Below are 63973 nucleotides of genomic sequence, written 5' to 3'. Positions count from 1 at the left end.
CATAACTTTCTGTACAAATATCCAAATAATGAATGGTTTACATTTCTAGAAACTATACTCAAAGGGCTACAACTTTTATTTTTGGATCATCTTCAAATTCCTTACAGATTACGTATAAGCTTCCAAAATTAACCCTCTGCAGCAAAAATATCTGCGATGCACACTGCTGTAGCCAAAAATCAGCAGTTAAAAATGGCCTAGAAATGGTCCGAAACCACTTCAAAACTCACTCGAGCCCCTTGGGACCCTGTCTGAACATACCAACAAGTCTCAAAACATATTACGAAATTAGTCGAGGCCTCAAATCACATCAAACAACGCTAAAACTACGAAATAAAAATAAAAATTGTTGAATTAGTCCTTCATATAATACCCAAATTCTCAAAAGTCAGTTTGGTAATTACTCAAAAGGTTTAAAAAGGAACTCAAAAGTATTAAATTTAAAAGTAAAGACCTTTTTTTTTTTTTATTGATTTAAGCCCTAATTCATGATTTTTTCAATTTTTTATCTTGACCGCTAGTCTGCTTATATCTCCCAAAAGCAACGAATATTTTATTTTTTTTACAAATACAAAGAGAACTACATTCGTCTTCATAGCAGCAAATTCAAAGTTCAAATTGTAGGTTAATCATCCTTTTTGTTCCTCCATATAGAAAACTTTATTCTTTGACTCAAATTACTTGTGCTTGTAAGTAACGTATAATAGATTGTTTTGATTAGTTTTTTGTGGGGATGAAGCATACATATATATAGTTTTCTTCAATATTTATGCAATTTTACCTGTTTATAAATATTTACTGTCATTATATTATTTTATAAAATATTAAAAACTAAATACATATGGGGCTTACGCCCCGGTGAGGCATATGTAAAATGCCTCGCCTTACGCCCACGCCTTTTAAAACACTGATCATACCCCAATTCAAGCCTAATGAAACTAACAAATTACAACTTCTACATTCGATGCCGAAACCTATCAAATCGAGTCCGATTGACCTCAAATTTTACACACTAGTCATAAATAACATAACAGACCTATAAAAAATTTTAGAACTGGATTCCGACCCAGATATCGAAAAGTCAACTCCCCGGTTAAACTTTCTAAAAGTTTTCTATTTTTTAACTTTCGCCAAAATGCGTCGAATTGTCCTACGGACTTTCAAATCCAAATTCGTACATAAGCCTAAGTCCTAAATCACCATACGAAACTATTGACATCATCAAATTTCTATTCCGGAGTCGTTTTGCTCAAAAGTCAAACTCCGATCAACTCTTTTCATTTAAGTTTCAAAAACAAGAATTGTTCTTTCAATTAAATTCCGAATCTTCCAAAAACCAAACTCGATCACACACGCAACTCATAATGTATATTACAAAGCTACTTGGGACCTTAAGCCACTGAACGGAACGTAAATTCTCAAAATGACAAGTCGAGTCGTTACATGGATTAAGAACTCTATTCGACTATAGTAATTCTGGCGATGAAATGTACGAATTGAAATGTGTTTTCTGGTTAGGAGTGTCAAATGGACAGATTCGGTTAAGTTTGGGCATGTGAAAATGATTTGAACTAATAAATCAGTTGGATCATAGTCTAAACAAAATTAGCTTGGATCAAGATTGGCGGATCAATTTGAATTAAACGATAGGTCATAACCTAACCCAATCAACTCAATGTCAATTTCTACTTGTTTGATTGCTCTTTCATAATTTGTTTAATTATCAAATCAAACTAACCAAAACAAATCCATTATCATGACTAATTAACTAAACCCAACTCTTTTTAACGTATCAATAAATTTGTTATCACACCTTCTTGGGGTGCGTCCTTCCTCGTGCGAGAAGTTTTGGCTGTCATTTTATTATCAGTTAATTTAAGCTATATAGGTTGCTCAAATTGATCCGAGTTTTTCACATGAGCTAAGGGATATGTCATGAATTGGTCCACACACGTGTTGGGTGGGGTGGGGTGGGGGTGAGGGGGAGACCTGAAACTTGAGCTAATTGGCGAATTGGCCTATTTAGTAAGGGTTGATGTTTACAAAACTTTAGAGCTGATGGTCAGGTAACTAAAGGGTGATATGGCACACAAATCATTTCATATTCACGTTAAATTCTAAGAAATTAAAAATGTTTTGTGCATCAACATAATACAAATATTATTGGCTACTTTCACCGCTCAAACACGTAATCAATAGGTTACACAGAAAAAATTTTACCGTTACTTCAAAGCTCCGGTTGGATGATAGGAATTGTGCGAGTGGAAAGATTCATGGGCAAGATAAAGATTTGACATTCATAATTAATGCTGGTGGTATCGTTGAATCTTCCAACTAGAGGACCATATTAAGAGTGGGCATATTTTCTTGCGTGCTTCATTTTCCTGCACAAATTCTCAAGACTAGGCTTGATGTACTGCGGTTGGTGAGACGAATTAATTTCCAGGAAATTCATTCGAAGTTTACCATATTTAGATGGCTAAGGAACATATGCTGTATTATTTCTATTACTTGTCAAAGTCTTGTTCTGGTAACAGAAGCATAAATTATAAGTATACCATAAACATTATAAAAAGAAAAGAATAGTACCATAAACCATTAAAAAGAGAGATCATAATGTAATTTAATCCCTTTTGTTTTCTTTCTAAGAATATACCACAAGCAGAAATTCGATAATCTGAAAATTAAGTGGAACTTTAGCCATATATATAGAGTAAATTAATGACTAATCCTTGTACTATAGATGCATTTAGTTAACTATTTTTTAAATGCTCCTACTTCAAGTCTTCTAGTCATCTTTATAATCACGTGATGTGGAAAATCTTTAGTTTTTTTTTTCTTTCATTAACTGCTCAACGATGGTCAGGAGAGGCAATTTTGAGCTCCTGACATTTTCAAAAATTTCGGCTCTGAATTGTATACTTTCTAGTTTCCTACTTACCTATCCCGAGTGATCGAATCTTTAATTGGATATCATTAAATTTGATTCTATACAGCACGCAATTCAATCCCAATAAGATTAAAAATACCGAAATCATAAATTTTATTTTTTCAATAATCGAAAAATTTACTATTTAAAACCTCCAAACTCAATAAATAATGAACTCCATCATCTACCCTTCTCCACTTATATACCAAACTTTATTTCCACCCTATGTTTCATTAGTATGCCTAAACCACATCTCACGTTGTATTGCGTTAAATATTTACCCGCACTTATTGTTTACAAAAAACTTAACAACTAAACCTTAGTATGTAGTTAAAGTGAGAATATATATCATTTAACCATATTGGTTAAATGGTAAAAAGCGTTATAAAAGACATATTTCTTGCACTCATTCGTTTAAGGTAAACACCAAGTGCGAATAAACTTTTATTGTTGTACTATACCTTTGTCGTTGAAAAAAGCTTTGGGGCAGCAGTCTAACCGTATATTAACAAGTGTGATTAGATAAAAACTCATAAACTTTGAGCATTGAACTCAAACATAAGTAAAGAATAAATAAATTCAAAGACATAATATATAAACAGGCCTTCAAACTTGGCCCTGACAAATATGCCTCCAACTTTAGGTGTGCAAGGGTAGACACCTAAACTTGTATAATGTTGAACACATAAATATAAGTGCTGACGTGGCACCGATGTAGCACATAAATTTTGAAGGTATCTAGATGATTATTTTGTAAATTGGAGTGTTCAAGTGACAAACTTGAGACAAATTGAGGTGCCTATTAGTGCTCACCCAAAATTAGAGGGTATACTTGCCGGCTGAGGCCAAGTTGTTTATCTATTATGCCTAAATTCAATTGGTGTATAATAAGTAATTGAATTTAGACTTGGAATGGACAAGGCCAATGTTTCAAGTCCTCATCTTCAACTTTAGAATTGCTGTTGAATTTTGAACTCACTTCAACTACTCCCCCATTCCCTTCCACAAAAGCATTGTACCTTAAGACAAATGCCAAAAGCAAAACAACCCATTCCAAGCAAAATATCAAAATGCATAATCCACCAGCAAATTTCAAGATCGTTGCACCATCTTCTACTCTAACATAAGAATTAAAATTTTCTAATAAATCCAAAGTCCTTGTAAATATAAGGACCGAAGCAGAGCCTTGAAATATAGCCGTTAAAACTGTAGCAACCATGTGGACACCGTACCACTTGTTAGAATCTGCAGAGGCAACAATCGATGTGCAGCTAAATGCTGCACTGGCGATTGTTAGCACGTGGAGGAGGATAAAAAGACCACCGTAGAGGGACGGGATTAACCGAAGGGAGAGAGTGAGGAAGACGCAACTAGATGCTGCTCCTAAGAGAATATAATTTGTAAAGAGGAATATTTTGTGAGTTCTATGATGATCAGAGTGAAATTCAGTTTCTTTAAAATCTGAAGTGGTGATTGATAGACCCATTGGTTTGGATTTGTGATCTGTATATGAAGAATCTAAAAATTTGTATGAAGAATGTAATGCAGAAATTTGAAGTTTTGAGGATTATATACTAGTATTTGACAATCAGACCGTTAAGTAAAGGATTAACGGCTAGTTTTAAAAAATGGGGGGGGGGGGGGGACAGCAAATGGATCTAGAACCAGCAAATAGATCTGGATATTGCAACTTGGCCAGTACAAAGAAATGCAAAAGGGTTCCTTTACCAAATTAAGGTGCACAATTTGTTTTTCAAGACTAGACATATAAAAGATTGGCTACAAATTTACAGCTTGTTTGGATGGTTGTATCGTATTGTATTGTACTGTATTCATTTGATGTATATCAGTTTGGATAGATTGTATTGTTTTCCGTTATTTCATAATGTTACATACAAACAAGACAAAGAATAAACATGCAATATTGCCAAGGAAAATTAACGTACGAGGTAAAATTATTATATAAAAAGGTAGAATAAAGTATAAAATAAAATTATTTAATAACAAGGAATGACAAGATGAGAGAAAAAAATAAGGTAACGATGCGACCACACCAAATCGGTCATTACATAAAGTAGCACTTTTATCATTACGTAACGATAGATTTAACGATACGAAAAAATTTAAGTAACAATCAAAACAAACATTATATTTAAAGTAACAATACGATACAATACAATAGGTAACAACCATCCAAACAAGCTATTAAATTTAAATTGTTCAATCATTTGGCACTTTAACATGGTTTTAGAATATTCGGCCCCGCCCGGTACATTGACACCTTTAGGCTGCACATGTATTTGAGTATTTATATTGTGAATCTGAATCCACAATATAAGAGAGTGTTAGATATTCACTTGGATTTTTGTGTGTACACAATGTACCAATGTCCCAAAACGAATAAATGTACATCGTATTGTAAAGTATGTCTATAAAATCTATTACGCACGGTCCCAGATTCAAGTTGATTCTATTTAGATTCCTCGTTAGAGAAAAACAATCAGAAAACAGTTGTTTACACTCATTCCTTCAATCTCTTCTGATTATTTCTGTTATTTCTCAAAACATCAATATGTTCGATCACACGCCGCGCTTCCTCCTCTGTACCAGGAACAACATTCCTAATTTTTAAACCATTTCTTAGTGAATCAGAGCTGACAGTGAAGGTGAAGTAGAAATTATTCGAAACCTGTTAAAAAAGCAGAGCAGTAACAAACTAATTAGCTGAATCTTGCCACATAAAATAAAACGGAAGGAGTATTAAAGAGTAAATTCTGCATATCAGTAATATCCACAGTACAAATGCAGGATATGCTGATATGGCTGCATACAATAGACTTTTGTAGTCCGACCCTTCCCTGAACGTATGGCGGGAGCTTAGTGCACCGGGCTGCCCTTTTTAGTAATATCTATAGTACATGATATATGCTCACCTCACTGGAAATATGTTTGGGATGTGTAACATGAGCTACAACTTCCACATTAATCAGAGGCCGCGACATGTTTTCTAGTTCTGTATACAGAACACATGATTTGAGCTGGAGGAAATCTCCAACATCTACCTGCATCAGCAAATTTCAGACTTAACTTAAGCATTTTATTTATATATTCGTATCCTACAAATCCAGTATAATCTCATATCGTGGGGTCTGGGTGGGTCGTAAACAAATACTTAAAGTAATAATTTATGCACTTACAGGTTTCAAGAAATCAACATAGTCAACTTCCACAAAGCAAGGTATACTGCCAGCAAATGAATAAGCTGTTGCATAAGCCAATTCAAAAGCTTTCCTCATTAGGAAACCTCCAAATATTTGACCATGCATGTTTCTTTGCTCAGGTTGGCAAACCAAAGAATTTTGAAGACAAGTTTCCTCTATTAGAATGCTGTCTCTATCTAACAAAGCTTCAGCCAACAATCTATTTATCAGCCTATTTACATTGTCTCCATTTGTGTCCTTTTTCTGTTCTCTTTTTTCCTTTCTCATTTTGTTTCTTTCCTCTGCTTCTTTCCAAAGAAGCTTTTCTTTTTCAGTTTCAGGTAAAATCGCGTTGATTCGAGTTGATTTTCCGGACATAGAATCTCTGGCCACAAATGTGAAGTTTGCTGTAAGAGCTACTGACTCTGTGGTATTGTATGCTTCTGCAAAATGATCATACAATTCAACATGGTACCAGAATAGACAGAGATACTGAATTCGAGTCACACCGTTACAAATTATATAATAAATAAATTTATCACATCCTTAGTACATGAAAAAGAATCAGGCTCACACGTTGAGAAAACGTATCGCAAGCTAGTAATTACCTGGAGTAGATTGCTTCACTTCAAGTTGAATTTCTAAAGATGAACATCCAACCCATATAACAGCCCCTTCTATAGTGAGATCAGTGTCAATACGAATAGTTTTTTTCAGAATCATCTTCTCCATAGATGCAGTCACCAATTTTATGGACCTAGATGTTCCATCATTAGAGGAACAATGCTGTTTTGCGAAAAAGAGACAGAATATCATGAGTATGATACTTCAGAAACAGGGATTTTAATTTCTTAATGCATTAAAGAAAATTAACAGGAATATGGTCAAGGATGAGGTAAGTATACTCCAACTACCTAAAATTACCATTTAATATGATAAATTAATACTCTAACCCTTTCTATTTATGTGAACCTTCGAGGGTCAAATTGATTAATTTTTTTGTATGAATTTAGGCATAGAATTTTCATATTATTAAAATAAAATTTACATATTTAGAAATTAGATAAAAAGTGTTATAAGTCACTACAACTAATAATTCAAAATATTAATGAGTATTTGCTTAAAATGTGATCAAATAAAACCTTGTTTGTTTGACTCCCAAAGAATAATAGGTTCACGGAAACTGAAATAGATAAAATATGTTTTTACTGACATTGAAATATCATGAAATATTTAGTATCACAAGTTCAAAATACGCGTTAAACTATGCATTTAGTAATTAAACAAACGCCCATATAAAAATGATTATAAGAAGCATATAAACTATACCTTATAGGATATGGTTGCGGCCAAAGCATCCAAGTCTTCTACCAACTTTCCAATTCTAATCTCATTCCTGGGATTTCTATATCGTTCCCGAAGTTCATAATCAGAAGAAAATTTGAATAAAACACTAGTCCTATTCCTCAACGGTGTTTTAGCAATCAAATCATTTTGAGGAGAGTGAGCAACTGCAAATATTGATGGCCTTCCAAAAATACTCGATCTCGCTTCCCACATTGCATTTTTCACAGGCGAATGATGCATAAACAACAATAAACTATTTGGTTTAGCAATCAAATCACATTGCATTGAAATATTGTTGATGGTATTCGCATTATGACCCGTTGGCTTTTCTGGTGATACGAACGTATTTAAGTAATTGTCGTTAGATGAACCAAGAAAGTTAGTAAACTGAGATTTTTTCTTTCGGAGTAAGTTTGGATATGAAGAAATATCACCATTCAACTCCTTAACGAAATTCTTTGTTTCGGAGTTGTATGATTGTGAAGTAGAAAAATAAGAAATGAGTGTATAGAGTGAAGCATTTTCTTCATACTTGAGAAAGTTGAAATGAAAATTAAGAGATGACGGTTTGAAAAAATGGTGACAAATTGGTTTTGTTGGAGCTTTCATCTAGTAAAAGAAAATAAAACCCAATTAGGAAGATGACAGAAGCTTATACAAGTTGGAGGAAATTAATCTTAGTTTAGGGAATTGTGGATTTCGATATTACTTAGCTTAAATAAGAAGAAAAGAAAATATGGAGATACAATTGGATGGAGAAATTAAAGATGTATGTACCACTAGCAGGGGCGGAGCCAGACTCGGGAGCGGATTTGGCTGAACCCAATAGCTTTGTTTCGAATCCTGTATTTGTCTTAAAAAGTTTATTAAATATATATAAATTATTAATTTCAAACTCAGTAGCTTAAAACAATTCGAATTCCGAACTTATAAATTTGAAATTCTGACTCCGACGTACGCATAAATGATAATATGACAAGATCATAATGTAGATGTGACAGCTAATAATAGCTGTTGTAACTGTAATTCAGAGAGGAACAGCTGGGTATATTTAATCACATGTGAGTTGTGAGATTGAATAATGTTTAATGTTTCTTTTCTTATTTTAATAATCCTCTTAAATTCGGTAGTTCGGATTTCAATTTTGTTCGGATTATACCAACCTCACTAGCGAGTTGTGTTGAATAGGCTTAAGCAAGGGTAACTCAAACATAGACCTAAATTTTTAAAAGAAAGTTATGGCGTACTCCTCCTGTTCGAATCGGGGTTTGAAACCAAACTCCTCCTCAGGAGGATAGATGGGGCGATTCGGATATATATATTTTATTTGAAATCTATTTTGTTATCTTTTCAAGATGCAAAGTTGTTAATTCCTCTAATAATTCCTTTTCAGTTTGATAATATAGCCAACTCATTTAATTTATCTTGAGACATTACTAATCTCAGGTAAGATTTTATCAATTATAATCTTGAAAACTTTTTTTTCTTTGAGGCAACTGTTATAGCAAAATTCTATTTTTATACAAAAAGTGCTAAATTATTCTTTTTAAATACCTATAAACATATTATTAGGGGTGTCATCAATATTTAAAAACCAACTAAATCGACCGAACCGTACCGTCGAACCGATTTTTAGGTTTATTTTAATAAACCCGTCGGTTTTTATATAAACGTATAACCGTACCAATAATTATGGTAGGTTTTTTATTTTAAGAAAATAAACCGAAAAAATACTGAATCACACCGAACAAGTTACATAGAAAAAATATATTTATATATTAATTAAATTTAAATATAATAAAGCATTAAACTTTTCCTTAGACCTTGGAATTATGAAAACGGTTACAAGACAACAAGCAATTAAATTCAAAATCCTAATTCTCAAACCTTTTATACTATTCCAATTGGTACTAAATTATTTTCAGCATATTCACTAGTAAGACTCAAGGTGTTCTAGCAACTTTGAGTAGCAAACTACAATGTATCAAATATGTTTCCTTTCGTATGATCTAAATTTATATTTTCGAATATTTAATCTTCTATAAACTTTATTCTTGAGTCTCAGTTTGCTTAATATCTTTCCACTCGTGTGATTTATATTTTATTTATCTTTGTTTAGTTTCTTTTACGCTGCAGTAGAATAGTTGATGGATCTATACTCTGGTCATCTTTCATGTTTTCTTAATTTATCACTCTTTAAATATTAAAAATGTCTAGAGAGTTTTGTTAAATCCTATAAAAGTACGTATGTTATTTCATTCTGCTTCTACTAGTGACTTTTAAATGACATTTTAAAAGTACCAAAAATTAACCAAACCATACCGATACCGAAGAGAAACCGACATGATTGGTACGGTTTCTAAAAGTCTAATTTTGGTTATACATAGTAGAATAACCGAAAAATTGGTATAGTATAAATTTTATAAAATAACCAGCCAAACCGAATCATTGACACCCCTACCTATTATTTCTAAAAAATGGGGACCCCAAAATTTGGGAGCCTAAGGCCAACGCCTTACTTGAAACAACGTTAGAGCCGGCCCTAGGCTTAAGCCTTCGGGACCAAGCTTATTTTGACTAGCTAGACATGACTCATTTTTTTTTTAATAATTGTGGTGTTTGATCAGTTGTGCGTACCTTAACTAACCGCATGAGATATCTGTTATCTTTTATTAGCACAAATATTGTATAATTTTGTCTATCAAGACACGGACAGATAGAAAAATATCACATAATATTTTTGCCTCTATTGGAAATTAAACCTAAGACATTCCGGGTGTTACTGTCTTGTCTAAGATGTTTCCATGATTTTGTAATGATTTAGTTGAGGTTTGAATTTTTTTGGGACGGTTCAGGAATAATCAACAACATGTGATTTGTGAAATACTGCTACTAATTTTTTTGTGATTAACTCGTACAAATGATCATACTCTAAAACCTTCAACACATTTAAGTTTGATCACTTTAAAAAGGTCAAAACTTAAGTTTGCAACGTATTTTCCAACTTTGTAAACTCTTAGATTCTTTTCGCTCTTTATGCAAAGGAAAATGTTTACTTTTTCAAACCTAATCTTTGGATTTCCGGGGATCTCTCGGCCTAGTCATAGCCCTGGGATCGTGGCGTTTTCTCCTCTGCGATTCTGATTATAAAGCTATCAACCATAGAACTTTTAATTTATTAATTAACAACTTAAAAATGGGAGATCATATCCTTTCTGAATCTTCTAATCACCTTGTTCTCTAACTGGATGCCACGTTGGTCAGATAAAATAAGATCGCCATGTGTAATTTTTCATTACATTAGGAGGGAAGATATTGAATATCATGTCATGGATCGCTCACTAACTTGACTATTTAGAATGGATAAAAATAAAAGAAAATTACGCGACACATCAAATATTTATAATGTATTTATTATTCGTACCTATATTTGAATTTTATAGCAAATCCATAAAATACGAGATTAATTGTTTTGAACCGAAACAAGAGAGCAACAAGCTCTCATATCTAAGTTAGTTAGAGCACATGCTTAGCTAGCGAAGGTCTTGAGTTCAAATCTCAACAAAAATATTTTATTTTCTGTATTTCGTTTTAGTTGTATTCGTTGCGCGAACAAATAGGTATATGAAAATTCCAGGGTTAAGTATAAAGCCACTTAGTTCTAATTTGACTTGGAGGGAAAGATAGGAAAGATCACCAAGTGAGTTATCCCTCAACCTATGCCATGTGTAATTAGAATATTTATTTATTTTTAGATCATTTGTTATTCTTGCATAGTAATAGCGAAATCTACTGTTATGGTCCATTGTAAGGTATGAGACTTGAGTCTCACATCGGTATTGCAATGTGTTGATGTAGGGTTTATATTGCCTTGGGCTCTCCCACTTTAATAGCTAGCTTTTGGGGTGTGGTTCTCCCTTGGTTGTATCAATAGTATCAGAGTCACACACCACCTTCCGTGCCCACCGTGCCATGGATGGTGACGCCGGTATTACAGTGTTCACTCGGGGCTAGAAAAGTCTAGGGTACAGCCGTCGGGACGAAGGATGCGGAGCGTGGTGGTTTGTTATGGTCCATTGCAAGGTATGAGACTTGAGTCCCACATTGGTATTGCAATGTGCTGATGTGGGGTTTATATACCTTTGGGCTCTCCCACCTTAATAGCTAGCTTTTGGGGTATGGTTCTCCGTGGGTGTGGTTCTGAACTCGCTCAAGGCCGTGTTAATGACATAAAAAATCTGGTTTCTCAAAGTAATTTAGTTGAAAAGAGTGTAATTTGTCATGTATGGGACCCAGGACTAAGTCTGCAGCCCTTGAAGTTAAACAATTCGAGTTCCAGCATTCTGTCCTTAATTGTAGTTCCAGCTGGTGCAAAACATGTCTCTTCCATTGAGGCATCTAAGATGCTTGAATCTGCCAGAAATCATATTTCTTGTGCTTATTTTAGTCTACCATGTAATTGCGTGGACATTTGGTTCGATACTGGATATGATTATCAGGCTGATTCTAATGCGCTTTTTATCTAGTGAATCTAAAGAACTAAAACAGTATGATGTATTTGTATCACTTGTCACCCACGCAGAGTTAGACTGTGAATGTGTCGAGGTTGTAACATCTTTTTCTTACATATTCGAACAACCATCTGTAACCTTGGTACCTAATGATGTTGAGTATGAAAACACGATTGTTGAATTTGGAGGTAGTGACTTTCCTTTTGATCCTGGTACTATTTTTCTTGCTACATGCCTTTGGACTATACGAAATTGTGATTTCTGTGAGGCGTTGGGTTTGACTTCAACTACGTGGGATGCTTGCATTGAACCCTTATATCTTCAGTTGACACATATTGAGGCTAGTAAGATTGATACATCAAATTATTGAGAAAGTGAGTTTCAAGTCCTATGGTCACCAACTTGATTATAATGATAATGTGACTAAGCATTCGACTCGATTTATGACTGTGGTTCTAAGTGGAGCTCTCCTAAATTTAATTGTTACATCTGTTGTTTGGATTAACCAAGCTATTCACGCGGCAGTTTCTGAATTCCCTACGAGAATGGCAAAGAGAGGGAGGAGACAGTTCCTTTTGGCTAAAGCTTGTGTTGCGGCTGAAGAGATGCTTTTTGGTTTAGTTAAACATAAGGTTGATCGGGTCGTAACCTTGCTTGAATATGTGAGTTGGTGTGGTTGCTGGCATGATGTACTCATTTTCCTTGAAACTCTGACTGTTTCTGCGCAACTGTAATGACCCGGCTAGTCGTTTTGAGAATTAGAGTCCCGATCCCCTAATATCTGCTTTCCCCATATTTGTTTCTGCTTTTGGGACTTGACGGAGTGATTGGTTATGGAATTCAGAGAGTTTTGGGACACTTAATCCCTAGTTGTGAGTTTAAGCCTAAGAGTTTGGACCGTAGTCGGAACTATGTAAAGACGGATCCGGAATGGAATTCTGTCAACTCTATTAGCTCCGTTGAGTGATTTTGGGGTTAGGAGCGCGTCCAGAATATGTTTAGGAGGTCTGTAGTAGATTTAGGCTTGAATTGGCAAAAGTTAATTTTTCGGCCGATAGTGAAAATTTTGATATCGAGCTCGGAATGGAATTCCGAAAGTGGTTGTAGGCTCGTAGTGTCATATGTGACCTGGGTATAAAATTTGAGGTCATTTAGACTAGATTTGATGTGGTTCGGCGTCGTTTGTAGAATTTAGAAAATTTTAAATTCTTAGGCTTGAATCCGTACTTAATTCATGATTTTGGTGTTATTTGATGTGGTTTGAAGGCTTGACTAAGTTCCTTTGGTGTTTTAGAATTGGTTGGTAAGTTTGGTTGAGGTCCCTGGGGCCTCGGGTGTGTTTCGGATGCTTAACGTGTGAAAGCTTGGACTTAGAGGAATTTTTGAGTTGTTGGTTCTAGTGTTTTCGCACCTGCGGTGGGGAGTCCGCAGGTGCGGCCTTGCAGAAGCGAGGTTGGGATCGCAGGTGCGCTTTGAGGCCAGGGAGTCAGTGGTCGCAGATGCGACAAGTGAGCCGCAGGAGCAGAGCCGCATCTGTGGAAGGGCAGTCGCAGATGCGGAGGTGAGAAGGACCCAAGGTTCCTCAGAAGTGGACGATTGAGCGCAGAAGCGCATCCGCAGGTGAGGACTCAAGCGTGCAGGTGCGTACCCAGTCCGGATAAGTGACCTTCGCACCTGCGTTATTTTTTTCACAGGTGCGTGATCGCAGATGCGGCCCCATGCGCGGAGGTGCGGAAATCGCTAGGCAGAAAAAAGGATTTCAAGGGTTTGAAATTTCATAACACAAAATTCGATTTAGAGCTCGGTGGGAGACGATTTCTCGAGGGACTTTGAAGGAGAACTATTGGGTAACTAATTATAACTCTATTTTAATCATAATACATTAATTTATTGTTATTTTCCTCGTCTAATTAAGGAAATTGAGGGTAGAAGTTTGAAAATGGGGGAAAAGGTTCCCCAATTGAAAATCTAAGATTTGAATGGGAATTTGACGTCAGATTTAGATGATTTTTGTTCGGGTAAACTCGTGAGTGAATAGGTGATCATAATTTATAATTTTTGCCCGATTCCGAGACGTGGGCCCATGGAAACCTTTTGGGCGATTTTTCTAATTTCACGTTTTAGCTTTGAATTAATTAGCTAAATTAATTACTTGTAGTTATATTTACATTATGAAATTAATTTGAATATATTCTGGCCATTTGGAGTCGGATACTCGTGGAAAGAACGTGATATCGAGTTGATTTGAGCGGTTCGAGGTAAGTAGCTTGCCTAACCTTGTGTTGGGGACTTTTTTCTTAAGATGTTTGATATTAATTAATGTGTGGGCACCGTGTATGTGAGGTGACAAGTACATACATGGGCTATTATTGCAAAAATCCCGTTTTTCCTTTCTAAATCATAAACTGTTTTCCTTTATTAAATTGCACTAATACGTTTAATTGTTTAGCTTAGATTAGAGGAGCATGCTTACGTGTTTTAACTGCTTATTTGACATTCTGTGCGCCATACTTAGTTAAGTCCTTATTTTCCTTATATGTGTTCAGTATAAACCGTATAACTCAATGCCATACCTGCCATTACATCTTGCGTTGCATATTTAAATTGGGACTACAGACGTATTCCGGGAGATCTCCCTGTCTTGCAAATTTATTTTGGGACTACAGACGTATTTCGAGAGATTCTCCAGCACTGCATATTTACTTTGGAATTACAGAAGTATTTCGGGAGATCTCCTAGCACTGCATATTTACTTTGGGACTACGGACGTATTTCGGGAGATCCCCCTGTACTGCATATTTATTTGGAACTATGGGACGGTATCCCGAGAGATTTCCCACTGTGTTTACCTTGTTCTGAGCCGAGGGCTCCCTTAACTGTTAAATTTTCGAGAATGTCTTTAACTGTTTTAGCGTAAATTTTACTTATATCTTTTACTGTTTAATTTATTATATTTACTCTGGTAGAGCCCTGACCTGACCTCGTCACTGCTCGACCGAGGTTAAGCTTGGCACTTATTGGGTACCATTATGGTGTAATCATGCCCTTCCCTGCACATGTTTTCGTGTGCAGATCCAGGTGCGAGCTATCAGCCTCGGGGTTAGTACGTGCTGCTGATTTTAGGAGACTTCAAGGTACTTCTTCTTGCGTCCGCATATCTTCGGAGTCCCCTTCTACTCCCTCGCCTAGAGACTTTCTTTATTATCTTCAGACTTTTGTATAGAGTTACATAGATTATAGCAGCTTTTGACTTAGTGATATTCCGGGTCTTGTGAAATAATTTTGTATATGTCGAGTGGTACTACTCTTGGCTATTCACAATATGCTGTTGATCTTTTAAAAATGTTATGTTTTCTTTATATTTTATTTTGTAATATTAGGCTTACATATTCAGAAAGACTAGGTGCCATCACGATACCTTACAGAGGGTTAATTTGGATTGTGAAAAATTGATATCAGAGCACTAGGTTCATAGGAGTCGCGAGTCACAAGCTGGTTTATTAGAGTCTCGCGGATCGGTGCGGAGACGTCCGTACTTATCTTCGGGAGGCTATGTAGCCGTTAAGAACAATCATATTTCCTTGATTTCCTTGTCGTGTGAGTTATTGACACAAATAAATTCTAAGATTCTATTCTATTCTTTCTCACAAGATGGTGAGGACCTGTACAGGGAGGACCGACGATCAGGCACCCGAGCCCCCTGCTAGAGCCGCCAGAGGCCGGGGTCGGGGTAGAGGACGACCACGCGGTGCAGCCCGAGCACCAACGAGAGCTGCGTCAGAGGAGCCCCCAACAGCTCCAGCTGGAGGGCCAGCACCAGAGATCCCTATTGCTACTCCAGCCCTCCACGCGACTTTAGCTCGGTTCATGAGCATGTTTAGCACTCTGGCTCAGGCTGGACTATTTACGATAGCTCCCGCTACATCTCAGGTCGGGGGAGGGGCACAGACTCCTGTAGCCCACACTCCTGAGCAGAGGGTCCAGATTTATCAGGCCCGAGAGTATATTCTTATGCCTCTAGTGGCTCCGGTTCAGCGTGAGATCAGGGTAGCTGCTTCTGAGGCAGAACAACTCAGACTTGAGAGGTACAAGAAGTACCACCCGCCTACTTTCAGCGGACTAGCTTCAGATGATGCTCTGGGTTTTCTTGAGGAGTGTCATCGTATTCTCCGCACTCTAGGCATTGTGGAGATGAGTGGTGTTTCGTTCACCGCTTTCCAGCTGAGGGGAGCAACATATCAGTTATGGCGTGCCTATGAGCTGAGTAGTCCGGATGAGGCAGCCTCACTCACTTGGACTCAGTTTTCAGAGATGTTCTTACGTGAGTATGTTCCTCAGAGCCTCAGGGATGCTTGGTGCGCAGAGTTTGAGCAGTTGCGTCAGGGTGTTATGACTGTGTCGGAGTATGCAGTCCGTTTCAGTGAGTTAGCTCGCCATGCACCGGCTCTGGTTGCTACAGTCAGAGAGAGGGTTCGTCGCTTCATTGAGGGACTCCACCCTAGTATTCGGACCAGTATGGCCAGGGAGTTGGAGATGGACATCACTTATCAGCAGGCAGTGAGCATTGCCATGAGAGTGGAGGGCATGTTTGTCCGGGACAGAGAGAAAAGAGAGGCTAAGAGGTCTCGAGAGACTGGTCATTATTCAAGAGCTCGTGCACCAGCATCACGCTATGGTAGGGGTTTTGTGAATCGCCCTGTTCATTCAGCTCTTCCAGTAGCCATTGGTGTTCCAGCTCCTCCTAGACTTCAGGAGCCCTATTATGCACCGCCAATATCCAGTATGCCTCCTACTCGAGGTGCTAATACCGGCTAGTCCAGCAGGCCAGGTCTGAATCAGTCTCAGCCGTCGCGTCCTCCAAGAGGTTATTTTGAGTATGGTGACACTCATCACATGGTTAGAGATTGCCCTAGAGCTAGGAGGGGTACACATTCACAGACTTATCAGCCTCCACGTGCTCCACCGGGTCCTCCGACCATTCTTCCAACACCAGCTGCTACCCCACCTCCTCAGCCAGCTCGAGGTAGAGGTCGGGGAGGTCGAGGTCGTCCTAGAGGGGGAGGCCAGGACAGGTACTATGCCCTTCCAGCCCGTTCAGAGGTCGTTGCTTCATATTCAGTCATCACAAGTATCATCCATGTCTGTCATAGGGATGCATCAGTATTATTTGACCCATGCTCTACGTATTTATATGTGTCTTCTTATTGTGCTCCGCATTTGGGAATATGTCATGATTCTTTGAGTTTTCCTGTTTACGTATCTACTTCTGTGGGATATTCTCTCATTGTGGACCACGTATATTGGTCGTGTTTGATTGCTCTTAGTGGTATTGAGACAAGAGCCGATTTGTTATTACTTATATGGTAGATTTTGATGTTATCTTGGGCATGGACTGGTTGTCGCCCCATTATGCTATTCTTGATTGTCATGCTAAGACCGTGATGCTGGCTATGCCAGGCTTGCCGAGATTAGAGTGGAGAGGTACCTTAGAGTATACTCCCCGCAGGGTCATTTCATTTCTTAAGGCTCAACGAATGGTTGAGAAGGGGTGTGATGCGTATTTGGCCTATGTGAGAGATGTCAGTATTGATACCCCTACAGTTGAGTCAGTTCCAGTAGTAAGGGACTTTCAAGATATGTTTCCGGCTGATCTTCCGGGCATGCCGCCCGACAGAGATATTGATTTTGGCATTGATTTGTTGCCGGGCACTCAGCCCATCTCTATTCCTCCATATCGTATGGCTCCTCCTGAATTAAAGGATTTGAAGGAGCAGTTACAGGAGTTGCTTGATAAGGGCTTCATTTGGCCCAGTGTGTCACCTTGGGGTGCTCCTACCTTATTTATGAAGAAGAATGATGGTTCTATGCGGATGTGTATTGATTACCGCAATTGAACAAAATCATAGTGAAGAACATGTATCCATTGCCTCGTATTGATGACTTATTTGATCAGTTAAAGGGTGCCAGAGTGTTTTCCAATATTGACTTACATTCAGGTTATCATCAGTTGAAGATTCTGGAGTCGGATATCCCGAAGACTGCTTTCAGGACCAGATATGGTCACTATGAGTTTCTTGTCATGTCATTTGGGCTAACCAATGCCCCATTAGCCTTTATGCATTTGATGTATAGTGTGTTCCAGCCTTATCTTGATTCCTTCGTCATTGTGTTTATTGACGACATCCTGGTATATTTCCGATCTCGGGAAGATCATGAGCAGCACCTGAGGACCATGCTTCAGATGTTAAGGGAGAAGAAATTGTATGGAAAATTTTCTAAATGTGGATTCTGGCTTGATTCAGTGGCATTCTTGGGCCACATAGTGTCTTATGATGGGATCAAGGTAGATCCGAAGAAGGTGAAGGCAGTGCAGAGTTGGCCCAGACCATCATCAGCTACGGAGATCTGCAGTTTCCTTAGTTTGGCGGGGTATTACCGTCGCTTTGTGGGGGGATTTTCATCCATTGCAGCACCTATGACCAGGCTGACCCAGAAGGGTGCTCCATTCAGGTGGACCGAGGAGTGTGAGGAGAACTTTCAGAAGCTCAATACAGCTTTGACTACAGCCCCAGTATTAGTATTGCCTACAGGTTCGGGGTCCTACACTGTCTATTGTGACGCCTCGATGATTGACCTTGGAGCGGTATTGATGCAGGATGGTAGGGTAATTGCCTACGCGTCTAGACATTTGAAGGTGCATGAGAAGAATTATCCGGTTCATGATCTCTAGTTAGCGACTATTGTTCACGCCCTGAAGACCTGGCGTCATTATTTGTGCGGTGTTCCCTCTGAGATTTACACTGATCACCGGAGTTTGCAACACTTGTTCAGGCAAAAGGACCTTAATTTGCTCCAACGGAGGTGGTTAGAGCTACTTAAAGACTATGATATCACTATATTTTACCACCCGGGGAAGGCCAATGTAGTGGCCGACCCCTTGGGTCGCCGGGCAGAGAGTTTGGGGAGTTTGGCATATCTTCCGGTAGCTGAGAGACCCTTAGCCTTGGATGTTCAGGCCTTAGCTAATTAGTTTGTGAGATTGGATATTTCTGAGCCTAGCCGGGTATTAGCTTGTGTGGTTGCTTGGTCTTCTCTTTATGACCATATCAGGGAGCACCAGTATGATGATCCTCATCTTCTAGTTCTTCAGTACAGGGTTCAGTGAGGTGATGCCAGAGATGTGACTATTGGTGATGATGGTGTGATGAGGATGCAGGGCTGGATCTATGTGCCCAATGTAGATGGGCTTCGGGAGTTGATTCTCGAGGAGGTCCACAGCTCGCGGTACTCCATTCATCCCGGTGCCGCGAAGATGTACCAGGATTTGAGACAACACTACTGGTGGAGGAGGATGAAGAAGGATATAGTTGGGTTTGTGTCCCAGTGTCTCAACTATTAGCAGGTCAAATATGAGCACCAGAGGCCGGGTGGATTACTTCAGAGGTTAGAGATCCCAGAGTGGAAGTGGGAGCGGATCACCATGGACTTTGTAGTTGGACTTCCACGGACTTTGAGAAGGTTCGATGCTATTTGGGCGATCGTGGATCAGCTGACCAAGTCAGCTCATTTTATTCCAGTGTTGATAACTTATTCTTTTGAGAGGTTGGCTGAGATTTATATCAGAGAGATTGTCCGCCTTCATGGTAATCCAGTATCCATCATTTTAGACAGAGGTACACAGTTCACATCACGGTTTTGGAGAGCCGTACACTAGGAATTGGGTACTAGGGTGGAGTTGATCATAACCTTTCACCCTCAGACGGACGGGCAGTCAGAATGCACGATTCAGAAATTTGAGGATATGCTCCGTGCCTGTGTGATGGAGTTCGGAGGGTCGTGGGACCAATACTTGCCACTTGCAGAGTTCACTTACAACAACAGTTACCAGTCCAACATTCAGATAGCTGCCGGTCCCTAGTGGGATGGTTTGATCCGGGCGAGGCCCGATTGTTGGGTACAGATTTGGTCCAGGATGCCCTGGATAAGGTGAAGGTGATTCAGGAGAGACTTTGCACAGCCCAGTCTAGGCAAAAGAGTTATACGAACCGTAAGGTTCGTGACTTGGCATTTATGGTTGGTGAGCGGGTCTTGCTTTGGGTATCGCCTATGAAGGGCGTCATGAGGTTTGGGAAGAAGGGAAAGCTGAGCCCGAGGTTCATTGGTCCTTTTGAGATATTGCGGCGAGTTGGAGAGGTTGCTTATGAGCTTGCCTTGCCTCCCAGCCTAGCAGGAGTTCACCCGGTATTCCACGTGTCTATGCTCCGGAAGTATCACGGCGATCCGACTCATGTATTGGATTTCAGCTCATTCCAGTTGGACAAAGATCTATCTTATCTTGAGGAGCCAGTAGCCATTTTGGACAAGCAGGTCAAAAAGCTCAGGTCAAAGAATATTGCTTCAGTAAAGGTCCAGTGGAGGGGTCATCCGGTCGAGGAGGCGACTTGGGAGACCAAGCAGGATATGCACATCCAATACCCTCATCTTTTCACAGTTTCAGGTATGTCTTTATACTCGTTCGAGGACGAACGATTGTTCTAAGAGGAGGAGGATGTAACGACCCGGCCAGTCGTTTTGAGAATTAGAGCCCCGATCCCCTAATATCTGCTTTTCCCATATTTGTTTCTGCTTTTGGGACTTGCCGGAGTGATTGGTTATGGAATCTAGAGAGTTTTGGGATACTTAGTCCCTAGTTGTGAGTTTAAGCCTTAGAGTTTGGACCATAGTCGGAACTGTGTGAAGACGGATCCAGAATGAAATTCTATCGACTCCGTTAGCTTTGTTAAGTGATTTTGTGGTTAGGAGCGCATCCGGAATGTGTTTTGGAGGTCTGTAGTAGATTTATGCTTGAATTGACAAAAGTTAGTTTTTTGGCAATTTCGGCCGATAGTGGAAATTTTGATTTCGAGCTCGGAATGGAATTCCGAAAGTAGCTGTAGGCTCGTAGTTTCATTTGTGACCTGTGTGTAAATTTTGAGGTCATTCAGACTAGATTTGATGTGGTTCGGCGTCGTTTGTAGAATTTGGAAAACTTTAAATTCTTAGGCTTGAATCCGTGCTTAATTAATAATTTTGGTGTTGTTCGATATGGTTTAAAGGCTCGACTAAGATCGTATAGTGTTTTAGGATTGGTTAGTATGTTTGGTTGAGGTGTTTCGGATGCTTAACGGGTGAAAGCTTGGACTTAGAGAAATTTTTGAGTTGCTGGTTTAGTGGTCGCAGATGCAACGAGTGAGCCACAGGAGTGGAGCCACATATGCGGAAGGGCAGTCGCAGATTCGGAGGTGAGAAGGACCCAAGGTTCCGCAGAAGCGGACGATTGAGCGCAGAAGTGCATCCGCAGGTGCGGACTCAAGCACACATGTGTGTACCCAGCCCGGATAAGTGACCTTCACACCTGCATTAATTTTTCCGCAGGCGAGTGATCGCAGATGCGGCCCCATGCGCGCAGGTGCGGAAATCACTGGGCAGAAAAAAAGGATTTCAAGGGTTTGAAATTTCATAAAATAAAATTCGATTTAGAGCTCGGTGGGAGACGATTTCTCGAGGGATTTTGAAGGAGAACTATTGGGTAACTAATTCTAACTCTATTTTGATCATAATACATTAATATATTATTGTTTTCCTCGTCTAGTTAACTAAATTGAGGGTAGAAGTTTGGAAATGGGGGAAAAGGTTCCCCAATTGAAAATCTGAGATTTGAATGGGAATTTGACGTCGGATTTAGATGATTTTTGTTCGGGTGAATTCGTGAGTGAATGGGTGTTCATAATTTATAATTTTTGCCCGATTTTGAGACGTGGGGCCGGAAAGACTTTTTGGGCATTTTTCCTAATTTTACGCTTTAACTTCGAATTAATTAGCTAAATTAGTTATTCGTAGTTATATTTACATTATGCAATTAATTTGAATAGATTTTACTCATTTAGAGTTGGATACTCGTAGCAAGAACGTGATATCGAGTTGATTTGAGCGGTTCGAGATAAGTGGCTTGCCTAACCTTGTGTTGGGGACTTTTTCCTTAAGATGTTTGATATTAATTGATGTGTGGGTGTCGTGTACGTATGGTGACGAGTACGTACATGGGCTATTATTGCAAAAATTCCGTTTTTCCTTTCTAAATCATTAACTGTTTTCCTTTATTAAATTGCACTAATACGTTTAATTGTTTAGCTTAGATTAGAGGAGCATGCTTACGTGTTTTAACTGCCTATTTGGCATTCTGTGCGCCATGCTTAGTTAAATCCTTATTTTCCTTATATGTATTCAGTATAAACCGTATAACTCGATGCCATACCTGCCATTACATCTTGCGTTGCATATTTAAATTGGGACTACAAACGTATTCCGGGAGATCCCCCTGTCTTGCAAATTTATTTTGGGACTACGAACGTATTCCGAGAGATCCCCCAGCACTGCATATTTACTTTGGGATTACGGACGTATTTCGGGAGATCTCCCAGCACTGTATATTTACTTTGGGATTACGGACGTATTCCGGGAGATTCCCCTGTACTGCATATTCATTTGGAACTACGGGACGGTATCCCGAGAGATTTTCCACTGTGTTTATTTTGTTCTGATCCGAGGGCTCCCTTAATTGTTAAAGTTTCGAAAATTTCTTTAACTGTGTTACCGTAAATTTTACTTATATCTTTTACTGTTTAATTAATTATATTTACTCCGGTAGGGCTTTGACCTGACTTCGTCACTACTGGACCGAGGTTAGGCTTGACCTGAACTAGAATGAGACTCTGAAGATCTGCGGACGCAAGCAGCAGTACCATGATATAACGACCAGGATGAGTCGTTACACTTACTTAGTCGTAAAGGCTAGGTGCCATCACGACACCTTACAGAGGGTTAATTTGGGTCGTGACAACAATAGATCTTGTCTGTTCAAATTCTTAAAGGAGTTCTGCCAAATGCTCTCTTTCACATATCTTAAAAAATGAGGCTTGGAAAGGCAATATGTAATCTTGAACATCTGTTACAATTTTGGGAGCAAGATATTAGAAGAGTATTTTCTGTATATCCAACTCAAAGGGCGACATCATGGACACTCTTAGCATCTCTTCACGCACTAGTATCGTTATGAACTATGGGGCTGGTGGTTTGTTTCTGGTACGCAAATGGACCTCGAGCATTAGGATATCAATCTACTCGAACCTTGAGAACAAGATTCTTTTTGAGGATGGGAGTATTGTTGTGAACCAGTCTGACTTAGTAAGAGATTTTGGGAAAGAAGTGTGGATCGAGGCTGATCCAATTGGGACTATTGGGCCCGAAGCTAAAGGCCTAATGATTAGACAACTGAATAGTATGCTAGGACATTATATTTGGGATCCGGGCGGGAGATACAGGGCATGCGTATTATTGAGTAAAATATCTGCTTCTCATCTTCCTCCTTTTTGAGTGTCTGTATTCCCTCATCCCCATTCTTAGTCTGATCTTCTCATCTCTTCTTCTCTATCCTTTATATTTCAGTTTAGTGTCTTTAATTCGTGTAATAGTTTGAGTTGAGTTGTAACTTCCTTTCACTATTGAAATAATAGAAGTGTTAGAAAAACGGGTTTGTTACATCTACTATCATTGGGGAGTTCTTATTGTATATTTAAACTCCAAAGTTATGACTTTTCGGAATTATATTATAATCCCATGTTTTCTACGATCAATTATTTAAGCTACAAAATCCTATAGGGTATAATTGAAAGAAGGTTAATCCAATAAAATAATAAAATTATTTGAATTATTAATGGTAGAATTTCGTTTTTCATACTAGATGTAGCAATATTTTTTATATCATTAAACCTTTTCTCTTTGGCCTTCTCTCCATCTAAAAGCGGTTTATTATTGAAAAGAAAACACTTAGCTCAATTTTAATATTCATCATTCAGAAAAAGTATTTACCATCATGGGAATGACGCGTATTGAAAAGGTTAGAGTTGTCCGTACATATAAATTAAACTTGAATTAGGGGTTAACTAGAATAGGGACAAACAGTGGCTGGATTAGTCTCTTTAATTTTGATTAGATCATTTGGTCAACTCCTTAATAACACGCGAATCAGATTTAATTTTTTTAATTAATCACGCGAATCAGATTTGATTTCTCAAAACAAAGAAAAAGATTTGATTGTAATTTGTTTTATTTTTAAACCAGTGAATGGAATCGGATTATAATGTTTTTCAGCGATTCGGATTACATTCAATTCTTAAAGGAAGAAGAAAATATTGGGTATAGAAAAGACAGGCTGTTGCTTTTATTCTTGGCTTTAGTACACAAATTGAGACGTTTATTTCTACAGTATTATAAATACATAAATTGGCACGTCTACTTGGACAATTTTGTAATATACAGATCGACAATTCGACTATGTCTTTACTTTTGTCCCCTATTTTTTTTGGGTAATTAATTAGGCTTTTTATTAATCACCAAAGCAATTACAAATCATTAGCTTAGCACACTCAGCCATCTAATATTAAAAAAAAGAAGAAAACATAATCAAAGATCCCAGCTTTCCTATACAGCAGTGCTATGTGTAAATTAAGGAAGAAACTTAAAAAATTAGCTTTTGCATTAAGCATTTCAGTTCCCCAGCACCCCTGCAGCTACAAACACATGCTATCTCTTTTGCCACTCCTTCACAATCTCTGGCCACCCCTTCAAAAACTCTTGCATTCCTCTCCTTCCATATGACATATATAACTTCAGCATATATCATCTTAATGAGTTTGGCCTTTGTTATCTTCCCTTGAATACTTTTAACAATCTCTTGGAATTGTAGTTCCTAGTTACTGCCACCATAGAATTGTTGTTGCGCCCACTTGCTGACTTTGTTCCAAATTGCCTCAGCATATCTGCATTCAGCAAATAAATGATTTCTTGTTTCATTGTGAGCTTGACACATTGCACATACAGCTTGTACATTAAGGCCCCATCTCAGTAATCTATCCACTGTTAGAAGTCTGTCCTGACATTGCAGCCACATTGTGAATAAGACTTTTGGTCTTGCAAAGTTCTGGAACACTAGTTTTCTCCACCTTAACTTTGGGTATTCTCATATCAGTTGTAAGTATATTTGTTTAATGACACTCTTATGTTCAGCAATGTGTCTGCTCAGCTGCTTAATGGTACCTCTTGCCCCCAGAATTTTTCTAACCATCCAACTAGAGGTTTGTGGAATGGTCATAGTTCCCAAACTCTGATCCTTGATGTAGTAGGCATGGATCCATTTTATCCAAAGTTTATCCTGCTTATGAGTCAAATCCCAGTGTGTCTTTGCAATTGCAGCATTGTTCCATACTTGGAGATTATGCAAGTTAAGTCCTCGAGTAGACTTAGGCAGGCAGATCTTCTCCCAAGTAATAAGGGCCTTCTTTGTAATTGTATCACTCCCAGACCATAGGGAGCTTCTGCAATGGGTTTCAACTATTTGTATAACCTTAGCTAATAAAGGGAAGAGTTGAGCCCAATAAGATTAGATCCCAAATAACACTGTTTGAATCAATTGAATTCTCCTAGCATATGATAGCTTATTTGCAGTCCATGAAGAGATTTTAGCCACAATTTTTGCTATGAGGGATTGCCACTGTACCATGGTGAGATTCTTAGTGTCTAGAGGTACCCCTAGGTATTTAAAAGGAAGTTCACCTAGTGAGTAACCTAGCTGTTGAACTATAGCCTCTTTCTCCCTATGTGCCATTCCTCCACAATAGACTGCACTTTTGGTTAAGTTAGCTTGCAAGCCTGAGGCTGCTGAGAAAGTAGTAAAACATGCATGAAGTCTCTCTACATATTCACTGTCTCCTCTGGCAAACAACAACAGATCATCAACAAAGCTTAGGTGAGTGATCCCTAGCCTTCTACACCTTGGATGGAATTTATAGCTTTTCTCATGTTGTAGGTCTTTAAGTAGCCGACTCAAGTACTCAATAGCAATGGCAAAGAGAAAATGAGACATAGGATCTCCTTGTATCAAGCCTTTGGCTGCATTAAATGGTGCAACTGATTCTCCATTGAGTATAATAGAGTAATTAACTGTTTTGATACAGTTCATTACCCATTTGATGAACTTTTCTAAAAACCTCAGTCCTTCCATAACTTGCTCTAGGTAGATCCACTCCAATGAGTCATAAGCTTTTTGTAGATCTACCTTTATCATACATCTGAGGGAGATATGCTTTCTACCATAGGATTTGATAAGTTCATGTGCCAGAATGATGTTGTCTGCTATTTTCCTTCCTGGAATAAACCCTGCCCGAGCCTCTAAGATGATGTAGGCCATAACTTTCTGTAACCTGCTGGTGATGACCTTAGCAGTAATCTTGTATAACACTGTACATGAAGCTATAGGCCCATAGTCTTTGACTGTATCTGGATTTGGAACCTTAGGCACTAGAGTAAGTGTAGTGCAGTTTATAGCTTTATACAAGGTTCCTGTGGTGAAAAGATCTTGGACAGCTTCATAAACTTCATTCTTAACAATGCACCATGTCTGCTTGAAAAAGACAACATTAAAGTCATCAATTCCTGGAGCCTTATCATCTCCAATTGAGCTTAATCCTTCATAGATTTCCTCCTCTGTAATTGGGGCACAAAGCTCTAGCTGTTGAGTATGTGATAAGCAAGGGAAATTTCTCATTACCAATATATTCACTGCTGGTAGTTTTGATGCTGCAGTTTCCATCAAGTATTTGTAAAAGCTAACAAATTCTTCTTTGATAGCTTCAGGATCCTGAAGATTGACCCCCCAACAATGACTTGATCTCAGTTATTTGCTTCTTCTGTTGCTTCTATTTCATTACAGCTGAAAAGAACTTAGTATTTGAATCCCCTAGTTTGATCCAGGTGGCTCTTGACTTTTGTTGTAGTGCACTTTCCTCTATCAAAGACCATTTTTCTAGTTGGATCAAATAGTTTTTCTCCTGATTAACCAATGCATCAGAGTAAGCACCCCCAGTTCTTCTTGAATCCTTTTCAGGTTTGATCTTTCTTGATTCATCTTCTCTGTAATCCCCTTGAACTCTTCTAAGTTCAACTATTTAAGTGCAGGCTTCAAGCCTTTCAACTTGAGCCAAATCTTCTTCATTTTCTCTGTAGCCTTATTTCTACCCCACTATGTTTTTATAATTTGCTTGAATCTGGGGTGTTCTATCCAGACATTGAAGAACTTGAAAGGAACTTTGATGTTTCTTCTTGCTTCTCTCATTGGGATGAGAAGGGGTGTGTGATCAGATATGAAGAGTTCTCCATATACTGCAGTCAAGTGCCCACATTGAAGCATCCATTCATCATTGGCAATTACCTTATCAATCCTGCTACACACTCTATCATTCCCTCTCTGTTTGTTTGTCCAAGTGTAATATTCCCCTTTCCAAGGAATCTCATTTAGAAGCAGTGCATTGCAATATTTAGAGAAATCTTTTAACTCAGCTACTGATATAGTTATTCCAGACAGCCTATCACTGGGGTGTAGGATTGCATTGAAGTCCCCACTAATTAGCCAATGTTTATTGATTATAGGTGCCATTGCTTTCAATTGATCCCATAACGCTTTCCTTTTTTCCACTGTATTAAAGCCATGTACTACTGTAAGTATACAATCTATTCCATTCTGCTTTCCTGTCACCATACAATGAATAAATTGACTTGTACTAGCTAGATGATGTATGCTATAGAATTTAGCATCCCATACTACACATATTCTTCCATTCCTTGCATCTCTGTAGTTGCTTATTCTCTCCCAACTAGGAACAATCTTGTTGGCAATCTGTGGTGCTTTGTTTTCTTTTACTCTAGTTTCTAGGAGTTCAGCTATTTTTATGTGATTTTCTTTGAGATACTGCTTTAGTTCCTTCTGCTTGTACCTCTTATTTATTCCTCTTATATTCCAGATAATCTAAGCTATTGGGCATGTTGTTTCCCCCCTCCTGTATCTGGGGGTTTCTGGCCTTCTCCTTAGTGTCCTCCTTCATGTAGCACTTGAAATCCATTCTTTGTTGAAACAACTATATCTAGGCTTGGCCAAATTAAGTTGTTTGTTTTCTGTTATGGCTTTTTACTCCCACTTGTTGTTAGCTTATCAACTAGTTTGTGAAGATGTGGTGTTCCTTTTGGCTTAACCTGCATCCATTCTCCTCCTTTAGCCTCTTTCCCATCATTGATAGGATGTTGATCCTTTTGATTCTGTTGTAGGGTGTTGTATCAGTTGTCCAGTTGGCCTCCATGTAGGAACTAATCTTGGTCTCCTTCTCCTTTGTAACTAGTCTGCCTTCTCCTCATGTGGTGCTTTGGCACAATCATGTCCTAATTTTAAGCACTTGGCACAGAAAGCAGGCTTCCACTCAAATTCAATAGCCTGCTGAAATTGCCTGCCAGAGGGATCATTCACTGTTATTTCATTAGGTAGCTCCTTTGTGACATTAACTTCAATAAGGATTCTAGCATAAGAAACTCTAGTCTTCTTGGTGGTGCATCCATCAGCAAATAAAGGGTTGCCTAGTGGACTAGCCATCCTACTCAATGAGTTACTCCCCCAATAATTCATAGGGAGCTTAGGGAACTTGACCCACAGAGAAATTTCTGTCAGGAACTCAACTTTAAAGTCAAAATCAGGAGTCCATTGTTTGAGAATAATTAGTTTGTTGCTTATGGTACATGGACCTCCATATAGTATGTCTTGCAGATCCTCAATACTCTGAAATCTAACAATATAATAACCCTGTTCGTGTAGATAAATTTCAGGTTCTGCAACGGCATTCCAAAATTGAACAATATATCTACACATACAGTTATAGCCCGTCTTTTCCCTAATCACATAAACAATGAGTGATTTCCTCCATTTTTCAGTTTCATTTTCAACCTCTGTTTTATCTAGGTTAACCACAAATTGGCCATCCACAATTTCAGGCGGGGTATAGGTTAGGTTCATACCGTGTTCAACTATTTGATTCCCAGCAAATAAAGTTATCCATGGAGCTTCAGGTATAGCTTCCGGCGCCGGAGTAGGTGGGTCAGCTTTCTGTTTGCCTTTGTCCAATGGAATCTCTCGTCTGTCCTCCATTTCCTCCATTGCAATCGTTGCCCTAGATTTCCCATTTGATTGAGCGATGCTCTTAGCTGAATTTGCTGAATTTGGTACCTCAATCAGTTGATTTGGGCTCAAATTAAGCCTCTTCGATGCCGCTACTTTTGTATTCTGCGAACCCAAATCGAGTGACCTAGCAGGAAGGTTCCCAATTGGGGTCACCACCTTTTGTGTACTTCCTTGTTCAAGGGTTTCTGCAATCACGCCTTGCACTGATGGAGCTTCCTACAGTAATAAGTGGTTAATTTTTGAATGGTCTTCCTCTCTTCTTAGCTATGGCATCCACGGGTCGGTGCATGTTAGCATAACCTACGCCGAGAGCAAAGCTAGAGAGAAGATATTTTTGAATGGCTTCCCTAAATTCTTTTTCATTACGTTAAAAAGACAAGATCTTTCTTATATAGATGGAGCTTCTCTAATTCATTTGGTTAAAAGGACAAAAAATTGTCGTTTTGATAAATCCAATTAAAAAAGATTAATTGGAAATCAAAACCATCGAAAAGTGGATTCATCATATTGATGTCGATCTCTGGCTTCCAAATGTGTCCATTTTATTGCTAATCTTCTTTTTTTTTTTTTTTTTTTTTAATCATAATCACATGTGAAAGCATGCCACATTGAATTAACAGAATATGAAACAAGAAGGCAAAAAAAAAATGCAGAAACTCGTGTATATGGTCGAACACTAATTAGAGGCAAAAGGGATTGATTATGGTAGTTGTCCAATTTATTTCTCCTAAAGAACTACGTTGTGTAATAATTAGGGAGCACAGAGTCAATTGGCTCATCCTTATTAGTTTGAATTTTTGGAAAATTAGATTTATACATGCACCTACTAGTTGGAGTAGATATCTGTCAGATATACACCAAGATAGTCTAAGAACTCCGGAACCAAAATATTGTTTACTTGGACTCAAAAGCACAAAAATAGGTAAACAAATCAACTAATGACCAATTTATATATACGCATGGGTTGAATGCGCTATACCTTAACGGCACATTTTGCCCATTAAGGTATAACACATGCAACTCAGGCGCTATGTTTGAATTTGACCGACCCACAATAATTGGTGGGTATAGCGCATGAATTTATTGCGCCACATATAATCACTTATAATGAATACATTATACCCTCAATTATTGTACCCTGCATGGTCTTTTGCTATTTAAAGAGTTTCATTATTTCGATAAAAATCCATTCTGGATAGGTCACTCTTCTACATCCTTTTTATTTTCTTTTACTCATTCCGAAATATTTGTTTACTTAACTTTTTCTGCGTTTTGTCATAATGTCCGAAGAGAGAAAAAATAGGATTGCATTATATTGGGGAGGGGTGAGTTTGTCGTGGAGAATAACTCAGTACACTATAGTTGTTCTCCACAATGTATTGTTAAGTTGCCACTTACAATGGAGTATGATAGATTGGTTTCGTTGTTATGTAAAAAAAATGAGTGTGGGAAAACGTTCGGTTAATAGTAAAGTAACCGGAAGATATCCATATTATGTGAATCCGCAAGGGGTTGCTTGTTATGCTGATTTTAACATCGAAGACGATGAAATCCTGACAGATTTTTTGAGGACTCCGGATGAATGGCAAGAACTTCTTGTGATAAAAATGTTGGAATATATGTCATGTTTGAAGACACTCGCAATATTGAGGTTCCGCAAAATAGGGATAACCCTCAATCATCGGGTGGTATTTTTGGAGCAGTTTTATCCTAACAGATTTCGTTTGAAAGAGTTTGGCCAGATTTAAACTTATCTCCATGGGCGAATGAGGAGCGAGAACATAATTTCTCCCCAAGTTTACATAATCCACAAGTCGAATGGTAAATTTCAATTTTCCTTTGTATAAGTATATTTTTTTTATGTATCATATTTGTATTAACACTCATATATTCCAAAGGAGGTACCGGCCAGATATGAATTTTACAAGTTACGAACCAATGGACAGTTGGAATATGCCCAGTTTTGATGTTTTGGATCATGGTGGTCCATCCGGGAGTCATCAGCAACTCGATAATGTGCATTATGGGATATCAACAGATTATGACTTGTAAGTTAAGAGATAAAGTTTATATATAATGTTGGGATGAATTTGAGAAACTCATTATTTTATTGGTTGTGCAGTGAAAACGAGCAACTTGAAGGTCGTGTCCTTACTCAATTGCCCGAGGACGATATATTTAATCAGGATCTGACAGATGCATAGAGTCAGAAAGATAATAGTGATTATTAGAACAATGATGATGAGTCTAAAGATGACACACCCTTCCCTGATGAGGGCGATGATGATGAGAATGAGAATGAGCAATCTGATTTGTCGAGGGAGCATGATGCCACCAATGAGCATGCTCCATATATGCAAACTCCACCTCCCGCTAGACCTAGAGTGTACGAGTCACATGTACTCTTTCATTCAAGGGAAATTCTCTACCTTGATCAGTTGCCCTGTATATCGGATGTGGATGCCCTCACAAGGGATTTTGATGACATTCACACAACAATGTGGGATGAATCTAGACCAATGGTGTTGTCAAAAAATATGATTTTTGCGGATTAAGCGCGCCTAAGCAGGGGAGTGTGAATGTACAGCATAAAAGAGTGTCGTGAGATCGTCGTGTTTTTTTTTCCAAAACCAAAGCAATCAAACCAAACTATAACCGAGTTTTTTTTTCTCAATTTGACTCGCATTATCGGGTTAGTGCGATTTGTTGGTTTCATTTGTACACCCATAGCTCATAGCTCTGGGATCGTGGCGTTTTCTCCTATGCGATTCTGATTATAAAGCTATCAACCAAAGAACTTTTAATTTATTAATAAACAACTTAAAATGGGATGCCTAGTGCACTTTACATCCCTTGTATGGTTTGCAGGCTATTACACAGTGGGGGATTTATTTAGTGCGTATAGAGTGCTCACCCAAAGGGCAGATGCTGTGACAGAGGCCGTGGCAGCTGCGAATTTTCTAAGGGTTCCAAAAAAAAAAAAATTAAAAATGGGAGATCATATCCTTTCTGAATCTTCTAATCACCTTGTTCTCTAACTGGATGCCACGTTGGTCTGATAAAAAAAGATCGCCATGTGTAATTTGTTTATTACATTAGGAGGGAAGATATTGAATATCATGTCATGGGTCGCTCACTAACTTGACTATTTCGAATGGATAAAAATAAAAAAAAAATTACGCGACACATCAAATATTTGTAATGTATTTATCATTCGTAGTTATATTTGAATTTTATAGCAAATCTATAAAATATGAGATAAATTGTTTTGAACTGAAACAAGAGAGCAACAAGCTCTCATATCTAAGTTAGTTAGAGCACCTGCTTAACTAGCGAAGGTCTTGAGTTCAAATGTTAACAAAAATATTTTATTTTCGGTATTTCGCCTTAGTTGTATTCGTTGTGCGAACAAATAGATTTATGAAAATTTCAGGGTTAAGTATAAAGCCACTTTGTTCTAATTTGACTTGGGGGGAAAAGATAGGAAAGATCACCAAGTGAGTTATCCCTCAACCTATACCATGTGTAATTAGAATATTTATTTATTTTTAGATCATTTGTTATTCTTGCATAGTCATGAATCATGCTCACACGCTATATTAATATAGTAATAGCGAAATCTACTAGCACTGACGAGTTCTTATTGTTTATTTAAACTCCAAAGTTATGACTTTTCGTGATTATATTATAATCCTAAGTTTTCTACGATCAATTATTTAAGCTACAAAATCCTATAGGGTATATTTGAAAGTAGGTTAATCCAATAAAATAATAAAATTATTCGAATTATTAATGGTAGAATTTCGTTTTTCATACTAGATGTACCAAATTTTTTTGTATCATTAAACCTTTTCTCTTTGGCCTTCTCTGCATCTAAAAGCGGTTTATTATTGAAAAGAAAACACTTAGCTCTATTTTAATATTCATCATTCAGAAAAAGTATTTACCATCATGGGAATGGCGCGTATTGAAAAGGTTTGAGTTGTCGGTACATATAAATTAAACTTGAATTAGGGGTTAACTAGAATAGGGACAAACAGTGGCCGGATTAGTCTCCTTAATTTTGATTAGATCATTTGGTCAACTCCTTAACTACACGCGAATCAGATTTGATTTCTCAAGACAAAGAAAAAGATTTTATTATAATTTGTTTTAGAGTAAATTTCACTTTACCCTCTTAATCTTTAAGAGTTGAGAAACAATACCCCTTCCACTTCTTGAACGAGAACACAATCCCTTAGGCAATATTTTCCGGCGAGTTTTAATACAAAGAAAAAATGTATTATTGGTTTTTTCTTTTTACTCATTTGGGTTGGCTTCTTAACTGGTCCCTTACCCAAGAAATTTGGGTGAAATACAATCAAGTTCTCTGGAGATTCTGGAAGTATTTTGAGTTCTTCTAAATGAATGATTCATCATTTATCCAACCAAATTGACTTAACAGGCTAAATAATGAGAGAAAAATGGTGTGATTCATACATAAAAGATAAATCACTGATTTCTTACGAACTAGTGACAAGATTATTGATATTCCTCTATACATACAACTTTGGTTTTATGAAAATGACTGGCCAGCCATGGCTCATTGCGCCAAATATTCCCTCAAAAATATCGGTCATTTCAGACTTTTTATATTTTCCGGCAAGATATTTGAGTTAAAGGGGGTTGTCCTTCCCATTCAAATGGTGAAGGGGGTATTATTTCTTGACTCTTAAAGTTTAAGGGGTAAAGAAGATTTTACTCCTTTCTTTTATTTTTAAACCATTCAATAAAATCGGATTATAATGTTTTTCAGCGATTCCGATAATATTCAATTCTTAAAAGAAGAAGAAAATATTGGGTATAGTAAAGATAGGCTGTTGCTTTTATTCTTGGCTTTAGTACACAAATTGAGACGTTTATTTCTACAGTATTATAAATACATAAATTGGCACGTCTACTTGGACAATTTTGTAATATACAGATCGACAATTCGACTATGTCTTTACTTCTGTCCCCTAAATTCTTTTTCATTACGTTAAAAAGACAAGGTCTTTCTTATATAGATGGAGCTTCTCTAATTCATTTGGTTAAAAGGACAAAAAAAATGTCGTTTTGATACATCCAATTAAAAAAGATTAATTGGAAATCAAAACCATCGAAAAGTGGATTCATCATATTGATGTCGATCTCTGGCTTTCAAATGTGTCCATTTTATTGCTAATCTTCTTTTTTAACATAATCACATGTGAAAGCATGCCACATTGAATTAACAGAATATGAAACAAGAAGGCAAAAAAAAAAAATGCAGAAACTCGTGTATATGGTCGAACACTAATCAGAGGCAAAAGGGATTGATTATGGTGGTTGTCCAATTTATTTCTCCTAAAGAACTACGTTGTGCAATAATTAGGGAGCACGGAGTCAACTGGCTCATCCTTATTAGTTTGAATTTTTGGAAAATTAGATTTATACATGTGCAAACAAGTACGTACTTGGTTTATATGTGCAAATTATATTGGTTTAAATACGTAGAAACTCTTATGTATTAAATTGAATTTTTTTAGAACATAGTAAATCCTTTATTTGTCATGCCTCGTTCCTTGTTTGTCGAGGTTGTATTTTATATGATAATTTAGAGTGATTGCCACTTGAATTTTATGTGAATTCCGTGTGTTTGTTGATTTGATATTTCTTGGAATTAATTTCATTATAGATTTTCCATCTTCAAATAATTAATAAAATAAGCTTAAAAAGAGGCATTAATATATTTATCAAAAATTTGGATTAAACAAGGTGTTGTCCTATGCTGAGTTACTTTTCCATCTCTGTTGTTATTTTTGAGGTTTTATATATCTTGTGTGGAGCCTTGGGCTATTTGCTTTGAAATTAATTAATTTTTGTTGTATCTTTGGAGTTAGTTGTGGCAGGTGGGCAAATTCTGATATGAATTATTGTATTTTGTTGTCGTTTAAACACTCTCCTTGATGTTATTTGTGCTTCCTACCTTACTTGTTAATGATATATATGTGCTTGGTAAGGAAGAGTGTAAAGCACGAAGGATGATGTTGTGCCATTTGAGAGTGTAAAGCACGAAGGGTGATGCCGTGCCATTTGAGAGTGTAAAGCACAAAGGGTGATGCCGTGCCATTTCAGTTATATTATCATGTGAGAAAAAGTATAAAGCACGAAGGGTGATGACGTGCCATTCTTAATATGCACGAAGGATAATGCCGTGCCATTTCATTTATATTATCATGTGAGGATGTCACGACCCAAAATCCCACCACAGGCGTCGTGATGGCACCTAGTCTCTAAGACTAGATAAGCCGATTTCAATTACACTTTGAAGCTATTTTTTTTAATTAAATAAGTAATCAAAGCTAACCGCGGAACAAATATGAATATGCAACCTCCCAAGACTAGTAGTACTGAGTCACGAACTCTTACTGAATACATGGAATGATCACGAGGACCGAATATACAATACTGTTTGATTAAAATTAACAGTACAATGAAATGAAAAAGACTCTAAGGAATTGCGACGACTAAGTAGCTCTACCTTGAATTCTTACGATCCCGCTTTAACTCTGCTCGAGTCCGATATCTCCAATACCTGGCTCTGCACAAAAATGTGCAAGAGTGTAGTATGAGTACACTACGGTCGGTACCTAGTAAGTATCAAGACTAACCTCAGTGGAGTAGAGATGATGTACAGTCAAGACACTCACTAGTCAAATAACCTGTGCGATATAGCAGTATACAATAGTACTGGAAAACAACTAGCAATGATAAAAACAAACTCAACCAGTGATATAACAACAAGGTAACAAGAACATCATAATTATTGCTCAGACGAATAAAGAAATACAGGTACAACCAATTAATCAAGTCCTTCAAATATAAATTCTTTCGTCTATATGTTTTTTTTTAAAATAAAAATTCTAGGATATAATACTTTACAATAAATATATTTTCAAGTAAAAGTCACCATGTGCCACCTCATTTCACAATCATAAAAATTATGGGTCTCAGCCCACTTTCACATTTTCCATGGCACCTCGTATCCATATTTCTATCACCATCATACGGATAACTCACGTGTCACTAATAAAATTATCATTGTATATAAGATCCGCAAGATCAATTTATTTTCAATAAAGTAAGGTAAAAATCTTTAAATCAAGTAAGAAATCAAAAAAAAGATAAGTTTATTTTAGAAATCGTTTGAGTGAATAAAATGACATTTCCATTAAAAATAAAGCATCAGATAAACTACTGATTTGGATATAAAATTTATTAAATTAAAACATACTAAAATTTTTCTTTCATTTAAAACAACTCAAACATCAAAACAAGTACAACCCAAAAATACAAATCCTCAAAGTCTCATACGAAAAAGTCAAGGTCAACACAATACATCAAAAAATATAAAAATTTATAAATTACGGAAAAATAAAATAACCAAAGGCAAGTGCAGCCAAAGAGAAATATCAACAAAAGGGCACTCCCGAGGTACCGCCTCGTAGTCCCAAATCATAAATAAATTCACAATCTTTCATTTCCTTATATCACCGCGGGATCCTTCACATTTAATTTTAAAGAAATAATTTTTTTCCCGAAATAAGCATCCCACGTTTTAGTCACCCTTATCACACCGCATGACTTCTAGTAGTTCCCCTACTAGCCATGCGTTTCAAGCCACCCTTATCTCACCGCATGCGTTTCAACACCCTGGCCTTATATCACCGCATGACTTCTAGTAGTTCCCCTACTAGCCACGCGTTTCAAGCCACCCTTATCTTACCGCATGCGTATCAATATCACAATATTTCACAAATCGCACCTCAAGTGCTCAAATATCACAGCATAATACAACTTGCACCTCAAGTACCCAAATATTACAATATATCACAAATTACACATCAACTGCTCAAATTTTACAACATACCACAAATTGCACATCAAGTGCTCAAATATTTTAACATATCACAAATTGCACATCAAGTGCTCAAATATTACAACATATCAGAAATTTCACATCAAGTACTCAAATATTACAACATATCACAAATTGCACATCAAGTGCTCAAATATTACAACATATTATTTTTTCACAATAAGGAGCCACGACTCAATCATAATGTGTACAACACCTTAACAAAACGTTCGGGAGTGAACAACTCAACCGAATAATATTTCACAATTTGGCACTTTGCCTCAATATGATTCACGGCCTTTATAATTCAATACCAAATTTTCAACAACGTAAACTGAAAAGTAATTTATCTTATTAACTAATTTTTCCATTTAAATTATCTGTAGGTAAAATTAATAATGAAAGTATTTTCCAAAAAATGGCAACTCAAATAAATACAGAGTTCACATAAAAGTCAAGCGGCAATCACACCAAATTATCATATAAAAACAATCTCGGAAAACAAGGAATGATGCATGACAAAATAAGGGATTTAATAAGTTACAACAATTTTCCAACTTAATACTTAAGGGCGTCTACGAATTTCAACCGATATAATTTGCACATATAAACCAAGTACGTACTCGTCACCTCGCGTACATGATTTTCAATTACACAATTTCCACATAAGATTCAATGCCTAAGGGGTAATTCCCCCACTCGAGGTTAGGCAAGATACTTACCTTATTGAAGTTATGCCGATATTCCAAAATCGCCTTCTGGCTTGAATTGACCTCTGGATAGCTCAAATCTATCCAATTCAATTGTATAATTTCATTAAAATTCATCGAAAATAATTCCGGATAATAAAATGTTGACTTAAAAATTTATTCTAAAAAGTCAACAAAAGTCAACGCGGGGCTCGCCTCTCGAAACCCGACAAAATTTTCATGAAATCCGAACACCCATTCTGATACGAGTTCAACCATACTAATTTTATCGAATTCCAATAACAAATCGACCTCCAAATCTTAAATTTAAACCAAGAGGGGTTTCACAATTTTTCCAACTAAATTCACCGATTAAATGTTAAAAACAACCATGGATTTCGGGTAATTTAACCAATATTGAGTTAAGAATACTTACCCCATTATTTTCCTTGAAAAAATTTCGAAAATCGCCTCTTCCCGAGCTCCAATCTGTCAAAAATGGAAAATCACTGCCCAGTAATTTCTTCTACGCGATCGCGAACTTCCTCACGCGACCGCGAAGCACAATTTCAACACTGCCAAAATTAACTCTACGCGATCACAGAAAGTCCCACGCGACCGTAAAGCACTGACTCCGCTGAACCTTCTCACGCGATCGCGAAGCATTAAGCGTGTTTGCCCAGCTCCTCCCTTTATTCCTCTTCGCGAACGCGGCCTTATCCACGCGTTCGCATGACACAGCTCGCCCAACCTACGACTTGCCCACACGATCGCATAGAACAAATTTTTCTGTTTCCCAATTAAGTCTACGCGATCGCAATCCCATTTACGCGATCATGTAGAACAAAGTCTCCTCTGCCCAAATTACTCTACACGATCGCAGACGGACTTACGCGATCGCGTATAAGGAAAATAAGAAGAAAATGCCAGTAGCTATCAACTATTTTCCAAAGGCCAAAAATGATCCGTTTGCCGTCCGAAACTCACCCGATCCCCTCGGGACCTCAACCAAATATACCACCAGGTCCTAAAATATCATACGAACTTAGTCAAATTCTCAAATCACCTCAAACAATATCAAAACAACGAATCGCACCCCAAATCAAAATTTATGAACTTAAACTTTCAAATTCTATATCTTGTGCCGAAACACATCAAATCAATCCGGAATGACTTCAAATTTTGCACACAAGTCATAATTGACATAACAAAGCTATTCAAATCTCCAGAATCGGATTTTGACCCCGATATCAAAAAGTCAACCCCCCGGTCAAACTTTCCAAAAATTCATCTTTCACCATTTCAAGCCAAATTCCTCTATAGACCTTCAAATAATTTTCCAGATACGCTCCTAAGTCCAAAATAACCATACGGAGCTATTGACATCATCAAAATTCCATTCCAGAGTCGTTTACTCAAAGGTCAACACTCTGGTCAACTCTTTCCATTTAAGCTTCTAAATACGAATTGTTCTTTTAATTAAATTCTGAATCTTCCGAAAATTAAACTCGACCACACCAGCGGGTCATAATACTTATTATGAAGCTGCTCTAGCCCTCAAGTCACTGAATGGGCCGTAAATTCTTAAAACAACCGACTGGGTCGTTACAGAGGATGAGAGTAAAAGCATGGAGGGTGATGCCGTGCCATTATTTTTATATTATCATATGTTCATTGCACGAAGGGTGTTTCCGTGCAGGCAAGGACAAGAGACATACATTATATTGTGTTATCTTTTCGTTGTGTATATATTCATGCCTTTATCTTGAGCTATTATTGTGAACCTATGTTTTCTATGTGACTTCTAGTCGTTGTTGCTTCCTGTGCGCCTCCCACTTTATTTCTTTTATTGTTATTGGCATTTCTCCCACTCACACACACACACACACACACACACACACACACACACACACACACACACACACACACACACACACACACACACACACACACACACACACACACACACACACACACACACACACACACACACATATATATATATATATATATATATATATATATATATATATATATATATATATATACGGATTACATTTTAAAGATTTTTATTTGAAAAACTTATAGATAAAAGATGTATATTTTGAAGGACTTGATTAATTGGCTGTACTTGTTTTTATTATTCGTTTGAGCAATATTTATGGTGTTCTTGTTTCCTTGTTGTTTATATCACAAGTTGATTATTGTTGCCATCACTGCTATTTGTTTTCTATTATTTTTGTATGTTATATTGCATAGGTTCTTTTGACTAGTGAGTGTCTTGACTGTACCTCGTCACTACTCCACCGAGGTTAGTCTTGATACTTACTGGGTACCGATGACGGTATACTCATACTACACTTCTGCACATTTTTGTGCAGAGCCATGTATTGGAGATATCAGATTCGGACAAAGATTAGAGTGTGATCGCAAGGATTCAAGGCAGGACTGCTTGGTCGTCGCAGTCCCTTGGAGTCTTTCCATTATATTGTACTGTCAACTCTTATTCGAACAATATTGTATATTCGATCCTTGAGATCATTGCATGTATTTAGTTAGAATTCGTGACTCAGTATTACCAGTCTTGGGAGGTTGTTATAATTATTTTCGCTGTGGGTTTCGATTATCTGTTTTTTTTTTAAAAAAAAAAGGCTTGAATTGTGATTGTAATTGGCTTACCTAGTCTTAGAGACTAAGTTCCATCACGATGCCTGTGGTGGGATTTTGGGTCGTGACAAGTTGGTATCAGAGCTCTAGGTTCATAGGTTCTACGATTCACGAACTAGTCTAGTAGAGTCTTGCGGATTGGTATGGAGATATCTGTACTTATCTTCGAGAGGCTACATAACTGTTAGGAAATTTCCACTTCTTTCATTCTTGTCGTGCAAAATATGTTGATTTTGGAGTTTGAGACTTTGTATCTCTACTCTCTCACAAATGATGAGGACACGTGCTACCGAGTCAGCTGAGTAGACACCCGTGCATTCTGCTAGGGCCACAAGAGGCCAGGGACGAGGTAGAGGCTGAGGAAAAGGCCCAGGTGGAGGCTGAGGAAGGGCACATGCCATAGCTAGAGCACCGGTCAGGAGCAATGTTTCAATGGTGGCAAGCTTCTGAAGGGGGTAGACCAGCCGACGCAACACCACCAACTTGGGCTCAATTTTCGGAGATATTTTTGAAAGAGTTTGTTCTCGAAACTCTTCGGGATGCATGGCGCACAGAGTTTAAACGGTTGCGTCAGGGAACCATGACGATGTCAGAATATGCTATCAGGTTTAGTGAGTTAGCCCGTCGTGCACCTATCTTGGTTCCTACAGTTAGAGAGCGAGTCCGCAGGTTCATCAAAGGGCTCGATTATGATTTTAAAATATGTATGGCTCGAGAGTTACAGACTGACATTCCATTTTAGCAAGTAGTAGAGATTGCCAGGATGTTAGAATATGTTAGAAGTGAGGAAAATGAGTCTAAGGAGGCCAAAAGGTCTTAGAACTCTGGAGGATTCAGTGGATTCTACTCTGCAGCTATGACTCATCATGGCGAAGACTCGGGTAGTCGGTCAGCCCAGTCTGCAATTCAAAATACTCATAGTGCTCCAGCTAGTACTTTTAGTGCATCACCGGTATGGGGTTATTACAGTGGTTATTCTAGTTATCTGGCATAGACTCAGCACGAGCAGCCATGACCTCAGAGGGGTTGTTATGAGTGTAGTGATACTATGCACATCATGAGAGATTGTCCTAGACTTGGGATAGGTGAATTTCATCAAAACACTCAGGCTACATGATTTATTCCAGTTAATACTCCAAGTGCACATCCAGTTAGGGATGGAGGACAGGCGGGTAGAGGGCGCCCTAGAGGGGGAGGCCCAGCCCGTAGATACAATTGTTATGAATTAGCTGAGGCCGATACACCAGATGTTGTCATTACTGGTACGATCTTGATTTGTTATAAAGGAATATTTTCCTTAATTTTATCCGGTTCTATGTATCGAGGTCAGTCCTCATATCATGCTCCACTTATGGGTGAACTTCATAATTTTTTAATCTACTTTTGTGTTTACCCCTATTAGGAGATAATATGGCGATATCAGTGTCTATCATTCTGTTTTGATCACTATTGAGAGTTATGAGGCTAAAATGACTTTATGTTACTCATTACAATAAGTTTTGACGTAATTTCGGTATAATTGATTATAATTTTATGAATTATATACCCTATCGGTATGGGGGTTCATTATTTATTGTGAAATTACTTCACGGAATTTATAAAAAAAAATGAAAAATTTCAGTTGGCACAATGTGCAAAGTACTTGTTATTCAGAATTGAGGATGGGATCCTCGCGGTTTAATGTGTTTTGATATGTTCAACCTGGGCTACGTGTCGCGGTGGAAGTTATACTAGGATGAGATCCTTGTGGTTAAATTCATGTGTTTTACATTCTCCCTTTGTGAAATTTAATTTGCACTATAGTACTGATAGGGAGTCATGCCTGTTAGGCTTATTTGATAATTCTTCTATGTGTTTCTTTGCATATTTAGCCATATTCTTGATGTAATTATTGATTTTTAGCCTAGAAGATGAGTACCCAGGTGGCGTTAAATGTGACTCGTTAATTCGTGTAAATAATTATGAAGTCTTCATGCCTCGCGAATTGCTGTCAGTGTTGTGAAAATTTGAAATGAGGTTTTGGTTAATATGAGATTAATTGACGATGCTGGAATTAATTATGAACAACTATATGACAAAGACGTGGTTATGGGCATACATATGATGTGTGCATAAGCACGAGTTGCTACAGCTAGTTGAGACAAATACAGTGTGTTGATATATGAAAAAGGACCTTTTTAAATTAATTGGGGTGTGAGAAATTTGGCTTTGAAGTTTATAAATGTGGATAAAAGAAATAATCTCAACTGAGATGGTCTTGTCGAATCCGTGTTAAATTTGCGGTGACGTGGGATCACCTACGAGTATGTGTGTAATAATTCACTCAGTAATTTAATGTCCTCTGAATAATTCTTGGCACATTCGAGGACGAACGTATGTTTTAAGAGGGGGAGAATGTAATGACCCGACTTGTTATTTTGTGAATTGGCGTCCCGTTCAACTATTTAAGGAATTGATCAGCTTCATAATATGTATTATAACGTACGTGTGTGGTCGATTTTGGTTTTCGGAAGATTCAGAATTTAATTGAAAAAACAATTCTTATTTTTGAAGCTTAAATGAAAAGAGTTGATCGGAGTTTAACTTTTGAACAAACGACTCCGGAATGGAAATTTGATGATGTCAATAGCTTTGTATGGTAATTTCAGACTTAGGCGTATGTCCGGATTTAGATTTGGAAGTCCGTAGGACAATTCGATGTATTTTGGCGAAAGTTGGATAATGGAAGATTTTTAGAAAGTTTGACCGAGGAGTTGACTTTTTGATATCGGGGTCATAATCCAGTTCTGAAAATTTTCATAGGTACATTATGTTATTTATGACTTATGTGCAAAATTTGAGGTCAATCGGACTCGATTTGATAGGTTTCGGCATCGAATGTAGAAGTTGGAATTTGTTGCTTTCATTAGGCTTGAATTTGGGTATGATTCGTGTTTTAGCGTTGTTTGATGTGATTTGAGGCCTCAACAAAGTCCGTAATATATTTGGGACTTGTTGGTATGCTCGGACGGGGTCCTGAGGGGCTCCGGTGAATTTCAGAGTGGTTTCGAACCATTTCTAGGCCATTTTTAACTGTTGTTTTTTTTTGGATACAGCAGTGTGCATCGCAGAAAGTTTTGCTGCATATAGCTGACTTTAGAAGCTTATATCTCGTAATCTGTAAGGAATTTGGAGATGATCCAACAATAGAAGTTGTATCCCTTTGAGTATAATTTCTAGAAATATAAACCATTGATCATTTGGACATTTGTACAGAAAGTTATGATCGATTAACTGAAGTATGGTACTACAGTTGTTTTGCCTGGCAGTGTGCATCGCAGAAATTTCTGCTGCACAGAACTGACTTCGGAAGCTTATATCTCGTAATCTATAAGGAATTTGGCGATGATCCAAAAATAAAAGTTGTAGCCTTTTTTTTATCTAGTTATCATAAATTTAAACCGTTTGGCATTTGGAGTTGGATACAAAAAGTTATGGTTAATACACTACAAGCTGTCTGGGAAGAGTTTTTGGAAGAGTTTGGTGTTTTGAGCATAAGCATGTAATGATTCAAAGGTCCATTTTTAGTTCGAGATCAAAATTCTATTTCGAGACTTCCGAGAGTTTGATAATGAATTATAGGAATGATTTAGAATGTTTGGTCTAATTTCATCAAGTCACGATTAGATTTTTAGCGCGAAACATGAGTTAATTGTTTAACGAGCGAAATTGGTATCATATCAAGCAAATGAGCTCCAAAATGAGTTTTGATTGAACGACTAGGTTCATATTATTATTTGTGACTCATAGGAACAAGAATTGTCGAATTCCGAGTTCGTATGATGGAGTTAGAGCCTTTTTAGTAAAATGTTAAATTGATGGTGTGTGATGACCCAAAAGGTCATCTTATATTTTTGAACTCGATACTGCGCTCGCCTTAAAAATCTCATTTTTACCCTCCTAGATTTGCGTGCACAGTCCGGGTATTGGCCCGGAAGGTTTATATGTTAAAAACTGATAAAACTAAGAATTTTTGCCTTAAAACTTCAGTTGAGTTGACTTCGGTCAATATTTTTGGTAAACGGGTCCGGATCCGTATTTTGATCAGTATCGAATTATTGGACCTGGGCGTATGCCCGTAATCGAATTCGGAGGTCCCTAGCTCGAGTTATGAATTTTTGATAAGAATTAAAAGTGTGAAAATCTAATATTTTTAAGAATTGAGTGATGTTTGGCATTGTTAGTACCGGGTCCATATTTTTATTCCGGAGCCCGGTACAGGTTCATTATAATATTTAAAAGTTGTCTGTAAAATTTGGTGAGAAATAGAGTTGGTTTGACGTGATTCGGATGTCTAGTTGAGAAAATAGAAAGTTTAATGTATTCTTGAAAATACCATTTGGTTTGGTGCTAAATTCACCGTTCTAGGTGTTATTGTGGCGATTTGATCACGCGAGCGAGTTCGTATGATATTTTTAGACTTTTTTGCACCTTTGGTTTAGAGCCCCAAGGGCTCGGGTGAGTTTCGGATAGGCTACGAAGTGAGGTTCGGCTTGGAAAACACTGCTGGTGCATCTAATATTATTGCAGGCCTCTGATCTCGCGTTTGTGAGATCAGGCATCGCAATTGCGACCTCTGAGAGGTTCGCATTTGCGAGCTTCTCATCACAAATACGAAGAGAAGCTGTGCCAACAGTTTTTGCATTTGCGAGTTTTCTTTCGCATTTGCGAAGGGAGTCAGGGAAGGGCAGTGATCGCAAATGCGATCATTTAGTCGCATTTGCGAAGATTCAAGGTCGCATTTGCGAACTTATCTTCGCATTTGCGAAGGCAGCAAAAGTGTGAAGGGCTTCGCATTTGCGAAGCTCAGGTTGCAAATGCGACATCTGCAGCTGATCAAAATGACTTTTGGACGGGAATTTTCATTCATTTCCCAAATTTTTAAGACCTAAAACACAAGAGGCGATTTTTCAAAGACCATTTCTTCCCCGAATCATAGGTAAGTGATTCTAAACTGGTTTATTTCAATCTTTCACTACATTTTACAAGATTTCAACCTAAAATCTAAAGTTTTTATGGTAGAATTAGGGGTTTTGGGTAGAAATAAGGGATTTCAGAAATTTGGGGATTTAGATCTCAAATTAAGGTCGGACTCCAAAACCAGTTATATATCGGAGATCGGGGTGAATGGGTAAATAAATTTTGGTCCGAACCTCGGATTTTGACCAAGAGCGCCCAAGGTCGATTTTCGACTTTTTGGAGAAAGAATTGGGAAATTTAAATTTATGCAATGTAATTGATTCCTTTAGCAATATTTGATATTATTTAGTCATTTTCGAATTGATACGAGTGGTTTGGAGGTAGATTCTAGAGGGAAAGTTGTGATTTAGTATTGAGTGGCCTTAAGAGCGAGGTAAGTGTCGTGGTTAACTCTGACTTGGGGGAGTTAGGAACCTCAGATTATTTGCTATGTGAAATTCATGCGAGCGGCATATATGTGAGGTGATGAGTACTTATGCGCCGCCAATTTACCTATTTTCCCCTGTTTTCTCCCGTTTTTCTCATATTGTCTCTTTCCTATGCCTAATTGCTATGTGTTTATACTAGTGTTGTTAAATTGATCGTTCTTATCATGTTTACGGATCTTCTGGTGATAATTGAGTATTTATATCAAAGTTGAGATTGATATTGTGGAACAAAATGTTAAAGTAAGGCTTGTACATGTTATTCTATCTCCCCGTTGTTAATTGTTCATTGCATTATGGTAAGGGAGAGTGTTAATGCACGAAGGGTGATGCCGTGCCATATTGTGAGTGTTAATGCACGAAGGGTGATACCGTGCCATATTGTGAGTGTTAATGCATGAAGGGTGATGCCGTGCCATATTGTGAATGTTAATGCACAAAGGGTGATTCCATGCCATATTGTGAGTGTTAATGCACGAAGGGTGATGCCGTGCCATATTGTGAGTGTTAATGTACGAAGGGTGATGTCGTGCCATATTATGAATGCTAATGCACGAAGGGTGATGCCATGCTGTTTCTATTGATTTTATGGTGAGGTTGAGAGTAAAAGCACGAAGGGTGATGCCGTGCATTTTTCCTTTGTTGTGTTCACTATTCCCATTGATCTATAGTACATTGACTGTTCCAGTTATCATTCTGCTGTAGTTCTTTATCTCGTATTTCCCCTCAGCATATTTCCCCCTCCCGATACTACCTGTCTAGCTTTCATTACTGTTATTTGTATATACACTGTTAAATTGTACAGGTTGTTTTGTGGGTGTCTTGTCTTAGCCTTGTCACTACTTTGTCGAGGTTAGGCTCGACACTTACCAGTACATGGGGTCAGTTGTAATGATATTGCACTCTGCACTATATGTGCAGATTTTGGTACCGACTCCGGTTGATCGATATTTTAGCTGTTGGACCCGCTATCCGGAGACTCAAGGTAGATCTGTCGGCGTTCACAGACCTTGAAGTCCCCGTCTATCTCTTGTGTTTTACTATTTCTTTCATTCAAATATTTGTATTTCTCTAAGAATATTATTTGTAGTATATTCTAGAATGCTCGTGAATTATGACTCCAGATCCAGGTAGTAGTAGTTAATACAATCTTTATGTTATTCCGCACTCACTATATTTCATCTGAGCTAAATTTGCTATTAATTACTGAATGGAATAAGGATTGGTTTAATGATTCTCTAACGTTGGCTTGCCCAGCAAGTGAAATGTTAGGCGCCATAACGGTCCCGACGGTGGGAATTCTGGGTCGTGACAAATTGGTATCAGAGCACTAGGTTGCCTGCGTCTCACGATTCACGAGCAAGCTTAGTAGAGTCTGGAGGATCAGTACGGAGACATCTGTGCTTATCTTCCAGAGGTTATGAAGTTTAGGAACAAATTTCACTTCTATTCTTCTCTGTCGTGTGATTTTGTTTTCGCAATACTGATTGATCTCTTCCATTCTTATTCTTTTGTAGATGGCGAGAACACGTATCGCTTCCTCAGTTGAGCAGCAGCCAGAGCCCCCAGTGGCAGCTCCTACGCGGGGCATAGGTCGAGGCCGAGGCCATGCCAGAGGCCGGGGTAGGGGCAGGGCTCAGCCCAGAGCCCGAGCAGCAGCCCCAGTAGTGGAGCCTCAAATAGAGCTTGATGAGGAGGTTCCAGCTCAGACTGTTCCTGCCGGACCAACTCATATTCCAGAGGGGTTGATTGCAACCCCCGGTACTTTAGGACGCTTTAGTCCATTTGGTGGGCCTTATGGAGAGTGTGGCCCATACTGGCGATTTTCCCATGGCACTAACCGTCTCTCAGGCTAGAGGAGGAACCCAGACTCCCACTACTCCCACTCCGGAGCAGATAGCTCCCCAGTATCAGGTGCCAGCAGCTCATCCAGTCGGAGTAGTTTAGCCGGTTGTTGCGCAACAGACTGGTGACAGGAAGCTACATCTTTTGAGGCTTTGTGGAGATTGGACAGGTTTACCAAGCTCTTCCCAGTTCACTTCAGTGGTGCCCCTTTCAGAGGATCCCCAGGAGTATCTCGATATCTATCACGAGGTTCTACGGAACATGGGTATAGTGGAGACCAATTGGGTCAATTTTACTGCATTTCAGATAACTGGTTCCGCCTAGAAATGGTGGAGAGATTATTTGTTGACTTGACCAGTTGGGTCGCATGCTCTTACTTGGGACTAGTTCTCCCAGCTCTTCCTAGAGAAGTTTGTGCCTAACACATTGAGAAAGCAGCATCTTCGTTAGTTTGAGCGTTTCCAGTAGGGCGGTATGACTGTTACTCAGTATGAGACCCGTTTTGTGGATTTGGCCGGCTATGCTATTCTTCTGCTTCCCACCGAGAGGGAGAGGGTGAGGAGGTTTATTGATGGACTTGTGCAGCTTATCAGATTGCAGATGGCTAAGGAGACTGGGAGTGAAATTTCTTTTCAGGCGGCTGCCAATGTCGTCAGACGAGTCGAGATGGTTCTTACTCAGGGAGGTCAGGGGTCTGACAAGAGACCTCGTCATTCCGATGAGTTTAGCGGTGTCTCATCTAGGGGTAGGGGTACTTTTGGTAGAGGCCATCCTCCCAGGCCATTTCATTCAGCACTCCAGGCATCCAACAGTGCCTTAGGTGGTCGTGGTCCACATATGCCTTATTCTGACCCGCTAGCCTACAATACACCACCAGCTCCTATTATTGCACCTTCACTCCATAGTATAAGGGTGGTTACTCAGGTCGACAAGGTCAGTTTCAGGATCAGCAGTCATAGCAGCCGAGGTCATGTTATACTTTTGGTGATTCGAGGCACATTGCTAGATTTTGCCCTCGGGCAACGGGCAACTCACAGTATCAGAGTTCTCGTGCCATGGTTCCGGAACCAGTTGCTGCACCACCTACTCAGCCAGCCAGAGGTAGGGGTCAGGCATCTAGAGGTAGAGGCCAGACTGTTAGAGGTGGAGGTCAGGCCGTTAGAGGTAGAGACTAGCCAGTTAGATACCGTCCCAGGGACGTAGTTCAGGGTGGTGGGGCCCAGCCCCGATGTTATGCTTTTCCAGCCAGGCCTGAGGCTGAGTCATCTGACGCTGTTATCACAGGTACTGTTACAGTTTGCAGTAGAGATGCTTCAGATCTATTTGATCCAGGTTCTACTTACTCCTATGTGTCATCCTATTTTGCTTCATATTTGATTGTGCCCCATGATTCTTTGATTGCTCTTGTGTATGTGTCCACACCAGTGGGAAATGCTATTGTTGTAGATCGTGTTTATCGTTCGTGTGTGGTAACCATTGGGAGTCTTGAGACTCGTGTAGATCTTCTACTTCTTGATATGGTTTATTTTGATGTCATACTGGGTATGGATTGCTGTCACCTTATCATGTTATATTAGATTGTCACGCCAAAACGGTGACCTTAGCCTTTCAAGGGTTGCCTCGATTAGAGTGGAGAGGGACTCTTGGCCATTCTACCAGCTGGGTTATCTCTTATATGAAGGCTCATCATATGGTCGAGAAGGGGTGTCTAGCTTATTTGGCTTATGTTCGTGATTCTAGTGCGGAGGTTCCTTTCATGGATTCAGTGCCGGGTGTTCGTGAGTTTCTAGAAGTGTTTCTTGCAAACCTGCCGGGGATGCCACCCGACAGGGATATTGATTTCTGCATTGATTTGGCTCCGGGTACTCAGCCCATTTCCATTCCGCCATGCCGCATGGCTCCACTAGAGTTGAAAGAATTGAAGGAACAGTTGCAAGATTTGCTTGATAAGGGCTTCATTAGGCCTGGTGTCTCACCCTGGGGTGCACCTCTGTTGTTTGTGAAGAAGAAAGATGGATCGATGAGGATGTGTATAGATTAATGGCAGTTGAACAAAAACACCATCAAGAACAAGTATCCATTGCCGAGGATTGATGATTTATTTGATCAACTTTAGGGTGTCCAAGTGTTTTCGAAGATTGATTTGAGATCTGGCTACCATCAGTTGAGGATTAGGGCATCCGATGTCCCTAAGACAGCTTTTCGGACTCGGTATGGGCATTATGAGTTTCTAGCAATGTCATTTGGTCTAACAATGCCCCAGCAGCATTCATGGATTTGATGAACCGGATATTCAAGCCCTACTTGGATTCCTTTGTGATTGTGTTTATTGATGATATCTTGATCTACTCCCACATCTAAGAGGATCATGAGCAGCACCTTCAGATCGTTCTTCAAACTCTGAGAGACAGCCAGTTATATGCTAAGTTCTCAAAATGCGAGTTTTGGTTGAGTTCAGTTGCTTTCTTGGGTCACGTTGTATCGGAAGAGGGTATTCAGGTGGATCCTAGGAAGATTGAGGCAATTCAGAACTGGCCTAGACCCACATCAGCTACAGAGATCCATAGTTTCTTAGGATTGGTAGGTTATTACCGTCGGTTTGTAGAGGGGATTTCATCCATAGCAGCCTCGTTGACCAGGTTGACCCAGAAGGGTGCCTCGTTCAGGTGGTTAGACGAGTATGGGGCGAGCTTCCAAAAGCTCAAGACAGCTTTGACTACGGCACCGGTATTGGTGTTACCCACAGGTTCAGGATCTTATACAGTATATTGTGACGCATCTCATATTGGTCTGGGTGCGGTATTGATGCAGGGTGGCAAGGTTATTACATATGCTTCACGGTAGCTGAAGGTTCACAAGAATAATTACCTGGTTCATGATCTAGAGCTGGCAGTTATTGTTCACGCGCTGAAGATTTGGAGGCACTATCTTTACGGCGTGCCATGTGAGGTATTCATGGATTATCGGAGCTTGCAGTATTTGTTCAAGCAGAAGGAGCTCAATTTGAGGCAGAAGAGGTGGTTAGAGCTATTGAAAGACTATGATATCACCATATTGTATCATCCTGGGAAAGCCAATGTCGTGGCCGATGCTTTGAGAAAAAATACAGCTAGAATGGGTAGCCTTGCATATATTCCAGTTGGTGAGAGACAACTTGCATTGGATGTTCAGGCCTTGGCCAATCAGTTCGTGAGGTTGGATGTTTCTGAGCCCAGCCGTGTTCTAGCTTTTACAATTGTTTGGTCTTCTTTGTTTGAGCATATCAGAGATCGACAGTATGACGATCCTCATTTGCTTGTCCTTAGAGAGATAGTGCATCACGGTAGTGCCAAGGAAGTTATTGTTGGAGATGACGGAATTTTAAGGATGTAGGGTCGTGTTTGTGTGCCTAATATGGATGGACTTCATGAGTTGATTCTTGATAAGGCCCAGAGTTCTCGGTACTCTATTCATCCGGGTGCCGCAAAAGATGTATCAGGACTTACGGAGCATTATTGGTGGAGGCGAATGAAGAAAGACATAACTGCATATGTAGCTCGGTGTCTAAATTGCCAGCAGGTAAAGTGTAAGCATCAGAGACCTAGTGGTTTGCTTCAGAAGATAGAGATTCCTGAGTGGAAGTGGGAGCGTATCACTATGGATTTTGTTGTTGGACTCCCACGGACTCAGAGGAAGTTCGATGCAGTTTGGGTCATTGTGGACAGGCTGACCAAGTCAGCACACTTCATTCCTGTGGCAGTTACCTATTCTTCAGAGTGGTTGGTAGAGATTTACATTCGTGAGATCGTCCGTCTTCACGGTGTGCCCGTGTCTATCATTTCTGATCGAGGTACGATGTTCACCTCACACTTCTGGTGGGAAGTACAACGTGAGTTGGGTACGCGGGTTAAGTTGAGCACAACATTTCATCCTCAGACGAACGGGCAGTCCGAGCGCACTATTCAGATCTTAGAGGATATGCTCCGCGCATGTGTTATAGACTTCGAAGGATCGTGGGATCAGTTCTTTCCCCTTGCGGAGTTCGCCTACAACAACAGCTACTAGTTGAGCATTCAGATGGCTCCCTATGAGGCATTATATGGTAGGCGGTGCCGGTCTCCAGTTGGGTGGTTGGGAGAGGCTCGGTTGTTGGGCACAGACTTAGTATAGGATGCCTTTGATAAGGTCAAGATTATTCAGGATCGACTTCACACATCTCAGTCCAGGCAGAAAAGTTATGCCGTCCGCAGAGTTCGTGATGTTGTATTCATGGTCGGAGAGAGAGTGTTGCTTAGGGTATCACCCATGAAGGGTGTAATGAGAATCGGAAAGAAGGGAAGTTGAGCCCTAGGTATATCGGACCTTTTGAGATTCTAGAGAGGGCAGGAGAGGTGGCTTACAGGCTTGCATTGCCATAAGGGTTATCATCAGTTCATCCGGTGTTCCATGTGTCCATGCTTTGAAAGTATCACGGCGATCCGTCCTATGTGCTAGATTTTAGCTCTGTCCAATTGGACAAGGATTTGACTTACGAGGAGGAGCCGGTGGCTATTCTAGCCCGGCAAGTTTGCCAGTTGAGATCAAAGAGTTACCCTTCAGTTCGAGTGTAGTGGAGAGGTCAGCCTATTGAGGCAGCTACTTGGGAGTCCGAGTCCGCTATGCGGTGTAGATATCCCCACCTTTTCACCAGCTCAGGTACTTTTCTATGTCCATTCGAGGACGAACGGTTATTTTAGAGGTGGAGAATGTTATGACCCAAAAGGTCATCTTATATTTTTGAACTCGATACTGTTCTCTTAAGCCTTAAAAATCTCATTTTTACCCTCCTCGATTTGCCTACACAGTACAGTATTGGCCCGGAAGGTTTATATGTTAAAAACTGATAAAAATAAGAATTTTTTCCTTAAAACTTCAGTTGAGTTGACTTCGGTCAACATTTTTGGTAAAAGGGCCCGGATCCTTGTTTTGATCAGTGTCGAATTATGGGATCTGAGTGTATGCCCGGAATTGAATTCGGAGGTCCCTAGCTCGAGTTATGAATTTTTGATGAAAATTAAAAGTGTGAAAATCTAACGGTTTTAAGAATTGATTGATGTTTGGCATTGTTAGTACCTGGTCCGTATATTGGTTTCGGAGCCTGGTACAGATTCATTATAATATTTAAGAGTTGTCTGTGAAATTTGGTGAGAAACGGAGTTGGTTTGACGTGATTCAGATGTCCAGTTGAGAATATATAAATTTTAAAGTATTCTTGAGAATCTCATTTGGTTTGGTGCTAAATTCATCGTTCTAGGTGTAATTGTGGCAATTTGATCATGGAGCGAGTTCGTATGATATTTTTAAACTTGTGTGCACCTTTGGTTTAGGGCCCCGAGGGTTCGAGTGAGTTTCGGATAGGCTACAGAGTGAGATTTGGCTTGGAAAAAATTGTTGGTGCATCTGATATTATTGTAGGCCCCTAATCTCGCATTTGCGAGATCAGGTATTGCAATTGCGACCTCTGAGAGGTTCACATTTGCGAGCTTCTCATCACAAATACGAAGAGAAGATGTGCCAATCGTTTTCGCATTTGCGAGTTTTCTTTCGCATTTGCGAAGGGAGTCGAGGAAGGGCAGTGATCACAAATACAACCATTTAGTCGCATTTGCAAAGATTCAAGGTCGCATTTGCAAACTTATCTTCACATTTGCGAAGGCAGCAGAAGTGTGAAGGGCTTCACATTTGCGATGACTCCTTCGCATTTGCGAAGCTCAGGTCGGAAATGCGACATCTGCAGCTGATCAAAATGACTTTTGGACGGGAATTTTCATTCATTTCCCAAATTTTCAAGACCTAAAACACAAGAGGCGATTTTCCAAAGACCATTTCTTCCCCGAATCATAGGTAAGTGATTCTAAACTGGTTTCTTTCAATCTTTCACTACATTTTACAAGATTTCAACCTAAAATCTAAGGTTTTCATGGTAAAATTAGGGGTTTTGGGTAGAAACTAGGGATTTCGAAAATTTGGGAATTTAGACCTCAAATTGAGGTCGGATTCCCAAACCAATTATATATTCGGGATCGGGGGTGAATGGGTAAATGGGTAAATGGATTTTGGTCCAAACCTCGGGTTTTGACCAAGCGGGCCCGGGGTCAATTTTTGACTTTTTGGAGGAAAATTTGGGAAATCTAAATTTATGCAATGTAATTGATTCCTTTAGCAATATTTGATATTATTGAGTCATTTTTGAAAAGATACGAGTGGTTTGGAGGTGGATTCTAGAGGAAAAACTGTGATTTAGTATTGAGTGGCCTTCAGAGCGAGGTAAGTGTCGTGGTTAACTCTGACTTGAGGGAGATAAGAACCTTAGATTATTTGCTATGTGAAATTCATGTGAGCGGCGTATATGTGAGGTGACGTGTACTTATGCGCGCCGCCAATTTACCTGTTTTTCCCTATTTTCTCCCGTTTTTCTCATATTGTTTATTTCCTATGCCTAATTACTACGTGTTTAGACTAGTGTTGTTAAATTGACCGTTCTTATCATGTTTATGGATCTTCTGGTGATAATTGAGTATTTATATCAAAGTTGAGATTGATATTGTAGAACCAAATGTTAAAGTAAGGCTTGTACATGTTATTCTATCTCCCGGTTGTTAATTGTTTATTGCATTATGGTAAGGGAAAGTGTTAATGCACGAAGGGTGATGTCGTGCCATATTGTGAGTGTTAATGCACGAAGGGTGATGTCATGACATATTGTGAGTGTTAATGCACAAAGGGTGATGCCGTGCCATATTGTGAGTGTTAATGCACGAAGGGTGATGCCGTTCCATATTGTGAGTGTTAATGAACGAAGGGTGATGTCGTGCCATGATATGAAAGTTAATGCACAAAGGGTGATGTCGTGCCGTTTCTATTGATTTTATGGTGAGGTTTAGAGTGAAAGCACGAAGGGTGATGCCGTGCATTTTTTCTTTACTGTATTCACTATTCCTGTTGATCCATAGTACATTGACTGTTCCAGTTATCATTCTATTGTAGTTCTTTATCTCGTATTTCCCCTCAGCATGTTTCCCTTCACCAGTTATCATTTTTTCTTTACTGTATTCACTACCTGTCTAGCTTTCATTGCTATTATTGTATATACACTGTTAAATTGTACAGGTTGATTTGTGGGTGTCTTGTCTTAGCCTCGTCACTACTTCGTCGATGTTAGGCTCGATACTTACCAGTACATGGGGTCGGCTATACTGATACTGCACTCTGCACTTTCTGTGCAGATTTTGGTACCGGCTCGGGTTGATAGAGATTTTAGTTGTTGGACTAGCTATCCGGAGACTCAAGGTAGATATGTCGGCGTTCACAAACCTTGAAGTCCCCATCTATCTCTTCTGTTTTACTGTTTCTTTCATTCAAATAGTTGTATTTCTCTCAGACTATTATTTGTAGTAAATTCTAGAATGCTCGTGAATTGTGACTCCAGATCCGGGTTGTAGTAGTTAATACAATCTTGATTTTATTCCGCACTCACTATATTTCATCTTAGCTAAATTTGATGTCAATTACTGAATGGAATAAGGATTGGTTTAATGATTCTCTAACTTTGGCTTGCCTAGCAAGTGAAATGTTGGGTGCCATCACGGTCCCGACGGTGGGAATTTCGGGTCATGACATGGTGCAAGTAGGTTCTGGTGCTGACCTTTAGTGACGGGAAATGGACTTTTAGTGACGGAAAATGGACTTTTAGTGACGGAAAATGGGTTTTTATTGAGCAGTTTCATTTTTTAGCTCATTTTAACATTTTTGGAGCTAGGGAACTCGGAGTTGGGCAATATTTGAGAGAATTTTCGCCAAATGGATTGGGGTTAGTGCTTCCTACTCAGTTTTTATTATATTTCATGATTCCATGATTATTTTCATCTTTTATTAGTGAATCAATTGGAAGAAAATGGGATTTCTGCAAAATCTTTCAAAAACAAAATTTAAGATTTGGAGGTCGATTCGTTATCGGAATTTGGTAAATTTTGTATGATTGAACTCGTATCGGAATGGGTGTTTGGATTTCGTAAAATTTCTGTCGGGTTCCGAGAGGGGAGCCCCGCATTGACGTTTTAAAATAAAATTTTAAGTTGACGTTTTATTATCCGAAATTGTTTTCGATGAATTTTAATGAAGTTATAAAATCTGTTTGGATAGATTTGAGCTGTCCGGACGTAAATTCAAGCAAGAAGGCTATTTTGGAATATCGGCATAACTTCAAAAAGGTAAGTATCTTGCCTAACCTTGAGAGGGGGAAACTCCCCTTAGGTTGAGTCGTATGTGGAAATTCTGTGATTGAAAACCTTGTACGCGAGGTGACGAGTACGTACTTGGTTTATATGTGCAAATTATATCAGTTTAAATTCGTAGACACCCTTATGTACTAAATTGAATTTTTTTTAGAACATAGTAAATCCTTTATTTGTCATGCCTCGTTCCTTGTTTGTCGAGTTTGCATTTTATATGATAATTTGGAGTGATTGTCACTTGGATTTTATGTGAATTCCGTGTGTTTGTTGATTTGATATTTCTTGGAATTAATTTCATTATGGATTTTCCATATATAAAAAATTAATTACATAAGCTAAAAAAGAGGTGTTAATATATTTATCAAAAATTTGGATTAAAGAAGATGTTGTCCTATGCTGAGTTACTTTTCCACCTCTGTTGTTGTTTTTGAAGTTTTATATACGTTATGTGGAGCTTTGGGCTATTTTCTTTGAAATTAATTAATTTTTGTTGTATCTTTGGAGTTGGTTGTGGCAGGTTGGCAAATTCTAATATGAATTATTGTATTGTGTTGTCGTTTAAACACTCTCCTTGATATTATTTGTGCTTCCTACCTTACTTGTTAATGATATACATGTGCTTGGTAAGGAAGAGTGTAAAGCACGAAGGGTGATGCCGTGTCATTTAAGAGTGTAAAGCACGAAGGGTGATGCCGTGCCATTTGAGAGTGTAAAACACGAAGGGTGATACCGTGCCATTTCAGTTATATTATCATGTGAGGAAAAGTATAAAGCACGAAGGGTGATGTTGTGCCATTCTTAATATGCACGAAGGATAATGTCGTGCCATTTCATTTATATTATCATGTGAGGATGAGAGTAAAAGCACGGAGGGTGATGCCGTGCCATTATTTTTATATTATCATATGTTCATGGCACGAAGGGTGTTTCCGTGCAAGTGAGGACAAGAGACATACATTATATTGTGATATCTTGTCGTTGTGTGTACATTCATGCCTTTATCTTGAGATATTATTGTGCACCTATATTTTTTTTGTGACTTGTGGTCGTTGTTGCTTCCTGTGTGCCTCGCACTTTTTTTTTTTTTTTTTGTTATTGGCATTTTTCCCACTTAGTTGGTACTGTTATATGTATGCACGGTGAGAAAGAGATAAATGCACGAAGGGTGTTGCCGTGCCAATTGATAATATATATCGGGTGAGAATGAGACAAGTGCACGAAGGTATTACCGTGCCATTCGATGTGATATGTTGAATATATTTCTCACACTAGAAAAGTTAAGTGAGGTGTCACATGGTGAATTTTACTTGAAAGAATTATATTCGAAAGGTATTTATTTGAAAGAATTATATTCGAAAGATATTTACTTGAAAAAATTATATTTGAAAGATATTTATTTGAAAGAATTATACTCATAAGATATTTATTTGAAGGAAGTATATTCGGGATATATTTAATTGTATGGATTACATTCTAAAGATTTTTATTTGAAAAACTTATAGATAAAAGATGAATATTTTGAAGGACTTGATTAATTGGCTGTACTTGTGTTTATTATTCGTTTGAGCAATATTTATGGTGTTCTTGTTGCCCTTGTTGTTTATATCACAAGTTGATTATTTTTGTCATCACTGCTATTTATTTTTTATTATTTTTGTCTGCTATATTGCACAGGTATTTTTGACTAGTGAGTGTTTTGACTGTACCTCATCACTACTCCACCGAGTTTAGTCTTGCTACTTACGGAGTACCGATGGTGGTGTACTCATACTATACTTCTGCATATTTTTTGCAGATCCAGGTATTAGAGATATTGGATTCGGACATATATTAGAGTGTGATCACAAGGATTCAAGGTAGGACTGCTTGGTCGTCGCAGTCCCTTGGAGTCTTTCCATTATATTGTACTATCAACTCTTATTCGAACAGTATTGTATATTCATTCCTTGAGATCATTGCATGTATTCATTTAGAGTTCGTGACTCTGTATTACCAGTCTTGGGAGGTTGTTATAATTATTTCCGATGTGGGTTTCAATTATCTATTTTTTTTAAAAGGTTTGAATTGTAATTGTAATCGGCTTACCTAGTCTTAGAGACTAAGTTCCATCACGATGCCTGTGGTGGGATTTTGGGTTGTGATAGTCATCTCGGAAAGTATACAAGGTTATTTGTCATAGATGGTTTCAAGGTTGTACATAGATGCTGCGTGCGACAATGTTGAAAACAAATATGTGGATTGTGGGGAAATACATTGGCACCCACACTTGTGATATGGACACACTCAGTGGGAATCATTTTAACTTGAATGTTGACTTGATTTCTCTTGTCTTGATTCAACACATTGAATCATCAATAAGGTACAAGATTAAAGATTGTATAACATCTGTCCACCAGGTATATGAATGTACCATTACCAAAAGAAAGACATTTTTCGATCGTAAACGTGCGTTTGAGATTATTTATGGTAACTGGGATAAGTCCTTTGCCGCTCTACCCAGGTACATGAGTGTTGTTGAATGGATTGTGGGGAAAAACATTGGCACCCTCAATTAATAGTCTTTTGTTTTCATCCCCATTTGTAGGACGAAAATCAATGTGGTTTTGAAGAATGGTATGATGAATCCATTAACCAGGATTACTACAAATCATATTTGCTAAACATTTGGAATCTAACCAGTGAGTACGAACTCCAGATCTTGAAATTTTAAGAACAACTAGCGGCAGTGAAAGAGAAACTAAAAGATACAGAAGAAGAAAATAATCGGTAGGAATAAAAATTTCAGTGGTTGAAACACAGAATAATGGGCGATAATGACTAAACAACACATAGATGCGTTAACTGTAGTTTTTTATTTTTATGTTGTGCGTCTCATGTTTTATCTGTAATTTTTAACGAATTTAAATTTATAGTAATCTGTCTTATATTTTTGTGTTCTAGTGTTAAACTAATAAATAACCCGAAATATAAAAACGCATGCTCAAATTATGAAAAACATCAATAGCTTTACTATTATATATTTAATGTCATATATACAACTCAAAATACCTACCAAACACGTGCACAACTGTCGCTCCCTCGCCTGTATGCTGTAGTATCTCCAGTCCCAACTGGTAGAACTGGTGTAAGCCAATAGCCTGCATAGCATATAAAATATTAATTAAGGAAATATGTTAAAGTAATGTAACATTATAAGTAAGTATAACAAATAACATACCAGTGCCTCATGCCTCCCGGCATATGAAACGTACCGACCACTAGCGCGATGAATGAGATTCCCGATGAGAAGTCGAGTAACACTGTGATACCAACCCATGTACTCATGCTCCCCGTCCAAACGGTCATGTGGAGGGTATGGCGGAATCAGGCCATACCTCTGGTCCCAATCCTCTATTTGGGCCTCTAGCCAGGCCAAGTATGTCTGGTCGACCTTGCGGCGATCATCTTGCTGGTAATGTGTGGAATGCTAAGTGGGCGGAATAGGTACAAGCTGGCGTCGACCAAATTGTCGAAGGACTCGCTCAGTGGCATGATGCTCGACTATATCGAGACATATAAGTGGGACCGAAGACATCTATATAGCTCGACCACGGGAGAAATAATCTGGAAATCCAGCTATGAGTGCATCGATGTATGGCCTACATATGAACTATTTATTAAACACAAGAATCGTAAGTAAACGAAATACATATCAAGCCAGGCCAAGTAAACTTAAGTATATATATACCTGAGCGTCTTTAAGTAAATCCAACAAATCCCTGTAAAAAGGGAGATGATGTTAAGCCTCGACCTCGTGGGCGTCGCCTCGCCTATCTACCTACCTCCTAACTAGTGGGAGAAACAGTGGAGGTGGTGTATCTGGACCTATCGGTGGCAGAGGTAGCTGGAACTGCAGGAACCGCTCCTAGGCCCAAACCTAATATTGATTGTGGACGAAAAATTTAAGTCATTTTTTACTATCTCTGTTATAATCATGAAAATAATTGACTATGTTTTCACATGCAGCAGCGGTATAAAACCGGCAACGTCTCTCACGGTGCCCATAGACGACTGACACAGCTGCTTATAAATGTAAGCTAGAACAGCTTCACCCCAACTGTAACTAGGTAACTCATCTAGTCGCTCCACATGATGTAGAAATCACAAACATCATCAGCAACAACAGCCTCGTCCACGGGTCTATATCCTCTGGAGGTGAGTCATCAGTAATCTCTGCGTGCAGCGCTACTAGATGCTACATAACGGGCATCAGCTACAATCGACTGGCATAATTCAATGCAGTCGGCTCTGTAGGCTAGAAACCGGTGAGCCTCTGCAACATATGAAGGTAGTCCTCTCCTGTATAGTCCCTAAGAGCATGCGGGTAAGATACATGCATACCATCAACGGGCAACCAGAAAAGAACCTCCACGTCCTCTAGCGTAATGGTAGCCTCGCCGATGGGTAGATGAAACGTGTGCATCTCCGGTCGCCATCGCTCTATCATAGCCGTGATCAGGGCCAGTCGAACTGCAACCACCCGATCTCTATAATCTAGTAAAACCCCGTACGTTGAAAGCGTCTAACTATACGGGGATGCAGTGGGTGGTCCCTAATGAATTTCCAAAGATCGTCTATACGTTTGGGCTGGAAGGTCTGGGACAGACACTATGGTTGCCCTGGAGCAACAGTATCTCTCGAGATGTAGGTCCAGGATGCATAGGGGGGAAGCTCCATGACGATGTATGTAAATGGACCAACATTAATTAAAGTATTTTTCTGTTTAATCGTTTAACATCTTTAAATAGGGCACATAGTTTTTATACTAGATTACAGAATCCTAAAGATCACTAAAATCACACTACTATAAATGGCCATAAACAAAATTAACTACCATAAGCAAAAATTCATTATCAGTTTTACTATGCTAAAGGGCACTACATAACAATTAAAGGCACAACATAACACTAAAGGGCACTAAACAACAATAAAGTCATATATTATTATACATACAACACTAAAATCACATATAACACTAATTATTCAATAGAATAACAATATATAATTTTTTTATAAATTTTAGCACATAAATAAACTAAACCGGATAAAAAATAAAAAAATATTTATATCACAAAACGATCATAAAAAGAATACAACACAGTAAAAACAACTAATTAGTACTTTATATACATGATTTTTACCAAAAATTAAGTCGGAATACCTCGATTTATAATTTTTTGAATTGTGAAAATTTGATGATTTGACCACCGAAACGAGCGATAGAAGATATCCACTACACGACAATGCCTTGGATCCGGTGTTAGCTCGCTAAAATACGGAGGGGATACGATATTTGGGGTGACCGGTGGGCTCCAATGGAGGTTTAAGCTTTAAAAAAGGGGGGGGGGGGGATTTTTTATTCTGTCCGCAAGGAAGACGAGTTGGGTTTTTAATATAAGTATAGCGCATATATGCGATACGCTATACCTACCTTTATTTTCAACTTCAGGTATAACGCATCCCGTATATGCCCTATACTTATATTTTGACCGTCACTTTAAAATTCAAATATAGCGCATGTGTTGCAGCGCTATACCTTAACAGACAAATGTGTCTTTAAGGTATAACACATTCAACCCTTGCGTTATATATAAATTGGTCAGCAGTTAGTTTTTTCACCTATTTTTGTGCTTTGAGTCCAAATAAAAAATACTTTGGTTCTGGCCCCCAAATTTGGGGGGCCCATTCTCTTTTTACCTAGCTATACTATAATAGAAACCTATTTACCATATTTATTTAGGTTCCTTATTAATTACTTTGTATATCTATATTTACAAGTTATATAATAAATCATAAAAAAGAAAAAAATTCAAGATCCCTTAATTTTAGCCTGTCAGTTACACGACACCCACCCCCATTTCCAATAACTCCCCCTACATTTAAGATTTTGTTTCTTTTTTCTCTCTTTCGTAATAATCACCCAAAATGTCTCTTTTATTTTTATACCCCCCCCCCCCCCAAATTTCCTTATTTTCCTTTTCCAAAGATTTTCAAACCCAATTTCTCTCTTTCTTAGTAATTACCCAAAATCTTATTTTTTATTGATACAATGTAGTTGAAATTTGGAATATTGCTCTCAGAATCAAGTTGTGGGTAAGTTTTGAATCTTGTTTTCTTTCTTTCAAAAATCTTTATTGTATGTGACTTGTATATGATACATAAATACCCAAATCAATACCCGATACAATACTAATACAATTATAATACGATTATATTAGATTTTTAGTGTAGAGTTGTGATTGAAACTTGAAGAAGATGAATAGCATAATTGTATCATAATTTTTCAAAAATGTATTGCTATTGTATTATAATTGTATATGTATCATAATTGTTGCAGGAATTATGTTACAAATGTATGATAATTGTATATTCATTGTATATTGTAACAAGTAGTTATGAGTTCGTGACGAATTTCACAGTTTGTATCACAAATATATGATAATTGTATATTAATTTACTAGTATTGTATGTCACGACCCAATTCCATTATAGGCCGTGATGGCGCCCAACACCGTTATTAGGCAAGCCAAAACTGATCTACTAGTGATTTCCCGCTTAGATAAATTTGTAGACGATAGCTTTTTCCTTATTTAAAAAAAAGATTTAGGAGTTTGCAATTTTAACATAAATAAATGGAAGCAATTAGTACTAATCGTAATCATATGAGCAAACCAAAATCATACGTCTACTAGTGAGTGTGCCAAGACCTGGTGTCACAAGCATGTGGGTAATCTAGTAGAATATACAAAACACTGCTAGCCTACTGTCTGAAAGGAAATAGACAGAAAATAAAAGAACATAAGAGAGGCTCCAGCTTCTACAAAACGGCTCAAAAGGATAGCTCACCGGGAAGTCTCGAGTTGGGATATCAGTCTATGCGCCGGACTGGTGGCCAGATGCACCTGCCTCAAATCTTGTTCAATCAAGTACAGATGTGTAGCGTGAGTACATAAAAATATGTACCCAGTAAGTATCTAGTCTAACCTCGAAAAAATAGTGACGAGGGGTTGACTTCGACTCTCACTAGGGACAACAATATAATAATATGTGATTCTAAATAAGCATGATACACAGAACTAACAATAAACTCAGAACAAGAAATAACTTTACAGTTCTTCCATCATATTTAAGAAACCAAAATAATTCCTTCATTTTAAATAAATGATCTCTAAAATAGTAAATTTATACCAACTATAAAAAGGGCTTCCACTTCTATTATCACACACAAATTCCATTGAGGACATTAGACCCGATCCAATATAAAAATGTAAATTGTGCAATGCCGAGGGTCGAACGGCGTGAACCATAGATGCATCTATTAACCGATCGAGGCGAACGGCCCGCTCCCATGAGAGTAGTGGAAATAGTCACCCCGCACGCGAAATATACTTGCGACGCGGTTAAATATAAATATAACGTAATTTTTCTCAATTATTTTCAAAATATTAATTTACTTGAAACCTTTGAAATCTTGAAATTCTCAACTTAGTTCCATTCAATGCAAATAAACAATTATGTTCAGATAACGGTACCCAACAAAGCATGGTGTAAGCCTAGAACTACCTGGACATAAAAAGAATAGTAGCTACGTACGGACTCTCGTCATTTCGTGCGTACGTATCCCCCATAAATAATCATATATTAATTAAGTTCACCTATGGGGAAATTTCCCTCTTACAAGGTTAAAAAAGAGACTTACCTCGCTTTAAGACCTACTTTCCGGTCCAAGCTTATGCCCAAACCCTCAATTTGGTGCCGAACAATCCAAAACTATCCAAATAGTGTAGAAACTAATCAATATAGGCTTAAAAGTTCATACCCCTACTATTTAAGTAATTTCCCAACTCTAAATGCAAGATTCCTAAAATTCACCCCCGGGCCCACATGCACGGATTACGAGAGTTTTCAAAGAAATTTGTTACCCATAACCTTAGGAACATAAATATATGATTTTCATTAAGTTCCATAACCAATTTTGTGGTAAAACTCCATTTTTATCAAAAACCTAGATTTTCCTCTAAACCCATAATTTTCACT

At 38.4% G+C, this 63973-nt stretch overlaps 3 protein-coding genes across 3 annotated transcripts; all 3 read right to left on the bottom strand.

Annotated features, from left to right (window-relative positions):
- Window positions 1-3447: 3447 nt before the first annotated feature.
- On the bottom strand, window positions 3448-4488 carry LOC107829338 (uncharacterized). The gene has a single exon (XM_016656811.2). The coding sequence runs from the start codon at window positions 4413-4415 to the stop codon at window positions 3831-3833; it is 585 nt and encodes a 194-aa protein (XP_016512297.1). The 5' UTR covers window positions 4416-4488; the 3' UTR covers window positions 3448-3830.
- A 563-nt stretch (window positions 4489-5051) lies between these two features.
- Window positions 5052-8188, bottom strand: LOC107829339 (acyl-coenzyme A thioesterase 2, chloroplastic-like). The gene is made up of 5 exons (XM_016656812.2): window positions 7459-8188; window positions 6738-6915; window positions 6127-6572; window positions 5863-5991; window positions 5052-5618 (listed from the first exon to the last, which is right to left on the bottom strand). Exons 1-5 carry the CDS (start codon window positions 8083-8085, stop codon window positions 5451-5453), a joined length of 1548 nt encoding a protein of 515 aa, XP_016512298.1. The 5' UTR covers window positions 8086-8188; the 3' UTR covers window positions 5052-5450.
- A 16355-nt stretch (window positions 8189-24543) lies between these two features.
- LOC107829334 (uncharacterized) lies at window positions 24544-27618 on the bottom strand. The gene is made up of 6 exons (XM_075231786.1): window positions 27158-27618; window positions 26792-27014; window positions 25481-26721; window positions 25147-25399; window positions 24820-24957; window positions 24544-24672 (listed from the first exon to the last, which is right to left on the bottom strand). The coding sequence occupies exons 1-6, from the start codon at window positions 27616-27618 to the stop codon at window positions 24544-24546; spliced, it is 2445 nt and encodes an 814-aa protein (XP_075087887.1).
- Between the last annotated feature and the right edge of the window lie 36355 nt (window positions 27619-63973).

This window comes from Nicotiana tabacum, chromosome 15 (assembly GCF_000715075.1).
Source record: "Nicotiana tabacum cultivar K326 chromosome 15, ASM71507v2, whole genome shotgun sequence".
In the NCBI taxonomy this organism is placed as follows: domain Eukaryota; kingdom Viridiplantae; phylum Streptophyta; class Magnoliopsida; order Solanales; family Solanaceae; genus Nicotiana; species Nicotiana tabacum.
Note: the sequence above shows the minus strand (reverse complement) of the source record. Positions and strands in the feature narration are given on the sequence as shown.

What these genes read in the sequence shown, in the direction of transcription:
- LOC107829338 (XM_016656811.2), bottom strand. Translation starts at nt 4,415, where the DNA reads ATGGGTCTATCAATCACCACTTCAGATTTTAAAGAAACTGAATTTCAC.
- LOC107829339 (XM_016656812.2), bottom strand. Translation starts at nt 8,085, where the DNA reads ATGAAAGCTCCAACAAAACCAATTTGTCACCATTTTTTCAAACCGTCA. An exon ending in ATGTTGATTTCTTGAAACCT is followed by an intron (nt 5,992 to 6,126) that starts GTAAGTGCATAA and finishes TTGCTGATGCAG; the next exon opens with GTAGATGTTGGAGATTTCCT. An exon ending in CCAAACATATTTCCAGTGAG is followed by an intron (nt 5,619 to 5,862) that starts GTGAGCATATAT and finishes CTTTTTTAACAG; the next exon opens with GTTTCGAATAATTTCTACTT.
- LOC107829334 (XM_075231786.1), bottom strand. Translation starts at nt 27,618, where the DNA reads ATGGTGACAGGAAAGCAGAATGGAATAGATTGTATACTTACAGTAGTA. An exon ending in ATACTAAGTTCTTTTCAGCT is followed by an intron (nt 26,722 to 26,791) that starts GTAATGAAATAG and finishes GTCAATCTTCAG; the next exon opens with GATCCTGAAGCTATCAAAGA. An exon ending in ATTCAATTGATTCAAACAGT is followed by an intron (nt 25,400 to 25,480) that starts GTTATTTGGGAT and finishes AACCCATTGCAG; the next exon opens with AAGCTCCCTATGGTCTGGGA.